We start from the raw sequence: 67,887 nt of genomic DNA on the forward strand, positions 1-67,887 counted from the left end.
AAGATTTATAGGGCAGGCTAGCAGCCTGGCAACTCTTGTACAGGAGCTGATACTGCAGTTTTGAGGCAGAATTTCTTCTTCCTCACTGAAGCGTATTTTCCTCTTAAGGCCCTTCAACTGATTGGATGTGGCCCACCCACACTATGAGGATAAATTTTTATTTAAAGGCAAATGATCGGAGACATCAGCCACACATCCACAAAATAACTTCAGAGCAACACTTAGATTAGTGTTCAACATTAGAGTCCAGCCATGTTAACATGTGAAACTAACCATCATCTCTGTCAAGTACGGTCATCTGATACACACAGATAGGGCTGAGAGTTCCTACTGAAGTTTTCAAGAAAAGCAGGATTGTCTAAAAGAAAAACAACTACCTGGCCCCTTTCTAGGGAACTCTCAATTTCATAAGTGGTTCTGTTGTTTGCACTACTTCCCCAGATGAACTCTGTGACACAAAACTACAAACATTTTGACCTACTAAGATCTAGTAAAGAGATCTGATATTTAAAAAGAAAAAAAGGGCAAAAACAAAGATGCAGACCGCAGCCTCTCAAAAATAAAAAATAAACTCATTTATTGATAAAAGAAAAGTTTAACACATGATCCACGTGCAGAACCCAAAACAAATTTTTCTGTGAGCTCCTGCATTTTCTACATTTCTACACACATACCATGCGAGAAACAGACACTCATGAAGGCATATACACAGGATAATATATGTGGTACTGTCTGGTTACCAAGACCTGGGGATGGTATCCCTCTTATTACCACATTCACTGTCATGGTTTACAAGAGATTTACATAGTTTTATTGTTCACTAAAACAAAACAGCTTCCCCACCATCACTTTGATTTAAACAAAAGAACATGGCTTAAAACAGGCACCCTCCGCCCACGTCTCCCACTCCCCACTCTGATAACCACGTATCAGCACCACTTACATCCCCTGGCCTGAGAATGGCCCAGTGGTACAAAGAACAGGGAAGAAATATCACAAGCTGATGCTGTCAGAGAAAACAGCCTTGCAAACAGCAGGATTAAGTAAATGGTCTAAAAGTATTGACCATGATTTCAAAGACAAACCACACCCTCTCCTTTTCCCCTAATGGTCTTGGAGATTTGTAATGTACTCTGGAAAATTGAATTCTAAGGCAGACTTGGAGCCGACTCCCTAATCACATTGTGCCACTGGCACTTTGTGTCTCTGCTGTCAGGAAGTAGCTTCGTGTTCTGATCAGGGCCGATGCTGGGGCCTGCCTTAATATCTGATCAGCTACGCAATAAAACCCACGAATAAGAACCCCTTGGCTGTGAGAAATGAGTGAATAGAGAGAGCTGTAAACAGACATAAAGTGAGATTTTGCACTTCCAAAAATCATGAGGTGACTATGTAGTGTCAAACAGAGATGATATTCTACAATTTAGGAAGGGAGACATTTGAGAAGGAAAACAAAGCCAGGAGAACAGGTAAGGGGGACAGATTTCCTAATGTTCCTTTCTGGATCATCACTTTAAGACAACTGAAAAAATGGCAAATTGTACCTTTCATGGGGGTAGAGTACGTAGTGAGCACCAGCCAATGAACTTGGCTGGAGAGGGGAGTGGCAGAACAGGAGGGCGGGAGCTGCAGGTACTGAGCTAAGACCCACCACACATTCACATATGTCTGGCCAGCGTCTGTGCAGCTGAAGGGCTCCTAGCGGTTGGACAGCAGCACAATATAAATAATGACATTTGTAAATGGTGACAACTTCTAGGAAAAGTAAACAGAAGATGCCAGATCATGCTCTTCCCAGCAAATGCCTACATGGAAGGGGAGATATGTTGCCATCAGAGAGTTGGAAACCTCCTTACAGCAGCATTTATAGGAAGGAACAGGGGGCCTGGAGAAGCTACCTCAGGGCTAATGGAAATCTGAGGCTGCACTGGGGAGCCTGGGGGAGGGACACGGGCCTAACAGTATAGGGCCAAAAAAATCCCACGTTTTGCCTTAGGTCCCACAGATGCAGCCTCACACTCCAGAGAACCTTGCTCTGTTGTTCCTTGATGAGACTTCTGTTTATGCTGGGACCTTTTCACAAGGCATCAGAGCAGGGCACAAGCAGAAGCTGGACAGGTGGTTCCTAATGAGCAGTGGGAAGAAACCAGGGCAGGCTCCCTGACTGAAGAAGCCTCATGGGCAGAAGAGTAAGATTCCCTGAGCTGGCCCAGAGGTCTGAGAAGAAAAAGGGCTTCCTCTCACTTTCTCCTTCTGGTAGACCCTTTACTTGACACCTAAGTGCACAATCGGAAAGGCCCACTGACAGGATCCACCTTGCCTCAGTCTTCTGAAGCAGCAGGAGCTCAGGAAAAAGAACAAATTGGAAGAAGGCCATGCCAAATTAGCTTCCAGAAGCCCCAAAGCTAGTGCCATCTCTCCTACACATCCCATTTCCCAGGCCAGGGACTCTGAAGCAATAATTTGCATTTTGCAAAGACCTGGGGCCAGGGGACCACAGTTTTGTACCACCCAGTCCTCAGGTTTAGTCTTACTACCCTGTGGAAAGGATGGCCTCTAGCAGCTCCCCGAGTCACAGAAGCCTCCACCATAGATGTTGTGGGCAGGATACACATCGGATCCTTCTCCTGGCACATGCCTTCTCACTGCAAACAACTCTCAGGACTGCTGTGGAAAGATGGTGGGAGCCAGGGCCTTGCACACAGAAGGGGACAATCCTTGAACCCACTTCGGTAACTTCTAGGCCTGAGGCTTCATAGGACAGGTTAGCTGCCACCTCCAGGTAGAGCCTTGGTCGTATAAGCACTTGCTGGTGACCACAGAAAGGGTAGGTGAAAAGTATCATTCTCCTAAGGGAGATCAAGTCACAACTGATCACGTTTCCCTAAGTTAATAAATTATTAGTAGGTTGGGAATCACTGCAATGACATTGTGGCTTTGGAAAAGAAGAGAAAGAAAAAGCTAGGGCTAGGCTTGGGGGGGGTCACAAGCTTTGGCGAAAACACAGGAAAAAAAGACCCTGATGAAGTTGTGCTGCTCTCTAACTTGCAGGATGAATGCATCTCTAAGGAGGCAAGAGCTTGGGGATGGGGTGGAGGGGAGTGCATCTCTATTCCGTGTATGAACACACACACACACACACACACACACAGAGCTCAGGGGTTAGAGAGCTAATGAACACCCTCCTGAAATAGTTCTCATACCAAGAGGGGAGAAGAGGCAGCCAAAAGCAAGGCAATGCACCTTTCTCTGTTTGCTCTACAGTTTGTTCCCAAATCTGAAGGCTGACCTTGAGGTGAGCCAACCCTGAGGCATGCAGGGGAGGGACGGGGTCACAATTAGTGTTTAAAACACAGGGGACCGAAGTCCCTACCAAGTGGTTCCCTTTAGAAGTCTAGGTCATGGAGGCAGCTCGGGACGGGGCACTGCTTCTGCCCTGCCCCCGTTGATTGTAAACAACCAAGCACCACACATAGTGTCAGACCAGCTGCTTCTTAATTCTCTGAACTTAATTTCATGCTCTCTGTGCACACTGGCCTCATCTCCTCAAACACGGCAAAGTGTGAGTGTCTTCCTGACATGCTGGCAACTAAATGCTACCATGCCCTGTGCCTGTCAGGAACTGAGGCTGAAAAACAGGCCTGAATGCACAAAGTGACGATTTTAGAAGCCTCCTGTGGACAGAAGCACATCCCACTCGGCCATCCTTTCCTTGGCCTTGTGCGTTGGCAAACATATCCCGAGTCCTTCATATCTTCTCAATATGAAATCAGGCTGGTCAGTGGGAGGCAGAGTGCATGTCTCCCCACAGAGGTACACATTTAGATGATCCTGATTAAAACCTTTGGGGTACTCAGCCAAGAGTACTGAGGACCTAAGCACACATTTCCTGGAGCAAGTTTCTTTTCAGGAGGAGAAGCCTAGCAAAAGTTTACTGAGGAAGGAACAAGTCACAATAACCCCAGATCTAGAGACAGAGTCTACAAACAAAAGCTGATTTTAAATAAAATATAAATATTTTCAATTTAGGCAGCACTTGATATCTTTCAGAAGCTAAAGCAACTAAGAATATAACACTGTGACCCAAGTGAGGAAATCGCACATGGTGTTGCCGATGGTCACAAGCCAGAGAGAGTAAAGATTAAAAGCTCCAGCTTTGGGGCCTGGTTTTAAACTACTAGGTAGTTCCAGACACCTCCTGGAGACTTGAATAGGTAGGAGGATACTGAGGTAAAATATTTGGGAGAGGTCTGAGAAAGAGATAGGCCCAGCCTTATAAGGAGTAGGGGTTCCCACTCATTTAATCCAGGCCTGGGCCTGGGAAGGAGAAAACATGAGGTGGGAGGTGCTAAGATTTTTAAATAAAGTGAGCTGTGCAACAGGAATAATTTGGGTGAGGTGGGTCAGAAGTGGGGGGCAGGAAAGGGAGGAGACATCAAGAGGGAAAAAAGTTGAAAAGTTCTGGGTTAAATTAAGTACAAATGAACAGGGATGGCCTGGCCACTAAGAGTGACCTCTGCATATCCACTACCCACTCTCTCTCCTGCCCTCGGCCCCACCTGGCCCAGATACTGAGGTGTCAGGTGGAGGGGCTCCCTGACAGCAACCGTGCCTTTCCCCAGAGCCTGGCCCCTACCCGAGGCTCTAGGGCCAGGTGCTGGGGAACACACAGGGTGAGTGAGGTGGGCAGCTGCAGGGAATGCACCCAAATTGCTATACAAAGGCACCGGTAGAGTTGATGACGATGGGAGCATTGCTGGGCTGGATCAGCTCGTAGAGGGCCTCATATGTCCCCACCACAAAGCCCACGAAGCCCAGGATGCTGATCAGGGCGTCCTTGGCGATGGTGAAGGGGCTCATGCCCTCCGAGTAGTAGGTGGTGATCTCCAGGAGGGGCGGAATGATGAGGGCCAGCGCACTGCTGCTCACGGACCCCACCAGAGAGATGACCAGGTCCAGGCGGGGGATGAGGATAGCCAAGATGCCTGTAGGAGAGAGGACATGCCTGTTCAAGACTGCCCAGAGCTGGAGACCTCCTCACTGTTGAACAAATTTAGCAAGTGTCCTTCTTCTCTAATGGAAAACTAATGGAAAAAATGTGCAGAAACTCACACATTATCCAGTCCAATCTCTCTTTCTACAGATGAGAAAACAAATGCCTACAGGTATGGAACAACCTGGTTCTCCCTGCAAGGTGGCAGAACGGGGACTGGAACCCAGATCTCCTGGCTTTCAGCTTTTCCTGCTACAGGACATGACTTCCATCTTTCTGAAGCAAAGGAACAAAATTGCATTCCAGGGCTGTGTGGTCCCTACCAGAGGAAAGAGGCTGGAGCAGAAAGGGAGGTGGCCTATTTCGGAGTGATTGGCCATTTTCCTAACACTGACAGTACCTCCAACACAAACATCTCCACTTAACTGATATGGAACAGAATGGGGGGAGGGAAGCCATCCTTCTGGAATGATATCACGATAAATCCCATTTCACAGAGCATTCTCCTGCAGGGCAAATAGAAGCACTTCAGTGTGCAGGCTGACCTGAGGAGCCAGGCCCCCCACAATGACTCCAAGCCTGTTCCAGGAGAAGTTCGTGGCTCCCACGCCTGAAACCTAGGCAGGCGGGTCTGTGAGGGAGGTGGAAGTGATGAAGAACGGTGGCTGCACTGGGAAATCCCATCAGTTTCCACACCCCAGCACGACTGCCCGCCATCCCACGATGGGGAGGAGGCTTCCCTGACTGCACTTATTCCAGTGCCCACTGATCCCACCGTTCCCATCTGACTCAGCTTCCAACTGGAGGGGGTGGGGAAAAGAACTGAAGGCCAATGTTTCACAGGTTTATGGAGGATTATGGGCTCTGGAATTAGGTTCTGTGTTTGAATTCTGGCTCTGCCTGAGTGACAATGGGGGGGTGGTTACAGCCCCTATTTATTCCCTGGTTTTCTTGTTGGCAAAATGAGGATACAAATGGTACCTGTGTCACAGAGATATCATGATGATGAAATGACTTGACACAGGCACTTCATACAGGCCTGGCATACAACAGACTCCTAATATAGTTCATATAATCATGGCTAGTATACATATTGTTGTATATACAAATATATATATGTATATACAACATATTGTTGTATATACAAATCAAATATATTTTGATGAACTGTCTTCCCTGCAGGCTTCAACTGGAGGTCCTTAGCATTGAGACTGGGATCCGGAGGATACCCCCGACCTCACTGATTCCCATCAGGTACATCTTATGTGGGGGCTTCTGTTTCAACTCCATTTCATAAAGCAAATGTAGCCAAGTCATTCTGAGGAAGGCACCACAGTGGTGAGACTTCCAGAACACCTCAGTCAAAGGCAGCCAGTCTTACCCTCAGGTCAATTTTATTCCTGCACTGATCACTGTTTCTTTGGCTGAGCTACAGACAAAAGGACAGGGTTGCATTTAGAAGCCAGGTTTTATGAGAAGCGTTTGCTTTTACACTGGAACTGCACTCCCCACAGTAAGAGGAGAGGCATGTGGATCCAAGATTTACCAAGGGAGGGATAGATTCATATCCTGTCTCACGTTTACTCTGAAGCTATGCCAACTTAAATGAATTCAGTTCCTCACTCACACTGGCCACCTTGCAAGGACTTAACAGTCACCTATGCTAATGGCTACAGTCCTGGGCAGCAAAGACCCAGGACACTTCCATCACGGCAGAACATCTAGTGTCTGGTAGACAGCTCTGTGAAGCAGCCACTCGGCTGAATCTGCCTCGGATCCATGGGTACATAACTTGACAACATTATGATTGTCCCCAGAGAGGTTAAATGACAGAAAGAGACAGACCTGAGACTAGAATCCACGACGTCAAGTCCCTGGTACAGTCACGTCACAGAGCTGATGATTAAGAAAATGCAAAATGATACCCGCAGGAGGGAAGAGAGGGAAGCTGGCTGATGAGCAGAAGAATGGGAGGAGTCAAACGCTGCGTTAATACTCACAGAGTATTAACTGTTGACACAGAATATTAACCGTTAACACTCATAGAGTATTAATGGTAATCATTCAGCAGGGAACTGGTATACAATCAGCCCTGACCTCTTTCTGCTTTGTAAAAGTAAGACAAGGGTTTTGAAGCCTGACGACAAAAGGGAATACAAGGATGCTGAGTCTCAGATCTGCCTCTGCCACAGTTTTATAGCCTGGGGGCAATGCTTATTCTAGCTTCCGACCATAATGGCAAGTATCCATTAACACCTTCACTGTTCTGAAGGCTTCAGAAAGTCCACAAAAAGTAGAGGCTTTTAACTTGCCCTCCAAGTTAAACATAGTCTGCTTCAGCCCTTAGCCCTTTCTAAATAGAGTTGGTGATATCCCTTAGATCTTCAGGGTTGAATTTGGAGGAAAGTCAAGAATACAGAAAAGCTGATGACAAAATGGCTTTCTCATCATGGACAACCAAATGCTCAAGAATTGGTCTGCTGTATGACCTGGAAAAGGACACCTGCCCTTTCTGGGATCTGGGTCTGCGTCTGCCTAATGTCAGCTTCACAGTGATGGCTCCCATGGTACCAATTCATGTGAGCAGTGGGATGGCAATAGCACCAAGGCAGCAATCAGCACCGAGCCCTAGGAGAGGCTGGTACAGGAAGGTAAAGAGCGTAGGCTTTGGACTCAGAACCTGGGCTCCAGTCTCAGCTCTACCACTAACCTGCCAGCTACTTAACCCACTGCGGAATAGGGGTGGTCACATGAGATCACTCACATAAAGAACTTAGAGTACTAAGTGCACAATGAATGCTTCATATATGTGAGCTAATGCAACCACCAGTCCTAGCATGAGTGAGCTCACGATTCAGAGTCTCAGCTCGGTCACCCATGAGGTCAGGTGACTGTACTGACACTGGATGGTCACTGAAGTCTCACCCAGCTCTGAAATGTTAAGGAACTGCACAATGCTGGTTTAGTCACCTAGGAATGTATTCTGGGATATGTCCCTTAACTCACTGTCAACTGGGAAGCACCATGTACCGCTCAATGGTGGCAGAGCAGAACAAAGGAATTCCTCTCCTAGGACACACGGTTGTGCCAAAAACACAACTTCCAGCCTGTCTGGTTTTGTGCCACTGAAGTGAGTTATTCTTCCAGTGCTAGCCCCTCGTCTTCATGAATGCTCTAGCCCACTCAAATTTATCAGAAACAATGAGCTGAAGGAGGAGAAAAGTTGGATGACCCGCCCAGGCCCCCCTGGCTCTGAGTCTGCCATCCCCCTCCCTCCCTCATATTAACCTGAAGGACAGATGGTACTTCATGATATGACTTAAGTGAGGCCAGATGTGCTCAACTCTATGATAAGAATTAAGTGGAAACAGCAACAGAGGCTTATGTGATCAGAATCTTCTCTCAGATTAGAGATGTTCCACTTCATCATGACATTTTAAAAGCAATCTAAAAACTTGTCCTTGTTTTTGCTACAAAGGACATACAAGATAAGCTTGCTTAACAAAAATATCTTTTAAAAGCGGCTAAACTTTCCTCTTCTCTTAAAGCCAGGATCTCAGGATACAAAGGGAAAGCCGACTTCCCGTCCTAGCTGGACCAGACAACACAACTGAACCCCAAATAAAGTCTGACCCTGGAGAAAGATAATGGGGGAGGGCTGGGGAGAAGCAAGAATTGGGAGGCTCCCACTAACATGCTGGGGGAAGAGGGAGACAAGAAGAGCCAACCAAATTAGCACAAGTAGCCCCAAGGGTTCAAATAGCAGGGGTATCTGTTTTGCCCCCATTCAAATTGTGGCAAATGAGTTTTAGCTAATTCCAGAGACAGGAATCAGGTACTTAGGAAAGATGTGGGAGCAACCAAAACCTCCTCTAGCATTAAATGTCTTTACTCTGAGTTAAAGCTCTCTAGAAAGAGAAAGAAGGTAGGAGACCTGAGGAAGCAGCCAACCAGGAATATCTGCCCCTGTTTTCTCCCTGTTCCCTCACAGGAACACCCCACACAAAGAGGAAGATAGCACACTCCCACGTGGCAAGTTACCGCTCTCTTCAGCAGCCTGGCTGTGGCATGTACAGCAACGGGGGACTGAGGACAACTCAGACAGCCCATGTGATTAGTCAAGAGGGCCCCAGTGGTGTTACAAAACATCTTCCCTTTGGGTTAAGAGACACTAAAAATACGATCTTTTAACTGCTGAGGTAACACGAGGCAAATGACGACGTTCAGAGAAGGAACTCATTGGGATTCTGGAGCCTGTGGTTTTATTTTTTTTATTTTTTTTTAATTTTTTTTTAAAGATTTTATTTGTATATTTGACAGACAGAGATCACAAGTAGAGAGGCAGGCAGAGAGAGAGAGAGGGAAGCAGGCTCCCCGCTGAGCGGAGACCCCGATGCGGGACTCGATCCCAGGACCCCGAGATCATGACCTGAGCCGAAGGCAGCGGCCTAACCCACTGAGCCACCCAGGTGCCCTATTTTTTTTTTTTAAAGATTTTATTTATTTATTTGACAGAGAGAGAGATCACAAGTAGGCAGAGAGGCAGGCAGAGAGAGAGAGGAGGAAACAGGCTCCCTACTGAGCAGAGAGCCCGATGCGGGACTCGATCCCAGGACCCTGAGATCACGACCTGAGCCGAAGGCACCAGCTTAACCCACTGAGCCACCCAGGTGCCCCAGGAGCCTGTGGTTTTAGACCAGCAATGGAAAAGCTGACTTATGCACTAGAGAAGACAAAGCACTTAAGAGAACAAACATACACTTACAGAAATACGCTGGACACCTACAGCCCTGTGCCTGGAAGCTCTTTCTGCTGTTTCATTGTGACTGATGCTGTTGAAGCCTACACGTTATTCTAAAATGTCTAGAAATCTACTTTAAAAATTAACACCAGTATTGAACACAATATATAATCTCACTTAGTGGGAATATAAATTAAAAAGTACAAAAGCAAGAAAAACCACCTCCATGTCCAACACTAAAGGAGTAGCTTAGTGAATACAATGCACCAATAGAATAGAATATCATGTGGTCATGAAAATGCTCATGAAGGATACACATATTCATGATATAATATAAAATAAAAAGCAAAAGACAAAGTTCTGTGTATACTATGATTGCAACATGCACCCATGAGGAGTAACACAGAAGATAAAATGCAAAAAAAAAAATCATTTTGTTAAGTCAGAGGGATATTCAGAATTTCTTTCTCAATAACCCCAGATCTAGATGTTCTTGAAATGTTTTTATATTAATTTTCTTTTTTGAGCAATATTTTGGTAGAAATTAAAAATCAGGCTTGAAGCAGTTGTGCAGAATCACGGTTTAGACTTGGGAGAAGACTTAGCAATCAAATAGCCTGCATGTCTTACAGCTGAGGAACCTGAGGCCTTGCTCGGGAGGGTTCATGGGGTGCCCACAGTGCACACTTCATTAACGCTGCTGCCCTTTGTCTCTGCAGCTGCAGGATGGAGAAGTGTGAGAAGCCAAAAGTGCTGAGAAGCTATTCTGTGTGGACCTGGAAGCTTCATACTTGATAGGGTCTGGCTGTTTGGAATGTTCTACAGCTATGCATTCCAGTCCAAACAAGCTTTTTAATTGATACGGTTTTATGTTACTATATCTTCAACAATAGGTTTTTGAAATGTTTGTACTTCACTGAAGTAAGATGTTTCACGTGGCAAATGCCACAGAGAATTAGCACAAAGCCCTGAAGGACAGGTTAATGCCTCATGGAACCAGAAGAAACTACTCTTCCTATACCTCTGAACTCCCCCTGGAGCCAGCCTCTTCCAGCCTCTCCTCCTACACAAACTCTGCACACAGGTGACCTGCTAAGTGCAATGCAAACATATGGGCTGGAAATAAATACCGTTCATATGCAGTCACAACAAAATGAGCACGTTTCCTGACACACATATTCCCCCTTGCCCTCCTCTCCAACAGTCTCAAATTAAGCACCAGAAAGTGCACCCCAGCAGTCCTTGGGGAATGGTGGAGAGTAGTGAGAAAGGTGAGTTACAGATAAAAAAATAAAGGGTCTGGACCAAATTCCCCAGCTCCCCATGGCAGATGGAGGGTGAGGAAGAGGAGGAAAAGTTGGGGAAAAGGACAAGAAAACACCATAAATAGCAATAAAACAACCTGCTATTAAAATTTACAGGTAAAACTGAAAACAATCAGTTCTAGCAAAGTCCTAAAATCATATACCAATTAACCTTATGCAGGAAAGATATGAAAGCACAGAAAAAAAAAAACAAAAACAAAATAAACTCACATAAATACATTTAAATTGGAGTCATAGTGAAATGCCTCTCCTCAATCCCACAATCACTTCAAAGTCTCCAGGGAAGGTAAAAGAAGCCCAAGTGCTCGCAGATGAAGAGGCTGCATCATTTAATAGGCTGACCGTGCAATGCTAAGTCACAACAGATCACAGAAGGAGAAAATAACTGGGTGAATTTGAAGATCAAAACCAGCTTGTATCCTTTGAGCATCACACTCTCTAGGGGAGATGAAACCCCCAGACAGAGTCAGGAAAAGTGAAGCAAAAACCAAGAGACATCTAAGGAAAGCATGAGATCTGTGAATCAGAGACTGCTGGCTCCTATGGGGCACAGTGGAAAGAAACCTGGCAGGAAGCAAGACATATGTTACTGGAGGCCAAGCCAGGCTTGAGAAGAAAATGGGGCCAGGAGAGGAATCAGGCCCAGTGTCACTGCCCCATTCGGGCAGGGAGAAGTTGGCATCTAGGCAGTTAGAGCACATTTTACCTAAACAGACCTACCTTCTCTAGAGGAACCACTTTGAAAAAAGCCAATTATCTGAACTACCCCCATCCTTTCTTCCAGCACTCTTTGAAGTCCAGAACAGGAGAACCAAAGATTGTCATCACGAACACTGTGTACATAGGAAAGCTGTTTCTTCAACATTTAGAGGTGACTCATTCACAGAGAAATATATATACCTGAGTCAAAGCATCATGAGCTGCAGGCAGAAGATAGGAGCAAAGTTCAGAGTACTGTAGCACACACTGAGGCAAATTACTGGAAAAGCAAGGTATATCACATTCTTTCCTTTTCAGTTGCTCGGGGGCAACAGTGCTCTATTGCCCAGGGTAATTCTGGGCATTGGATTAGCTGCTGAGTAAGCTTTTCCTATAGGCTAGACTAGATAGGGCCAGAAGGTCTGCCAAACAGAGGCTACATACAAGGATAAGTGAGATTCTTGGCTGCCATCAGCTTGCTGGAGTTGGCAAATCCAAGCAGTCCACCCTCTGCCTGGCTCCTACACAGCCCCATCCTGTAACAAATCCTTAGATAGAATGCTGCCCAACATTAAATCAGAAGGTCCTGGGAAGGCATTCGGTTTCTTAGCTCTAGAAAGTTGCGTACAAAGATCCAGGACACCAGCTTCACTCACATCCCTGAAGTACAATGAGAAAGAGAATTGCAGTGGCTTGAAGAAATCTGTTCCAGGACAGGCATTAGTTTGTTCCCTTGAGGAAGTTCATTTGGGGATGGGCTATTCCTTGAGGAGATGCATTCTGGGATAGGCACTATTCCTTGAGGAGATGCATTCTGGGATAGGCACTATTCAGTTCCTACAGCCACTATTCAGTTCCTACAGCCACTATTCAGTTCCTATAACTGGTATAGCCACCAGTCTGTCCCCTTGAAGAGGTTTATTCTGAGAAAGGCACTAGGCTGTTCCCTGACGAGGTCCATCCTGGAATAGGCGCACTAGGCTATTTTCTGGAGAAAGACCATTCTATGTTAGGTACTAGTCTGTTCTCTTGAAGTCCATTCTGGGATAAGCAATATTAGTTCTACTGAGAAGTCATTCTGGGATGGGCACTATTGCTTCCCCTGAGCAGGCTCTTCTCTGATGGGCATTAGCTTGTCCCCTTAAGGAGGTTCATTCTGGGACGGGCACTAAGCTGTTCCCTTGAGGAAGTCCATTCCGGAATAGGCACTAAAGCAGGTCTTTTTAAGATAAGCACTAGTCTATTCCCTGAGGAGGTTGTTTCTGAGATAGGCACTAGGCTGTCCCTTGAAGAAATCCATTCTAGGATAGGCACTAGGCTAGCCCCTTAAGGAGGTCCACCTGGGACAGGCACTAGTGTGTCTCCCTAAGGAAGCCCATCTAGGACAGGTATTAGTCCTTTTCCTGGAAGAAGTCCATTCTTGGATAGGCACTTGTCTGTTTCCTTGAAGAGGTCCATTCTGGAATAGGCACTAGTCTATTCCCCATGTCCAACCTCTACCGCCCTCCTCTTTCTAGCAGCCAACCCATAAAGTCACTTCTGATTTTCCAGACTATGATCAAATGCTAGACAACTTTCACATCATTTATCCCTAAAACACTCCATTCTGGTTAAATTTAAAATCATAGAGACCTATGTTTATTCTAAATATAGAGGCTTGGACTGGATAATTTAAGAAGTTCCCAGGGAAGTCTCAATATAATAAACCAATATATTTCTTCTTACAAAATGATACAGTTTTTAAAAATAAAATAGAAAGCCAAACATAGTCAGAAACTGAAATCTAGATTCCAGCACTTCGATCTGGAAAGAAGTTGAAAATCTCCTAGAAATTTAAATTAGATATTACAGACCAATTTATTCAGGGGTTCTCTATTCTATCTAGCCACAGAAGCTACCAAAAAAATTATTTTTATTTTAAAATTTATACTGGTTTCAACCAACGCAAATAGAGTAACATCTTGCTTCTTAACTCTCACTCCTGGGTGTGTAGTCAGGGAGGAGGAATAAAACACAATGTAAAAAAATCAAATACCTAGGTTAATCCATACAGATTTTCTAAGAAACACACTAAGTAAATGTCTAGAGAAGTATCATGGAGGCTCAAAATGAAATCTAAGGGAACAGACTGTCACACTGGGAAATGATCATTTGAAAACACAAATAAACATGCACCTGCTATCAAATAACCCACACTCATATGCATATGAGTGAAATGGCTCTCTTTAGACTTTTACCTTACTTTTTCACAAGGACATGGGATAGTAATTTTATAACTTTGCTATGAATTATGACCATCGCCGTAGTATTTTATGCTGTATCTACAAATAAACTACTCTTCTCACTCCCACATCCTTTAGAGCCCATATATATAATCAATTCACTTCACCACCTTGCTGGGCCTCAACTCTGCACCTGAGACAGCAGGCCAACTTTCCTGCTCACACACTACAACTGTGTCATTCCAACAGGCTCTCGTTCAAGAAAGCCCCAGGCACTGGGTGCCCTTTGGGAAAGCAAACAAACAAAGTGTCTTGTCTTCTACTCACACGTCATGCAGACCAGCATGGTGCGCACGAACAGGTCTACGACCAGCTCCCAATGCTCCGGCACGCGGGACACGAAGAAGGGGATGATGATCTCAGCTGGGACGTAGAACTGGAGGGCGTAGGTAAAGAAGATGCCGACGGAGTACAGCAGCTTGACCGACTGGTACAGCCTGGGAAGAGAGCCAAAACATTGAAAAGCCTGCTCGGCTTCCACGTGCACTAGCCGCGAGAGGGCACAACGGTCTCATGGTGAAGTGGCCATATCTCTCCCAGTCAAAATGCACGGGGTCCTTAGGACCTACCAATTTCATGTCTAGGGGTTTATCCTGCAGATATATTTGCACATGTGCACAAAAAAATGACATTCAGAATATGTCACTGCAGCATTATTTAAGTATGAAAGACTGAAGACAGTTAAAATGTTAACCAGTGGGGAACTAGTTCAATAAATCCTAGTGTCCCACCTAGACGTTAGAAAGTAGGAGGCACAACTATAGGCGCTGATATGGAACTAGCTCGTGATATACTATTAAGTGAAAAACGTGTGAGGAAACAGTGTCTACAATGTGCTATAAATTGTCCCCCCAAAAAAAGAAAAAAGAAGGGAATCCCCCCCCACACACAGACATATGACATTCTTACATACTCCAAACATCTCCAAAAGGTAATACAAAACTGGTAATATGGTTCCCTCAGAAATGGGGAACTGTAACACCAGGGACTCCGTGGAGGCAAATGGAAAAAACATATTCTGTATACACTTTGCACATGTGGAATCTTTACCAGGGACAAATACATTTCCAAAAATTAAAACAATTAAAATATAGCAGGGCTTTTTATATCCTTCCCCTCCAATTCAGTGCTCCCTAGAATCAGACGGTGACCACACAGCCAAGAAGCAGGAATATATCCCATCTTTCCACTCCACTGTGGCCGTCTCCCTACCGCGGCTTCACATGCGGCTTCTCGGGGAGACCATTATGTCATCATCCGATACCTTTATCTTATCTCAAGCCTAGGACTGTGCAGAGTAGGAAAACAAGTCTGGGGGCACCTGGGTGGCTCAGTCGTTAAGTAACTGCCTTCCGCTTAGGTTGTGATCCTGGGGTCCTGGGATCGAGCCTTGTGTCAGGCTCCCTGCTTAGCAGGAAGACTGCTTCTCCCTCTCCCACTCCCCCTGCTTGTGTTCCCTCTCTTGCTGTGTCTCTGCCAAATAAATAAATAAAATATTTTTAAAAAATCTGATCCATAAGTACTAATGGATCTGACACGGTGGCTTTAAAAGGGAAAGCCACTCTGCTCCTTACCAAAGCTCCACTTCAAACAGGACCCTCATGCACTAGGCAGCAAAGAACATGGGCCTCCCCCACCTCATCAGAAATCTATTTAAAAGTGGTAATTATATTGTGTATAGTCTGTGGTTGAACTTAATACCTAGAAGATGTGCTTATGCTATAAACAGGAGAACACCCTGGGAGAGGCTGAGTTTGACAAAAGGTCTTACTTGCTCCCAGAATAGATAATAAAAAGGCTTTGGAAAAATCAGCTGGTGGCTCTATAATTAAACTCAGTACAACACCAAAGCCTTCTGGAGTGCCAGGAAGTCTGGAAGCAGGATAGTCACCTGCAGGGATGGCTAAATAAATTGCACGCAAGTGGAGGCGGAAAGATTAGAGTAGCTGGGTTCGGGGTATCAGAGGAAAGAAGACAGGTGCTTATCTATGGCTTCGGATTATGTGGGCTGCTTCTGTTCCTGCTGATCCATTTATCTTCAGTTATGCCAAGCCACCACCTGGCTCTTGAAAGGACAGGAACATTTGGAAATTTAAAAGCAGGCATCAGAGTGAAAGAGAAAGGCTTTCTGAAAACAAGAGCCCCAGACCCCTGCTGGTGAGGGTGTCCTGTGCTAAACACAAGCGGCACTGCTGAATAAATGTTTTTCTCAATTTTCTCCACCTGTCCTTGCACAATGTCTGACTGGTGCTCTAAAAACATGCCCAGGCAGGTCAATCAGGACAACCTGAAAGGTCCTTCTGATCCCCAGGGCATTCAACAAGCTTCTCAGTGTCTGCTCGGCGGCCCTCCACAACGAAATTCTAATCTTCAAGAGAACTGTTGCTTCAGACACACCTTGTGACAGCTACCTTTTTATTTTTCTTAAAGGATTTATTTATTTGAGAGAGAGAACGCATGAGTGGTGGGGAGGGGCAGAAGGAGAGGGAGAAGCAGACTCCCCGCTGAGCAGGGCACCTGTCACAGGGCTCAGTCCCAGGACGCTGAGATCATGACCTGAGCTAAAGGCAGGTGTTCACCCAGCTGAGCTACCCACATGCTCTGACAGCTACCTTTTTAGATAGCATTTCAGTATGTCTCTGCGTTGCCCTGCAACACAGTAACCAAAAGCCAAGAAAAGGGAGATACAGAAGGGCTCCCCACAAGACCTCATCCAGGGTGACAGGCCTCCACTTGCAAATGAAGCCAGTGACGGCCACGGGAGAGGCACAGCAGAAGCTGGGAACCTAGCCAATGTGCTCTCCTCTCACCGTATTTGGAATGTTTAAGGTGAACTGATGGGATACTTGGCCCTTCCAGGCTCAGATTTTCAGGGAGGAAGGGCATACCAGTCACCTATAACCAATCCATTTGATGTACACCTCCACAGGAATTCCTCCTCTAAACAAAGAAGAAAGCTTAGGGCAGCGTCCTCCATCTGAGAGCACTGGAAGAGTATTACAAAGTGCTTTCTCATGCATAGCATTTGGTCTTTGTGACAATCTCGGCAGGAAGAAATGACTATTCCCAGTTCCCAGAAGTGGGAGCTGAGGCAGTAAGCAGCCGTGACGTGCCCAAGGCCACAGAGCTGGACATGGCAGACTGCCTCTGTCCTCTCAACGCCAGTTGCCTCCTGAGAGCATCTCTTTGTTCATAAGATGCTCAGATATTTAGTCCTCCTTTTCATTCAGAAGACATCCCCTGGGTGATAGTCATGTGCCAGGCCCTGTGCCACATGCTGGGGTGCATCGGAACCCTGCCCTCCCAGAGCTTACTGTGTAGGGTGATGACAGGGTAAACAGACCATTACAGTACTACGGAATAAGATTTAGGCTAGGGTCTGAATGGGATCCCACAAGAAGAGAAGGGGTAGCTGACCTAGATGGGAATTTGTGGGTAAAACAGCAGAAAAAGTTTCTAAAAAAAAAAGACTCCTAGACTAAGTCTTCCTGGCCAAGTAGGAGTGAGGTGCAGGTAGGGCTAGGGGCGGAATGGGACTGATAGGTACCTTAAAGGTTTTGCCTCTGTAGGAGCAAAGGAAAGTCCCTCAGGGCTCTCAACAAGGGGATGCACAGCTGACTTGAGTCTGAGATGGCTCATACAGGTAATTCGAGAACAGGTCTGGAGGAGCGAGACTGAGAGAATGGATGGTCAAAAGGCTCAGTGCGCAGCCAAGGAGGGATGGTGCTGGCCTGGGGGAGGGGTGACAGCAGTGGGCTCAAGTGCAGTGAGCTAATTTAAGGTATAAGTAGAGGAAAATCCACATCTGACCCATTAATTAAAAAACAAAATCAAAAACACCCAGTGCTCCCAGGCTTCCATCCTCTCCCACATACCAGCAATTGGGTAGGTTGAGGGTTATGCTCCCTTGGATATTAGCTCCAAATTGCAGATACCCCAGACAGCCCAGACTGATGTAGAGGGCAGTGATGATGGCCATTCCCACGTACAGGATGAGTGGAAATTTCTGGGGATCCTTCATTTTGTTTTCAAGGGGAAGAACCTATGAGAGAAGTGAGAGAAGAGAAAACACAGGAAAAAGTAACATTAATGGCCAAAATAAATTATAATCTCCTCAGAAAAAGAATGCTTTATCCTCAGGATTCCCCAAAAGCACATCTATCTTTACAAGACATAAATAAAGGCAAGTTATTTCCTCAGAGCTGGAGGAGATTCGCTGCTTCCCGTATGAAAGAGGGAAGTCCTGAGGGCGAGGGCAGGCAGGACTGGGCCCCAGGACTCCTGCCCAGGCTGGTGCTCTAAACTCCTCCTCCAGGGTCCCCATGGACTGGGGGTGCTCTCTGCCTCTTGGCACAGCCACACAGCAGCTGCGTCTTGCCCACCCAGCACAATGGAGAACAGACCTTGTCTGAGATCACAGCTCTGCCAACCAGTCCAAAGAATGCAAAACGGAGGTCAGGGGAAACTGCCACTCTAATGCCCAGAGACTGTTTCCATACCTCCAAAAGGACAGATGCCAGCAGTGACATGTTAAACCTCTGAGTTAGAGAAATGGGGGCGCTGAGGGTGTCACAAGCTAGAGGATGTAGAGACTTGCGCTCGCAAAATGTACAAGAAAATCCACTTTCCAGATTTCTGTTCCAAACCACTGACCTTGTTGCCCTCTCCCTCACAGCAGAGGACATTCCAAAGCACAGCAAAGGACCCTTTGAAGACTCATTCCTTTAGGAACAGGGAACACAGAAGGCGTGACTGACAAGCTTCACAACCTGCTATCAACGGCATCTGGCATGGCTGACAAGGAAAAGCCACGCAGGGCAATGTCTAGCTGCCTCACAAAACATTTTTGATCTTGTCGGGACACTCCTTTTCCTCGAACACCTGCGGCCATGAGGCAGAGTGGGTCTGTGCCAGACGCACCCCGGCAAATGCCGCGGGCCGGCCATAGGGCCGGTGCTGGAGCTCCAGGCCACGGCTCTGCCCTTCCAACCGGGCCTCAGCACCGCACCCCCTCCCCAACTCAGGAGTCTCAAGCTGCAGTTGATCCACATCCAATTAAAAACCGTTCACTTTCCTTCCGTTACCTTTTATGGAGAGTCTAGAGAGCCAGAGGAAAGGCAGCCCATCTCCATGTCTGCCAGGCCTGGGCCAGTGGCACAAACACAGAGAGAGCACAATGAACAAACAGCGAGAAGGAGCCCTTCACTGGAAACACATAACAGCCCTCAAGTCCAAACTAAGAGTCAAAACAGCAGTGTTTTCTCCCTTATAAAAATAGAAAACAGAGAGAAATCTTGAAGTAGCAGGTAATGATGATTATAGAATGACTCCATTTCTAAGCCTTGGCTGATGAAATGATGCAAAGAACAACTTCTGTGCTGCACGGTTAGGGGAAAACGATCTCTTCAGTACAACGCTCCTTAAGAACCCAGGGTCTCCGGGCAGCTTCCCAAACTTGACTCAATCTCTTCTTTCTAGTCCCACATACGTGGGGCCTCTTTTTGACTGCTGCAATATGGGCCATTTCAGGCCTCAACACCCGCAGGAGGGAAAAATTTGTGTTTGTGAATCAAGGGGAGACATTCTTCCTGGGCACTAAAAACCCCCAAGAAAGGGCAAAGGGAAATGTGTTAAAACTCAGGACAACTTACACACTCATCACTCAGAAAGCTTCCCCTATGATGTTAGAGACTTAACCCATTCCATCAATACCACCAGGGCAATTTCTTAGTATTTTGACAAAAAAAAAAAAAAATGTGTTCAACTTCTAGGTTTTCTAAAAAGTATACAAAGTGATAGAGAAATTGAAAGAGGATAAAAAGATTCTATGAAAGGAAAATTATCTTCCCTTTTCCTAAGCTCTTGGCCAGCAGAACCAATAATTTTCTTCAAAGAAGACTTCTGGACCATTACTATGAAAAATATAAATGAAAATCAAATTAGGTACAACTGAGTGGCAGATTCCTCTCCTTAAGGAGAAGAATTGGGTGAAATCACAGCAATGATGGGGGAAGCTAAGCCAGGAGTAAAGGCTAAGGTTATTCAGTACATCAGTGTTCCAGGACAGAGAGATAATTTGTGTGTTTACTGATTTAATAAAAAAAATAGTGTTTTTTTAAAGATTTTATTTATTTATTAGATAGGCAGAGATCACAAGTAGGCAGAGAGGCAGGCAAAGAGAAAGAGTTGGAAGCAGGCTCCCTGTTGAGCAGAGAGCCCAATGCAGGGCTCGATCCCAGGACCCTGGGATTATGACCTGAGCCAAAGGCAGAGGCTTTAACCCACTGAGTCACCCAGGTGCCCCCAAATCAACAGTATTACTAATAGAAATAAAAATCACTGAATGCTCACTACATGTCAGGGACTATATGAAGCACTTCATGCGTATCTTATTTAATCCTAACAACTACTAATCATTAAGTTCACTTTTCAGAAGCAAACAATGAAGACTCAGAGAAGTTACATCCTTATAAAGGTCACATAGCTACTCCTTGGCAGGACTCAACCCAACTCAGTCTGACTCTAGACCCTGCATTCCCAATTGCCATGTATTACTGCTTACTACACACACAGGGATGGCTATGCAACACAGGGGGGTTGAATGTGAAAGTTCTTAAATCACATACAATTTATTTTCTCAAAAGTTACAGCTAGGAAATTCCTGTGGAATCCCTGAACTGCTGGTCATTAACTGGCCAGTAAGTTTCAGAAGATAATTTCTAATAACATTTCCTCAGCCTTCTGTCAAGCAGACCTCAAGGACACCAAGAGCAACAGGTCATCACAGTGCAACTCTTACCATCCCAATGCCCTCAAATGCAAAAATGGCTGTGCCGAAGAACAGAGGGTAGGTCTTCCAGGGTGCCACCAAGGGAAGGCGGCTGGGGTCTGGGATATTCTGAAAGAGAAAACAAAGTGAAGGTTATACACAGATTCGAGATTTGAACTCCAACATCAGAGAGGTCACACCTTTTCCTAAATCCAAGATCCTGTGAAAGGAGAAAGTCTGACATCTGAGAGATGATTTGGGGGACATTTAGTTTTTGTACTTTTTTCCCTTTAGGTTGAGAAAATCCTACCCACTTTGGGAAAAGACTATAGCCCAGTGTACTATTAAAAAACTCAAATGCTTCAGCTCGCACAAAATAAGTTACATTCTTTCATTAGGTAATTCAATTCCCAGAAATTTAATCTGAGTAGGAAAAAAAAATTAAAGTAGAAAAAAATTAGAGCCAAGTTATTTAATAGTATATAAAAACAACCTAAATATTCCCAAACAAGTGAAATAAGTTAGCTTACTGCACAGCAACCATATCACAGAATATTATGCACTATTTTAAAAGTAAAAATTGAGATAACTAAGAATCAAATGAAAGACTGCTTATGAAATACTAGAACATTAGCTTTTTAAATGTACATATGTACTATAATACAACTACATAAACACTCTGCACAGATAAAGTTGGAATGAAAGGTGGAAGATTTTTAAAAGGGCTCTTTTCCTTTTTTTTCTCTGCTTTCTTTCCTTCTTTCCTTCCTTCCTTCCTTCCTTCTCTTAATTCTTGTGAATGAGTTTGGACACTTGAAAAAATTTATTAATAAACACATAACAGAGTACTGGAACATTTAAGGACAAAATAGCAAAAAATAAAAAAGCATTTAAAAATAGAGGCAAATAAAAACAGACAATTGTTAACTGCAGGTACAATGTAAAGACTCACAAGCAAAAAGGTGCACAACACGGAATCTTCCCTGGTTCGCACTGAACAACAGCCCTCAGTAATGAGTAGCATCAAAGGAACAGGACTCAGCATGGGACAGAAGCTTCTGTCTTTTCAGAAAGTGGTTTTTTCAACCATGTGCATACACTGCTCATGCTAAAATAAGAATTGATTTGAAAACTGCCTTTACAACATTTTAAAATTGACTTAACTATAGAGGCATTTAGATAAACATGGGGCACGCTCTAACAGTATAACAGAATGATATCAGTGAACAAAAGATCTAATAATAGGGCGCCTGGGTGGCTCAGTGGGTTAAGCTGCTGCCTTCGGCTCAGGTCATGATCTCAGGGTCCTGGAATCGAGTCCCGCATCGGGCTCTCTGCTCAGCAGGGAGCCTGCTTCCTCCTCTCTCTCTCTGCCTGCCTCTCTGCCTACTTGTGATCTCTCTCTGTCAAATAAATAAATAAAATCTTAAAAAAAAAAAGATCTAATAATAATCTCTGTAATAGGCTTCTCCTTGAAAGTTTTCAAAGCAAGTATACTATAGTCTCCCTAAAATATAAATAATTTTAAAAATCCTCCCCCCCCCGAGCCCCTGCTAATAAAGATCTCTTTATAAGAAGTATTTCAATATCTGGAATGAAGACAGACTAAGAAACAGTTTTGCTCTACAATGAGACAAAGAGTGCAATTGCCCTGTAATTATTCCTGAATCACAGGACAACTTAAGTTCTTGGAAACACGAGCAATCTGTTGGTTAGTGGATATTCATACATCAGATCTAGCTGAGGTATCAGAGAGGGAATTTCAGAATCCATGTCTAGGGGTACTGGTGTGACTGAGGCCAGCAGAAGGAATTTACAATTCTACGTACTTAATGAATGCTACTGACTTAAAGCCCAACCCATTAAGTGAAAAAAGTTTAATGTGCGAAGAAACACATTAAAATCAGCTTGCTATCAACATATTGTCCTCTCAGTTCTATGATACTATCAATTTCAGTGATAATAGCTTTTTGAGAAAATGCTGTTAATGTGCATAAGGGTTGCAAGATACACTTCTATTTTGGAAACATTATAACTGTGAAAAAACTGCATCTCAGAATTAAGGAGATGCAGTGATAAATACATTTATTGGGAGCCCCCTCTGGGTGCCACCTGCCAGTCCCGGTGATGAGGATATGGGGAAGCCTGCACAGGTGGGAGGCCTCAGTCAGCTTCCTGGGCTGGCATGAGCAAGAGCAAGAGCACTGGCCACACACATGCTCAGGACTGGGAAAAAATTCAGAAACACCGGACAGTGAGAAAAGATGCCAAGACAAGACAGCAGTAACAACAGCATCAGCACCAAAAGTGACCCAAAGGGAGCATCTTACATAACTACACACCTGCACACCTACACAGCACATCAAAAAGAAGCTGCTCAGTGCACAGCCAAACTACCATCTTCCCCAGGTGCCCCCCGAGTAGAGAGCACCGTGTGATCTCACACACAGCTCCTGGCTGAGCCCAGAGGCCGGCTCATGATGGATCTCAAGAAATCAGCTGGGCTGCCTCATCTGCTCGTGCTGGCTGCACGACACCCAGACAAGGCTCTGAACAGACACTGCCTTCCCCTGGGACTGAGACACTGTTGGAACCCACATTCCCATCCCAGTGCTCTGCTCACAGCAACCACCGTGGTCCAGCGACCCGCAGTGCTTTCAAACTAAACACAGCACGTGTGTGCGTCTGTGTGAGCCGGGCTCGCTCACTTTAATGTACACTGCGGTGTGTCCCAGGCACTGACTGAGATCTCTAATTACAAAGTTAAATCATACATTTATCTACCCTTTCTTGTTTACTTAATTTGCCAGAGGTAGAGAAGAAAACCCTCTGGAAATGGTCAATCATGCGTTCATGGGCCCTCCTTCTATTCCCATTAAAAAAAAAAACAGGTCATAGACAGCAGTTTATTTTGTTTTTAAAAACCAGTTCCGCAGAAGAGTCCGTTATCTGCCACCCATCTGACTTCCTAATACAGGGAAAACCAGTAAATGCACACTGAGTACAGTGTTAATCTAAATTCATTATGTCATATCCTCAGTGCAGGAAGTGCTATTTTACAATGCACTGTTTTCCTAGAAACCATATCAGTGAGTGATCGGGTCACTGTTAAGCAGACCATGTGAAAATGAGTCAATATTCACCTGTCAGACTGACCGAAATTAAAAAGATTGATACATCTAGGGTTGGCTACTTATGCACTATTGAAGGAAGTCTATATGAAATTGGTAAGTAGCTTTTGGAAAAAGCAACACAGCAATATAAAAATTCAAAAGGGCACATTCTGTAGCAGTTAAACCTCTGAACAAATACCTTGGAGAAGTATTTATACATATCTACAAAAAGGAAGGCCTAAGAATGCTCACTGTCATAATCCTAAAATAACACTAAAAATTATAAATGACCGGACAGTCCAGTGACTGGGGACCGGTTCAATAAACTATGGCACATCTATTCTCTGAGATACCATGTAGCAATGAAAAAGAATGAGGTAAAACTATGTGTATTAGCATGGAAAGCTCCCTGAGATACTGTCAAGGAAAAAAAAAAGGCAAGGTAGATGAACACTACATCTAATAATTTTTAAAACTAGGTTAAAAACAAAACAAGACATACTTTTGTTTTATACATTTCTTTACATACTAATATAGTGTGTAGATACATCCATAAGACCTAGACAGAAACAGACCAATCACACAGAGTGAGTGAGTCCCTGAGAGAAAAAGACTCCGGGGTAGATATGTGGTTTTCAACACTTGTATCGCCTGCATTTTAATGAATATGTACTGATGAGTTCTTTTTTTTTTTTTTTTTTTTTTAATTTTACTTATTTAGGGGCACCTGAGTAGCTCAGTGGGTTAAGCCTCTGCCTTCGGCTCAGGTCATGATCTCAGGGTCCTGGGATCGAGTCCCACATCAGGCTCTCTGTTCAGCAGGGAGCCTGCTTCCTCCTCTCTCTCTCTCTGCCTCTCTCTCTGCCTACTTGTGATCTCTCTCTGTCAAATAAATAAATAAAATCTTTATTAAAAAAGTCGATTTTTGCTTTCACCTTAGTATTTTTCTATTTTCCCATTATACAATGATTCATGTATTAACTACCCACTTGGAAAAAAGTCTAAGCCAGTGATCTCAGTGGGGATGATTTTGCGCATACACACACACATACCACTGTCCCCACCCCCCAGCACATTTTTCAGTGTCTGGGGACATTTTTGTTTGTCATAAGTTGGGGCACAGCGGCTACTGGCACCCAGTAGGTAGAAACCAGGAATGCTGTTAAACATCTTGTGTTGCACAGCAGAGCCCCCTCTGTGACAAAAAATTATCTCACCCAAAATGTCGCTAGTGCCAAAGTTGAGAATCCCTAATGTAATTATACCATACATAAGTAACATATCCTTATTTATGTTCCATTTACTTGTTTTGTTTGCTTCTTTGATAATATAATAGGCAGAGGGAGAGCCTTGGGTCTCTTACCTGGACAATGAACTGGTAGAGCATAACCAGGCTAACCAGCATGGTGATGTTGGCCAACAGAGAGAAGATAGACAGGGCTCGGAGGTTCCTGACAAAAACCAGCAGCACCAAGAAGGGCAAGAAGGTGAGCATGTAGAGTCGCGAGTCCATGGTGGGCGTCAGAATTACTGTCTCATTGTTATGGCAGTTGTTGGTGGTCCCATTGGCTGCTTCTATCACCTAAATTGAGGGAGAGAAATGCATCAGAAAAGGCCTCTCAAATGGCAAAGGCCAGTGGACCTCCCATACAAAGGGGCTCCTAATTGAAGGCTCCGTATGTGAACAAGGCCCTACAGAACAATCTTCCAAGATCTTCACAGTTGTCATCAGCAACCCAACTGTCTCAGCTGGTTTGATCATATCTTACCTAAAGACAGGAGGACAGACAAGGTATCCTGAAGTTTCTCAGTGCCCTAGGTCTTTAAGTGAAATTAAACAAAAGATGCTATTCCATGTAAAATGTTAAAATCTTAATTCTTTTGTTGACCAAAACTGGCTTACAATGAATCCTAAACTAAAACGCCACTCATCGCTTATCACTTTTTTTTTTTTTTTTAAATCAGAGCCCTACCTGTTTAAAGTTGTCAGCCAGAAAGACAAAGTAGACACAGCAGAATCCCAGCTGCGTGACGATCAGGAAGAAGTCCACAATGTGCCTGCAGATGGGGAAGGGAAGAATACAAAGATCAGGAGGATTAAAAGAAAGATCCCCAGAGAGATAGGTGTTTGAACACTGCTTTTTCCCAGGTCATCACAGACACTTCCCACCAGGTGAGAAGGATGAGTGTGCCCTGATAAAAGGAGAAATTGTGTTAGCTGCCACCAGTCTGGAGCTCTGGAGGAAGGTGAAGAAGGTCCTATCTGTGTGGTGACTGAGGTCCCTTTCCTGTGTGTTGTATAGAATGCTGCATGGGGTCAGGCAATCCCGAGATCAGAATGGCCAGAGTGGAGCACATACACCAGGACCACAGACCAGTCACTTGACTTCTCTCTCCCCACGGCAGGCCTATGTCACTTCACACTATTTGTTCTAAAGCTACAGGAGCCCTCAGCATAAAGCCTAGTAAGTAGACCCCTTCATGATCTCTTTTTATAACTTAGATCCAAGAACCAACCTACTATCACATAAGTACCCAGGAAGAGATGTACCAGAACAGACCGCTGGTGGAAGCACTGTTACAACAACAGGGGGTGACAACCTGAAGGGTCATCAAAAGGAAAAGGATTAAATGACAGACCCTTCTTAAATGGAGTAGTACACAGCAGGGAAAAAGAATATATTAAACCTATATGTGCTGATACAGATATGTCTAGGGCCTTTAATAGAAAAAAAATTTCCAAATAGTTGCAAAAATTTGTGTAAAAAGACGTTAAGAACATGTGTATGTTTGTATACATACAGAAAATTCCAGAGGAATACCCATTTATCTATGACCAGCCTATACTTTCATTTTTCACTTTATGAATGCCTGCCTATCTTGATCAAAAAAAGTTTTTTTTACCACGAACACAAATTAACTTCATTAAAGAAAGGAAGTAAGGGAATAAGGAAGGAAGGAAGAATGAGGGGGAAAGAGAGGTGAGAGTTGGGGAGAAAGAGAGAAAAACAGAGGGGAAGATAAGAGAAAAGAGAAAAATGATAGAAAGGAGGGAGGGAGGGAAGAAACAGTCAACAACCAACCAGCCAACCAACGGTGGCCACTTGGCACTATGGCTTCTCCCAGTCCCAGGGAATGATCCTGCTAAAAGAATCGCAAAGTAAACCTGCATCACAGGTTTATAGTGTGAACTATAAAAGCCTCCCAATGACCACAAGAAGGAGTTTTTCTAGAGGACAGAGCTTTCATGTAGTTCAATTTAAAAAGAATAGAGGGGTACCTGGCGGCTCAGTCGGTTAGCATCTGACTCTTGATTTCGGCTCAGGTCATGAGGGTCGTTAAGATGGAGCCCTGCAATGGGCTCTGTGCTCAGCAGGGAGTCTCCTTGAGATCCTTTCTCTCCCTCTGCCCACCCTCATGCACCCAAGTGCACTCTCTTTCTACCTCTCTCTCAAATAAATAAATATATTTTAAAAGAAAAGGATTGGGCCCCTGATGATATCCAATTCTCTATCTATACACTTATCATTTCTTCAAACAGGAAACAAAAATTAGAATATTTCCCTCTAGGCATATGAAAAGTTGCCATAAGGAGAAATTTCCAACCCACCCCCACCTCTTGAAATATGTCTTTCTTCAATAAATCATTGGTTCTAGCTCAGCTCATCTCTTCCCTGAAGCCTGCCTTCTCCTGCCCAGTGTCCTGCCCTTAAAGCACCCATCCTGTGTACTTCTCATCTGGGACAGGCAACAGTCCTTAAATCTCCTCCCTATCTGAGCTCCTAGGATACACTTCTAGCTCATGATACTCCCTCCACTGCTCTAGACTATTCCTGATCTCTTGTCCTCAAGCTTCCCACATATCCTTCTCCTTACAGAGACTACAAGACCCTAGAGGGCCAGGACCACATAATTTGCCCAATATCTAGAATTGTTCTGCAAAACTTAAAAGACAGTGCTTAAATATCTTTACTGAACAAATGAGTAAATTATAAAATAATCACTGGACATGGACTGCCAAGCTGGAATGGCCAGTTTACCAATGAGGAAACTGAGATCAGAGAAGATAGGGGTCACAGAGCCAAGGTCACCAGATGACTGCTGGCAGATCTGAGCTAGAAGCTAAATCCATAGGCCCAATACTCTTCCCACTGCTCACACTATCTGCCACATCTCACTTCCCTGTCTGAAGGCCTCCGCTCTAGGAGTTCACAGCAGCAACAAAAGAGAAAACTGGTTACCTTCCCCAGTGTGCATGGTTCCGGAGCCAGGAGCTGGGGCTGGATTCTAGTCCGTACATCACTGTATCCCCATAGTCCACAAAAGGCTTGTTCAGTCTGGGGTTTGGGAGAGAAAGGGCAGAATGTGTAGGTTTGACAATAAGTGACAAAAAGATAGATCATCGAGACCTGGGCCAGTACCCCATGTGTCACCCTGGAGAACCAATGAGTTCTATATCTAATGCTTTCAAGGACCAGAAAATGTGAAGTCAACAGGCCAGTTAGTATCTTATCATTAACGACCATCTGGTAGAATCATTTCAGTGAAGTAAATATTACACAGGGCATGGAAGGAGAATGGGGTCTCTGTCCACTAGACATAAGTAAATACGACAGATGACAACAAACTGAAAAAGAACACAGAAATAACCAGGGAAAGGGAATGCTGCCATAACTAGCAGCCAGCTTCGGCTAGCACAAAATAATTTAGAGTGGTCTGGATTAGTCCTCTCTTTCAGTGATGGTAACAGAACCCAAAAGGGCAACTGGGCAGCTCAGGGGGGTCTCACCTGCGGCAGAAATGGTGAGCACATTTCACCAGGATACCCATGCAGTGCACAGCTACGAGGCCTATCACCAGCAGGCTGAGGGGACCCATCTGGAGACCAGTGTTGCGGACAAGAAAGAGAGAGACAAGCAGGTAGGATTAGGAGTGAGCCCAGTGGAGGCTGGATTTGGAATGATCAAAACACTCCTAAGGTACCCTCCAGTGACAGAACTTCTGGCACCACATTAGAGAGAGAAATGTGATCATGGCGATTAGCTTGGTGAGAAGGGCACCATCGGAACCTTAGCCTGCCTGTGAAAGAGCTAACCTCATGGAGAAGAATGGCACAAGATAAGGCTGTTCCAAGACAGCTATAAATCACCCAAACAGAAGGCTCCTGTGGTCTGGGGAGAAGAGGCGAGGGATGGAGGGAAGAGGCAATTTCTCATTAGAGAAATGCTTCCACATCTCTGAGCTATCTCTAGCTCTAAGAGAAACCAAATGGCTTTAGATTACAGTCTATAGGGGATGAATCATAAAAGAAAAAGTAAAATTCTCAGAGTTAGCCTCCTGGGGTGGGGTGTGGAAGGAATATGTAGAAAACTAACGAACTTCTATTACTAACTCATTAGTTAATATTATTGATAGAAACTCTCTGAGACATTTTAAGTACATCCTCCTCACCACAGAGTAAGCTCCATGAGGGTGAGAATCTTTCTCTTTTTTATTCACCAATAATATTCAGAGCCTAGAACAACATCTAACACACAGAAGCATATTCAATAAATATGTTTAAATGATTGAACACCGGAATTTTGCTCTCTTCAGCTGAATTAAAAAGGTTTCCATTTTTAAATGTTTTAAATGAAAGATTTAAAAAAACACACACCATCTCCTAAAATTTGTCACGATACTTCCCCCCGCCAATGCAGACCCTTACCAAGATGCCAGCATTTTTTACGGCGAGAGGCAGTCCCAGGAGTCCTGTGCCAATGTTGCCTTTTAACAGGTGGATCAAAGTCTGGAACCATCTGAAGTGGGAAGAAAGTAGATGAGGGCATGTTAATATTAATGATAGCTAACACTTATTAATCATGTAGCACGTGCTAAATGCTTTCATGCATTTTCTCATTCAATTTCCACAACAACCCTATGAGATCTGTATTAACTTTATTTTATGGATGAGGAAGATACTTGCTCAAGGCCACACACCTAGTGAAGAGTTTAGCCAGGATTCAAACCCAGGCAGTCTGACCCCCGAGTCCTCTCCTGGCCTCTGTGCTGTAAGCTCTGTTCCCTGTGGCATCTCCAAGAACCCCAGCTCTCTAGGAGATTAGACCAGAGGGACACCAGGGCTCTCTGTAGGCACTGTATCCTTTCCTAGCAGCCCTGGCCTACATTTCACCAGAGCTGTCCATTGTAAAGACTCAGATTCACATTGCAACAGAGGATGACAAGCATAAGTGTGAAGGACAGACACTGATGTGAGAGAAGGATGAGGGAAATAAAAAATAGGAGCCCAGAACCCATCACAGAAAATGTTATGCAAAGTAAACAGATGAAAAGGAATATACCATAATTGGCCAGTCCCTGGTGTACTTTGTATTTAAAAAAAGCCAAAGGCCACAGTCCTAGGACTGGAGAAGCCCTCTTCAAATGCCACCTCACTTATCCTTCTGCCTTGAGGACAGATTTTCCCCTCACCTGTTATACAGACTGTCTACCTCAAGCTGTAATTATAAAGCCTCTCATTTATCCTCATTAATTTTTTCACTCAGCAAATACTACTTGTTATATGTAAAACACCGTGTTAATATAGTGGTAGAAGTAAGTAAGAATCAGATATGGACCTTGGTCTCTAGAAATCAATAATGTCCCAATGAAAATAGGGCAGATACATTAATAACCACCCAGACGGAAAGCTATCTTCTTAAGAAGTGTCCAGGAACAGTGCTCACGGAGTGGGAGGCAGTTGAGGGTTCACAGAGGGGAGACCTGAGCCGAGCCCAGCAGGACAGGCAGAGCTTGCCAGTATGCCCATGAGAAAGAAAGGTCTGGGAATACAAGCCCAGAGAGAGACTCAGGGCACCAATGCAAAGGAGTATGTTGTTTTGTGGCCACCTGGGTGAGGTGATGTGAGCAATCTGTAGAGAATGGGAACTCCTCAAAGGACTGACTCCAGAGAAGTGCCCTCCTGTGCTGGACTTTCTATCCTGTTGCCTCCAGGATAAAAAACAGGTCAGGTACACCATCACTTTGCCCTCAATCACAGATTCACTCAAGATTTGGTCGCTGGCACTGTCTGGACATTTTTTTTGCACAAACACCCTAAATCCCTCCTAAATGATGTTTCCATGTATTTCTTCACATCTGCAATTCAGTAGAAACTGAAAGCAAATAACATGTGTTAACTCATAAAGACCATAATAAATATGACCTATCTATATTCTCTGAAATGGAATTTTACTTTTAGTAACCTTTCTCCTACCTCCAGGAAGAAAACTTCTTGACCTTCCTACTGTCCCAAAGTTTTTCAGGAAAGATCAAGAAAATGCCTTTGAATCTAAATGAGAACAGGCTGAGAGCTCTCCTGGACTCTCCTGAGGAAACAGCTTAAGGACAGCAAGGGTAGAAGGGTGAGGTGACTCCTTCATTATCAGCAGCCAGTGACCAAGAGATTACAGGCAGAACGATGAGCCACACAAATGTCTATCTTAGCAAATGTTTAATCCACTCCAGGCAAAGGTAAGCATTGTAGCAAAATTCACCTGCTTACCAGAGGCCACCCTAAAATGTCTCTGAGCCGGGTTTTGTAGGGGATCAGGTCCCCTTTTAGTCCTGGCTCTGACAGTTAACTCCATATGACAATTCCCTTCCCTCGGCTGGAACTTTGTCTAAGCTGTAGAGTGAGGGGGACTGGATAGGACAGCATACTTGCCAACGTCTCTTCAGCTCAAAAACACCTGGTCCATATACACTATGGAGTATTATGCCTCCATCAGAAAGGATGAATACCCAATTTTTGTAGCAATATGGACGGGACTGGAAGAGATTATGCTGAGTGAAATAAGTCAAGCAGAGAGAGTCAATTATCATATGGTTTCACTTATTTGTGGAGCATAACAAATAGCATGGAGGACAAGGGGTGTTAGAGAGGAGTAGGGAATTTGGGTAAATTGGAAGGGGAGGTGAACCATGAGAGACTATGGACTCTGAAAAACAATCTGAGGGGTTTGAAGTGGGGGGGGGGGGTGGGAGGTTGGGGTACCAGGTGGTGGGTATTATAGAGGGCACGGCTTGCGTGGAGCACTGGGTGTGGTGAAAAAATAATGAATACTGTTTTTCTGAAAATAAATAAATAAATAATAATTAAAAAAAAAAAAAAACAACAACACCAGGATTCTAGGCAACTGGCCAACATTATTCTTTTCCATCAGTGGGCCCAAGCTTGGATCACCCCAAACCACAGAGTATCACAAAATTAACTCCATGGACTGCAAAGTCTTAACTACGGGGGATATAGGGAGTGAACCATGAAAATCTCTGTAGTTCTCTTTAAGTTCTAAATCAGTAGTTTTTACACATTTTTTTCCTCACTAGCCCCTTATACACTTATAAATTATTGAGGATATCAAACAGCTCTTCCTTTTATGAATTATGTCTGGTGATATAAACTACAAGTAAAAGTTGAGAAATCAAAAAAATTATTAATTAATTAAAATTTTAAAAACCACATAAATATAAATAACAGATTTTTCTAAACTGTTATCATTTTTTTTGAAGATTTTTATCCATTTATTTGTAAGAGTGAGAGAGAGCAAGCAAAAGAGCACAAGGTAGGTAGGGGCAGAGGCAGAGGGAGAGGAAGAAGCAGGCTCAAGGCTGAGCAGGCAGTCCGATGCAAGGCTTGATTCCAGGACCCTGCGATCACAAACCAAGCCAACGGCAGTCACTTAACTGACTGAGCCACCCAGGCACCCCTTAAACCGTTAATATTTTTTAGAATAACAAATTTTTAATGAAAAGTAATTCTATTTTCCAAAATAAAAAATGGCACTAATTTACTTGTTCTGCAAACCTCTTTAATGTCTTGCTTGACGCTGGATTATCTACTTCTCCATTCAATCTGTTGTGATATGTTGTTTTGGTTGAAGTACATAAAGAAAATCTGTCCTCATACAGACATGCAGTTGAAATGTGCTTTAATAGTCTCTTTAGACAATTATGGTAATTTTCCTTTGATACTACCCCGAAATTCAACACATGGATATTTCTTAGGAAGTTAGTTATAATGAGGAGTCTGAACTTTTTGATATCCTATCACATTAAAACCTACTGGTGAGTGAAATAAGTCAAGCAGAGAAAATCAATTATCATACGGTTTCACTTACTTGTGGAGCATAAGGAATAACACAGAGGACACTGGGAGAAGGAGAGAAGGGAGTTGGGGGAAATCAGAGTGGGAGATGAACCACGAGAAACTGTGGACTCTGAGAAACAAACTGAGGGTTTTGGGGGGGAGGGGGTTGGGGGGTTGGGTGAGCCTGGTGGTGGGTATTAAGGAGGGTACGTATTGCATGGAGCACTGGGTGTGATGCATAAACAATGGATCTTGGAACACTAAAAAAATAAAATAAAGTTAAAAAAAAAAAACCACTACTGGTGATCTTGCCCTTCAAATGGATCTTAAACTCATGCACAATTTTCTAGTATCACTGGCCATTTGGAAGATATCAATCTTTCAAATGCTGGCACATTTCATTATACAATATCTGAAAAAAATCAAAAAATCACATTTATTAATATCACCGATCTTATCAGAAGTCTCTAAGTAGAGGGAAGCTGTCAAGTTCAGTGTTGGATATTTGTTGTTCTTTTTTTCTAGTTTTGCTTGAAAGCTCAAATTTTACTGTGGGCAACAAATACCACTGGTTATTTTTTTTTGAGGTGATGGTCTCATTCCTTTCATTTTTAAGAAATGAAGTATTCAGTACTGTCAAATACTCAGGTCTGAATAACCAATAGTTCATTAGCTCTTCCTAGCAAAAACAGTGTTCTATGAAAGAAAAGAAACAAAACAAAAAGCAGCTAGTTTAGTTTACAATTCCAATAATCACTCAAGGTCTTGTCGTGGAGACTAGTATCATATTTGGTACACAGTAGAAGTATTTCATGTCTACTTCCTATTTGGCCAGGCTGATTATTTAAAACCCTGTACTGAAGGGTTAAATAATAAAATGAGTAATTTGACCACTTCATCAAGGACCTGCGTAAGTGACAATGGCTTATTCTTTGTATGTGTGTGGCAGCAAGAAAATACGATGACTAGCATAAGTTGGTGGCACGGCCCTGGTTTATGCTAATGTATGAGCAATTTTACCCACCACTGCTGCTGAACCATCCACGTAAATGTCAACACAGTGAAAAGATAAATAACATCTTAGTGTTATTGTGAAAACAGTTTCAATTTCACAGACTTCTTGAAATGGTCCCCCAAAGGGTCTGTAGACCGCACTTTGCAAATGGCTGCGTAGATAATCTAGAGGAAGCAGTTTTGGTCAATTGGTTTCTCAGCCTGCCAGCCTGGGGAAAAAGAACCAAAGCTCAACCAACAGCTGCTATAATGTGACCGATATGGCAACAAGAAGAACTTCCCAATAGAATAAAATGAGGCTGTTGTCAAAACAGTCGATAGCTTGACAACATCAAGTGTTAGGAAATAACCTCACAAACACACAGGTATGGAAGTGTCTGGGCTTCCTATCTGCACCCCCGGTTAGGGATTTCCACTGAACCCCTAACCTTTAGAAGAGCCAGTTAGATGCATGCATGTACTTTATTCCTTGTATTTTGTTCCTTGTACTTTGTTCTGCGTTCTCTGCTCCTTGGCAAACTAGATAACAGGGTGGGGCAAGGCATAGGAGACAAGGAATCCAGCTCAAAAACTTGTCTCTAACACTCTGCCATATCAGAGATTTGCAAGAGCTAACACGTCACCTGAATCAGCTTACACCTTAAGCATACCTGGCACATTTCCTACACATAAATGCTTACGTGGATCTGGGCCCCAGGCAAGCACTCTGCCAACTCTCCATGTCCAAGGGAGTACTTTCCCTAGGTCACTTGTGATACCTAACATCATTTACAGATGGGCTTTCCTTTCCATATATCACAGTATCAGGGCAGGATGGGCCCTCACAACAAATCATATCCTGGAAAACATGCCAATACAAGCCCAAGGAAGGTATCTCCTGATTTTCTCAATTTCTAACAAGCAAGGAGAAATAATTTTAGGTTGACCACTAGTCATAACCCAATGTGAAAAAAAGGTAATCAGGATAGTTAACAGGCACACATTACTTTCAATACACACAAAACTACCATCCTGTGAACTACCATCCTGAAGTTGCTAGTGGTTGGTTCTGAACTTTAGAGAGGTCACTTTAAAAATGAAAATCTAGACACCATATGGCAAGCATTGCACAGACAAGCTGATGGGTGAGAACAAGAAGGAGCAAAAACTGGAAGGAAAACTATAGAGAGAGAAGCTTGGAAGAAGCATTTCACAATGAGTGTGACTTCTGAAGGGAAGCTCTCACATGCCACTGGCTGCATCTGGAGCTCCTCCTGGCTGGAGGAAGCCAACTGAGTGGACAGGTTAGGAAAACAGGGGAAAGATGGTCCTCACTGCTTCCAGTTGTCTTCTATGCAACCTTTCCCATCAGCCAACACTGCAAGCAAATGGGGGAATCCACAAATGCATGACATGAGAAATAGGCTATAGAGACTGTATCTTTAGGAGCAGAAATCAGCTAGTGCTAATGTGGACAGACCACATCCTGTCATTCTATCCCTGTTTACAAGAGAAAATGCCCTTCTCCAAGAGACACTGTAGCCAGAGGGAGCTTCCCCAGAAATGACCTCCAAGAGAATCTTTGATAGTTGGCTTGGGCAGTCACACCAGACAGCGTTTTAAGTCTAGTACATAAAGGATTCCCTTGATAAGTCACATCCATCCCACAAAGGAACACAGAAAGGATAATAGCTAAGCTTGAGGAATAAACAGAAGAGCCAAAAAAAGTAGAATGTTGGGATCTAGAGAAAATATCAGGGGTCTGTTGATTCAGGATTGAGTTAGAGAACTCAGTGGGGTAGAAAACCCTCCTCTGAATCTTCTAATTCAAGTGGGTGAATAGCAGTCAGCACAGCTTCACAGTGGGGTCCTCAATTTTCTCTTACATTTGGGGAAACTAAGGCCCAGAGAGGGCCAAACTCCACCCAGATGAGTCATGGATGGAATTCAGTTTCTAGAGATAAGAAAGATTCATGAGAGCTAACATGCCTAAACAATGCTAGGCAGACCTCCTCTTTTTCTCAACCCCTTGATTTTTTTTTTTTTAAGAGATAGGGAGGAAAGAGAGAGAGTGGGGAGGGGAGGGGGAGAGGAAAAGAGAGAATCATAAGCAGGCTCCACGACCAGTGTGGAGCCCAATGTGAGACTCGATCTCACAACCCTGAGATCCTGACCTGGAACCAAAATCAAGAGCTCGAGGCTTAACTGACTGAGCCACCCAGGCACTCCTCAACCTCAAAGTTTTTAAGGGCAGGAGAAATTATTCCTTCCTCCCTCCTACCATTTCTTCAGGCAAATGAACTGACTGTTTGGTGATGGGGCAGAAGTTTGGGCGAGACTCTGCAAATGAAGCTTCCAATTGAGCCTAGAAGTATTTGAGGTTCTAGCACAGATGACCCATGGTTCTGATTTAAGAGAATGGTCTCTCTAGAAGTTTCTCAAGTTCAGCACCAGCCTTCTGGGACCAACACAGCTGAAAGGAGCAAAGAATGTAAAACAGATGCAGATGGAAAGAGTGGTCAGCAAGGAACTCAAATCTTAGAGCTGTTACTCACCCAATCTCTTTATATCTTCCTTCCTGTAAAATGGGGAATTGATAAAATGGGGGAGCAAGAATACCTCTAAGGGAGACTATGTTACCAACACAGAATGTAAAAACATGAATCACACCCAGGACAGAAGAAGAAACAGCTACTTACGTTGTGCTGTTGCTTTCCCCAAATCGCTGGTAGGAGCCCTGGGAAGAGAAATTGTTTAGGCCTTCGGATGGGCTCTCCTCTGGGCTCACGTCCGTGGAGCTGTAGTCATGGTAGTCCTCATTCCGAAGTCTCTGCGTGGACATGGTAGCTGGAGGGACAGGGTCACTGCTAAGACCTCCAGCAGCTGGGGCCTTTAGCTCCAAGCCTGCGGTGGGCTCTGGGGCAGAAGCAGCCATTGTCACAGCAGCTCAGTGACAGCTGCACTATGAATTAAGTTCAGTGACAGTGCCTGATACCAAGGGAAATGGGAAAAGTGCAAAGTACACATGGGCGGGCTGAGCTCACACTTGGCTTCTGTCTCCCAACCTTCTCAGTGCCCCACTCATAAATTTCTAAATTTGCTACCACACACCTGGACAGAGCAAAGGTGAGGCATTGCATGGGATGGGTGGGGGAAGATGCAGACAGGTGCTTCCAGGAAGCCTTCCCTGTTTCCTTTGGTTGGGAGTTACTATCCCCTCCTTCCAGCTGATTTCTTTGAACACTGAACAACAGATATATTGTATCCATGTTCACCTTCTCCAGGAGTCAAGCTCTCAGAGGATGAGAACCTGAATAGTCCTGACTGCATCTTATTTTTCTCCTGCATGCATTAGAAAAAGAACCTTGTTGCATTAAAAAAAAATCCCCTCCAAATCATCCAGTTCTGCTCAGATTCCCCCACCAGGTTCTGGAGCCACAGATGACTTCCTCTCTCACTCCACCATGATCTCTGGCCCATCCTGTATTCTTTGGAGGTCACCAGTAACCCTCCTCCCCTGACCCCAGGATTCTTACCTTGCAATAAGCCATAACTGCAAGCAGCTCAGAGTGACTTTGCTAAATATCTAAGAGGGCATCATTTACTTGCATTCTGGAAAGATTCGAAGAAGTCATCTAGCTCTGGGGCAGTTAAACTCATAAGAGGGCTGGGTGGTGGGGGGGAATATCTATAACGTATCTTAATAGGAGGAGTTGAAAGCTGTTATCCAAGCAAAGCTAATATGTCAGTATCTATGTATGTATGTCAGAAGGCCTGGGTTCTGAGGCTGACTGCATCACCAGTTCTCTTAGTAGCATGGAACAATTCTCTTTATTTACCCCAAATGTGCAGCAAGGGGTACAGGGCAATGAACTGAAAGACCCCTCAGCATCTCTCTAGTGCTAATATTCCAGGAATCAACCAATGTAATCATCTATGCAAACAACAGCCGATTTCTAGTCTTTTCTAACACACCAAAGTGTCTGAGGAGTACAGCCTTCCAGGTGAATCCTGCATATTACTGAGGGAGAAGGGACAGGACACAGGGACTGACAAATTTCCCCCCAACTCCCCAACAACCAAGAAACAACTCCATCGCTTACTTGGCCCAGATGCTCAGTTTATTCCAAATACTGTAAATAAGCTTCTTTATATTGTATATAAAAACTGAAGTTGCCCCCAGCAGAATATTGCTAAGAAACTGATCAAATAGAAGCTAAAATCTGTAGATCCAAAGTATGAGAAACAATTGCAGGATGTGGCAGATGTGGCTTGGCAACTGTATGGATGTTAAAAAGAAGAAAATAACAGTACTTATGAGTTTTAGCTGATGATAAGCTCGACAGAAGTCAATAATTTAATAACAGATGCCAAATCAGCTAATTCTAGGTTGCACAAGGATGAGAAGGGCAGGTAAATGACAGCACCATTTGTTTTGCTGTGCATTATATTCTGTTCCAGGCAGCATACTATTAAGGGAATAATAAACTGTGGCATAGCCAGGGCTCAGCACCAGCCTGAGGAGGGATGACGAGAAGCACTGAGAAGGTCCAACCTGGAGAGCTGGCAACAACTTGGCAGGTATAAAAAATGCTTTTAAAAGCTTTCCTATGGGCCCCCTGGATGGCTCAGTGGGTTAAGCCTCTGCCTTGAGCTCACGTCATGATCTCAGGGTCCTGGGATCAAGCCCTGCATCGGACTCTCTGCTTAGTGGGGAGCCTACTTCCCTCTCTCTCTCTGCCTGCCTCTCTGCCTACTTGTGATCTCTCTCTGTCAAATAATAAATAAAATCTTTAAAAAACAAAATAAAATAAAAGCTGTCCTATGCAATGTTGGTGGGAATGCAAGTTAGTGCAGCCACTTTGGAAAACAGTGTGGAGATTCCTTAAGAAATTAAAAATAGAGCTTCCCTATGACAGTGCAATTGCACTATTGGGTATTTACCCCAAAGATACAGATATAGTGAAAAGAAAGGCCACCTGTACCTCAATGTTCATAGCAGCAATGGCCACAGTCGCCAAACTGTGGAAAGAATCAAGATGCCCCTCAACGGACAAATGGATAAACAAGACAAGGTACATATATACTATGGAGTATTATGCCTCCATCAGAAAGCATGAATACCCAACTTTTGTAGCAACATGGATGGGACTGGAAGAGATTATGCTGAGTGAAATAAGTCAAGCAGAGAAAGTCAATTATCATATGGTTTCACTTACTTGTGGAGCATAAGGAATAACACGGAGGACATGGGGAGATGGAGAGGATAGTTGGGGGAAATAGGAGGGGGAGAAGAACCATGAGAGACTGTGGACTCTGAGAAACAAACTGAGGGTTTTGGAGGGGAGGGGGTGGGGGGGTTGGATGAGCCTGGTGGTGGGTATTAAGGAGGGCACGTATTGCATGGAGCACTGGGTGTGGTGCATAAACAATGAATTCTGAAACACTGAAAATAAAATAAAAAAAAAAGCTGTCCTATGGATAAGGCTTGTCCTGTGAGATGGCAAAGATGAGTCAGAAATAGGATCAGTAGGTGGAAAGCAGAGGGAGGCAGGTCTTTGGCTAGACATAAGGAAAAATCTTTATCAAAAGGAGTTATCTAATGGAACAGACGGCTCTGGGAGACAACGTGTTCCCCATCCCTAGGAAAGTGCAAGCAGAAGGCCTTTCTCAGAGCTGTGAAGTAGGGATCTAAGCATGATATAGGGTGGGTGTAGTCCCTCCTGGAGTTCCTTCTGGGGCTCTTTCTGCAACCAAGGGTGCCTTCCCTTGCTCTCTAGCTGTCCCCACTGAGTGTTGGCCTCCAAGGCCGCCACCTTGCCCTGGGCTCCCTTTGATGAAACCTGGTTTCCAAATCTCTTGTGCAATTGTGATTCCTGCCCTGTGGGAGATTTTAATAGCACCTGCTAACTGTTAACATGAGGGGCATGATATGTGAAAATTCAGGACAAGCTTGTCCTTCAGGTTCTGAAGGACAAAGAAAAAAAGTTTATATATTATGTGTGGCCCATCAACACAAAGTTAAAATTTTCCTAATGTATTTAGACCCAAAAGGGTGAACGGCTACAAAGTAAGAAACTTTTTGTTCAGTGGAAAAATATTTTTTCTTCAAGTATACATTCAACCATAATTGTACTGAAATATCAGCTATTTGTATAAACTTAACGTTTTTAAACAATTTCTTACATAACCCATTTTTGTTATCAATATTCTCATTATTTTAAGGGTTTTCCCACTTATTTCATATCTACTCTTCCTTGAATCTGTGCAGTACACACACTAATAATGTTTAGTTGCAACATAATGGTCCATCATTATGTTGATATAATAATTTGCTTCACTAGCTCCTAATCGTTGGATTTGAGGTTTATGCTTTCTTTTTTAAAATCTATTATAGCACAGCTAATAAGAATTCATACAAATAGTTTTTAATTTTTGAGACATATCTTTGGCATAGAACTAGGTGAATAAGTTCATTTTTATGGTTCCTAACATACAAATGGTTGAACTAACCTACAGTGTCACTAACAATATATGGACATGACTGTCTCTTCATAACTCTGCCAATGTTGGTTTTTCTCATTTTAATTTTTGTTCTTTTAAATAGACGGTGGCTCCTTGTACTTGTTTAATTTTACATTTCTTTAATTTTCAGCAAAATAAAAACTGAGCATCTTCATCCACCTATCAGCCTCATATTTACTCACTTTTGAAAATACATAAAACATTCTCAACAAATTACCATCTAAGAGCTTACTGATTGGTTTCCATTCCAACAAAGGAAAGATAATCCATATCTATCTATCTTTCTATCTATCTATCTATCTTTTGGGGCATATGGGAAGGTCAGGGGAAGAAAAAGGAATAGAGGGAGGGAGAGGCAGTACTAAAGTATTACTTAGCTTCATCACCAAAAACTAAACAATACTTTTAAGGGTGACTTGTAAACACATAAAAAGTTATCTACTAAAGCTAGGAGAATTAGTAAATTCAGCAGAGTTGTAAGATACAAAGTCAAAATACAAGAACCAGTTGTGTTTCTATGCATTTCCAATGAACAATCTGAAAATTAAATTGAGAAACTGTCTCTTTACAATACCATCAAAAAAGAATAAAATTCTTAGGAATAAATTTAAGCCAAGAATGTGTAAGACTTGTACATGAAAACTACAATATATTGTTGAAAGAAATTAAGAGCCTAAAAAGTTGAAAAAACACCCCAGTGTTCATGGATTAGAAGACTGCATGTTAAGATGGCAATATTCTCCAAACTGACCTATAGTTTCAGCTGAATGCCTATCAAAATCCCAGTTGCCTTTTCAGAAACTGGCAAGAAACTGTCAGATTCTAAAATTCGTGTGGAAATTCAAGAGGCTCAGATTAGCCAAAATAATTTTAAAAAAGAACAAAGTTGGAGGACTTCCCAATTTCAAAACTTAGCACAAAGCTACAGTAATCAAGACAATAAGGTACTGGCATAAAGATAGATATATAGATAAATGGAATAGAATTGAGAGTCCAAAAATAAACACTCACATCTATGGTCAACTGATTTTTGACAAGGGTGCCAAGATAATTCAATGGGAAAAGAAACATCTTTTCAACAAATCATGCTGGGACTACTGGATATTCACATTCAAAGAATGAAGTTAGAACTCTACCTCACACCATAGGCAAAAATTAACTCATAACAGATCAAAGACCTAAACACAGGAGTTAAACTATAGAAGTCTTAGAAGAAAACATAAGCATAAATCTTCATGACCTCAGATTAGATAATTAGATATGACAACAAAAGCACAAGCCAAAAAAAAAAAAAGCGGGGGGGGGAACCCAGGTAAATTAGACATTATTGAAATTAAAAATGTTTGTGTCTCAAACAACACCATCAAGGAAGTGAAAAGCAACCCACATAATGGGAGAAAATTTCTGCAAATCATATTTCTGATAAGAGACTTATATCCAGAAAATACAAAGAACTATTATAACTCAATAATAAAAAGTCAATCCAATAAAAAAATAGGCAAAGCACCTGGAGAGTCATATTGCCAAAGATGTGAAAATGGCCAATAACCACATGAAAAGATATTCAATATCACTGGCCATAAGGAAAATGTGAACCAAAGACCATTTCATACCCACCAAGATGGCTAAAATCAAAGACAATAATAGAAAATTTTGGTGAAGCTGTGGAGAATGAGAACCCTCTAAGACAGTTGGTGGGAATGTAAAATGGTACAGCCACTTTGGACAACAGTCTTGCAATTACTCAAAACATAGTTACCATATGACCCAGCAATTCTACTCCTAGGTATGTCCTAAAATGAAAATGTATGTCCTCACAAAAACCTGGTACACAAATGTTCACAGCAGCATTATCCCTAAGCACCAAAATGTGGAAAAAACCTGATGAATGGATAAATGAAACGTGGTATATTGATACAATATTATTTAGCAATAAAAAATGGGCAGAAGATATGAACAGACACTTCTCCAATGAAGACATAAAAATGGCTATCAGACACATGAAAAAATGCTCATCATCACTAGCCCTCAGGGAGATTCAAATTAAAACCACATTGAGATATACCTTACACCAGTTAGAATGGCCAAAATTAGCAAGACAGGAAACAAAATGTGTTGGAGGGGATGTGGAGAAAGGGGAACCCTCTTCCACTGTTGGTGGGAATGCAAATTGGTACAGCCTCTTTGGAGAACAGTGTGGAGATTCCTCAAGAAATTAAAAACAGAACTTCCCTATGAACCTGCCATTGTACTACTGGATATTTACCCCAAAGGTACAGATGTAGTGAAAAGAAGGGCCATCTGTACCCCAGTGTTTATAGCAGCAATGGCCACGGCCGCCAAACTGGAAAGAACCAAGATGCCCTTCAACGGACGAATAGATAAGGAAAATGTGGTCCATATACACTATGGAGTATTATGCCTCCATCAGAAAGGACGAATACCCAACTTTTGTAGCAACATGGACGGGACTGGAAGAGATTATGCTGAGTGAAATAAGTCAAGCAGAGAGAGTCAATTATCATATGGTTTCACTTATTTGTGGAGCATAACAAATAGCATGGAGGACATGGGGAGTTAGAGAGGAAAAGGGAGTTGGGGGAAATTGGAAGGGGAGATGAACCATGAGAGACTATGGACTCTGAAAAACAATCTGAGGGGTTTGGAGGGGCAGGGGGTGGGAGGTCGGGGTACCAGGTGGTGGGTATTATAGAGGGCACAGATTGCATGGAGCACTGGGTGTGGTGCAAAAATAATGAATACTGTTATGCTGAAAATAAATAAAAAATAAATTTAAAAAAATTAAATACTGATACATGTGACTACATGGGTGAACCTTGAAAACATTATTTTAATTGAAAAAAGTCAGTCACAGAGCACCATATACTATATGCTCTTGTTCATATGAAAGTCTAGAGCAGAAAACAGAGTAGTAGTTGCCTAAGGCTTGGGGTATGGAGTTAAGAGGAATTAGCAGGGGACACCTAAGTGGTGACAGTTGCACAATTCTGTAAATATACTAAAAGCCTCTGAATTGTACACTTTAAATGGTTGAACTATATGCCATGCCATGTGAATTATATCTCAATAAAACAGCTTTAAAAAAACCAAACAGATTTCTTGGCCCAATCTGATTCAACCTGAGCATTTTTATTTTTAACCATCTTCCTAAATGATCTTGATTACAGGTGGATTTATACTAGGCACTAGAAAAATATATATGATCTTATGATAGGCACACCCCAGGCCTCATTTCCTAACAGAGTTCACGGATTGGTGATATTTGCAGACTACAAGTGCTACCCATTTTTCTGAAACAATTACACTGGGTTAGACTTTGGAACCCTAAGAATCAGCAAATTCTTTAGATGCATTTTTCTCTTCTATACTGCTGGAATTCCAAAATCATAAACAAGGAAACAGACTGTGTTGCTATGTGGGGTCTACACAGAGGAAAATGAAAATTTCTAACTTCCATGTGATTTGTTTTTAAAGGGAATCAGATGAAACTCCATTTCACCTACCACAGAAGTACATTTCATAATTTGATTCTTGCCTAAAAGATTCTGGTGAGAGGGCAGCCGCAAAGCAGCTGCTGACCTCAGCAGGCTCTGCACAGGAGGGGCTGATGAGACAAACACGCTCACTTTTTACACACAAACATAAAAAACACTAAATGTTAGGACCAGGCATGACTTACAGAAGACCTAACGCCCCAGCTTCTCATTCAAAGGTGAGAAAACCAAGGCCCCAGCCAGTTAAAGACATGGGATTAGAATACAACATACCACATTCAGTCCATTTTTCGATCACACCATAAATTATCTATCCTCCTTGCAATCTCCTTTGGAACAAAACAGCGGCAAGATTAGGCATGCAGGGGGAATTCTGCGTAATAAAAAGTACACGAGTTCAGAGCTAGATGCAATTATCACTACACAGAATTTTAAGAGCAGGAAGTCAGAAAGTTCACTGTGCAAGCTTGCAGTTCTGCAGTTCTCCTTTTCATCATTCTGGAGAGCTGAGCCAACTCGTCTTGGAAATGGTGATCTATGTGCCATGAGCATCGCAGTAACCCAGACAGATTCCTGACTTCACGGAATAGGGAAGCACAAAGGAATATTTCCTACTAGGGAATATTTCCTACTATTGAGAGCTGGTCCTGGGTGTCGAGGCTTCTAAGAGAAATGTTTGGGAGATCAAAGAAAAGATGGGACCAAATGCAACATCATGTGGTTCCTATTCTGGCACATTAAGAATGTCTCATCCATGAGACCCCACACCTATAAAACAGAGCTAGCTTTGTTTGCTTAGATCCAGTAAGGCCTTGCTTAAGGAGAGAGGCTCAGGATTTCTGCAAGGCTTGGGTTGAGGTAAAAGGACTCAGCGTGAGTTTCCTCTGTGGGCAAAGAGAAAAGCTAGCCTAGGTGTTAGTGGTCAGTCAGTCACACACTTCTGGAAGAGGTTATCAGAGCTAGGCCAGCCAAAGCAGAAACCAAAGTCCATTCACTCAGCCTAGTTCTAGAACCCTGCTTTCAGGTTAGGGTGGAAAGAAGAAACGTATCATTCATAGCACAAGGACTCTTCAGCATCTGACCTTGGAAGAGATAGCAAACATTTAAAGAATTCAGACATTCCCTGGGGAGGGGAAGAGAAATTAAAAAAATAAAATTAAATTAAAAAAACAAGAGTACTTAACGCAAGAGAAAGTAATTGTCTGAGGCAAGGGGAAAAGTAAGGCAGTCATAGAAGTGGACACCCACTCTACTTCACATTCTTCATGCTAAGAAGTCCCTCCCAGGAGGCACCTGGGTGGCTCAGTGGGTTGAAGCCTCTGCCTTCAGCTCAGGTCATGTTCCCAGGGTCCTGGGATGGAGCCCCACATCGGACTCTCTGCTCGGCAGGGAGCCTGCTTCCCTTCCTCTCTTTCTGCCTGCCTCTCTGCCTACTTGTGATCTCTGTCTGTTAAATAAATAAATTAAAAAAAGAAACCCTCCCAGAGTTTCACAGTACCCCTGAGTTAGAAGAAAACCTCAAATTTTACCTAGTCCAAAGCTCTACCCAACACAATAACATAATCTATAGCATTCCCAAAAGTAATTGCCCAGTGACAATTATCTTCAGTGACAGGGACCTCCATGCTCTGTGCTGCAACACGAAAGAGCTCTTATTCTTTGAAAGTTCTTAAGTTCACCCAAAACCACTTCCCTTTTGGCACTTGCATCCACTGGTCTTCATTGTAGTCTCTGGAATATTGCAGAAGAAATGGAATCTGCCTTTAAAATAGACAAAGCCAGCTCTGAGCACTCCAGCTGCAGAGAGATGAGGCTGAATGAAAAGCTACATGGTTTAAAGGGAAAATAAGGACTCAATAGCAGGCCATTATAAATGACACACTCAGAAAACAAAGGAAGAGAGGCTTAATAGCGGCATCACAGCAGCCTCTTCTTCACACAGCCTCCACCCCACAGTCTCAAACTCCGAGGAAAAGACCGTCCTTTGTGTCCTCTTTACTTCCTCCACATCTTTAAAGAAAACATACTCTCAACGTACAAGTTAATTACTGTGGACACGGCTCTCGACAAGAGTCAAAGAAGGCCTTGATCATGTTTAAAGTGATTAAAGACAGTCGAAATCATTCTCAGCTGTCAACATTTAGATTGGACTTAATACAGAGATAAGAAGAAAGAGGGGGATTTCATGGTAACCTAGAAATGAGTGGAGTAAGGAGACTGCTTCCTGGACAACTGGATTAACCCTTGTCACAAGGCGACAGTAATGTACACAGGGGAAAACCCGCTAGGGTTAGAAGGCAAACAGAGCTAAAGGTACAGAATGTCAGAGCAGAAGAGGTCCTTAGAGATTCAACTCCATCACTGTATTCCAGGATGGGAGTCACCCAAGGTTGCAAAGCGAGTGTCAGAGTTAGAACAGTATCTCCCAATTCCCCAGTCTTGGTTCTTTCCGTCATGCCACGACGCTATCTCATTTCAGCAAACCTCCAATGGTTGCATCCAAATAGCCAACATTCTCCAAATGAGACAAGCAAGCTACAGAAAAACTAAAGCCGGGGCTTTACATTCTTCAGGTTAACCCCAGGGCTCTCCACAACCCCTGCTGGGAGCCACCTACCCACCCAGGAGCTTACTCCAATTCCTATTTCGTATTTCGGCACCATTTACACAAAATAGCAGGGCGTTGGAAGCAAAACCTACAGAGTGATGAGGCTGCAGAAAAAATCGTGAACACTGAAACAGGGAACCACACCCAGAATCAAGCCAATCCGGGGATGGAGAATGCAGAGCTAAAAAAAGGGAGCGCCAGAAGAGGAGAGGACGGGAGAGGGTGCCGTTCACACGTCAAGTTGTCTGCAGGAGGCGGTGTGCTGAAAAGCAAGCCGCTGCTGGAGCCTGGGGAGACTTGGATTCTAGTCGCAGGGCTGCCACTAACTCACTGCGTGACCTTAGGCAAGCCCCGAGCCTCGATTTCCCCAACTGTCCTAGAAGGGGGCTGCACCGGCGGGGGGGAGGGGGTCCCAGTTCTGGAGCTCTATGACCCGAAGACCCACCATCGCAAGTCCCCCAAGCAGGGCTCTCACAGAGGGCGCGTGACCTGCCCGAGGCGACGGGGCCCCTTTGGGAAGCGTGGAAGAAGCCCTGGCTCGTCGTCTGGCTGACCCTTCCCAGCTCGATACCTCAGTTTCCCCACCTGTCAAACGGCAAGGGGAGGTCAAGGGAGACAGTGCCGCCAGACAGTGCTCGCCTCATCCCGGGAGGGGTGCCCGAATCTTATCACCGCTGAGGATGGGAAGCCGGGGAGACTCGGACCCGCACCCCAAGTCGGTCAGTGCCTGACCCCGAGCATCCGCTGCGCCCCCGAGGAAGACGACGTGGGTCCCGCCTGAGACAGTGACTCGCCGGCAGCCCCGGCCGGTCAGCGAGAAGACTCACCGCTCGAGCTCCGGCTCCGGCTCCCGCTTCGGTGCAGCCCACCTGTCCTCGCCTCAGCTCGGAGCCCCTGCCATCCCCCTTAGCTGCCGGGGCTCGCGGCTTCCGGGCCGCGTCACGTGACGCCAGAGCCCCAGCCGGAGACCCGGGTCACGTGTCCCCGCTCGCGGTAGCTCCTCTGTGTCACGAAGCTCCGGAACCCGGCGCCGCAGCACCACCTGGCGACCAGTTGTTGTCACTGCAGGCAGGGCGGTGCTCGGGGGGCCTGGGGCCTGGGACAACGGGGCGGGGCGCTGAGCTCGGAGCGCGGCCGGCGAGTCCCTTGAGCTCTGACCCCTGAGCCCTGAGCTCCTGTCTACACACGCGGCGTTTTCCTTACCACGTCGCGGGGAGCATATGTTGCTTTTATAATACAAAAAAAGACATCTTTTTTAAAAAAATCACCTAGTCAGGTTTTTCGAAGCTTACACAAACCCATTTGTGGTTGCTCCTGGAAATGGGACTATGTGAGGTAAGGAAACATTATCTTTTCAATATATTTAAACACTTAAGTAACATTTTTAAATGGATGGCAACATTTCAGGATGTTTGAGGCGTATGTGTTATCTAGCTTTCTCTTGCCTCCTTCGCCCTGAATTCTCCCTTTAAAAATTATGTAACTAAAAAATAAATAAATAAAATAAAAATTATGTAATTATTCACACACAAAAAAGAATAAACTACTGATACGGCTACAAAATGGATAAGTCTTAAAACAATTGTACTGAGTAAAAGAAATCAGAAAACATATTCCATTTATTCCATTTCCATATTCCATTATTTCCTATTTTAGAAATAGGAGATGTTAAATAATCGTCAGTGACAGAAAACACATCAGTGGTTGCCTGGGAGTAGGTGGGGAGGTCAGGAGAGGAGAGATTATGAAAGGTCATAAGGAAACTTGCCAGGTGACAAATATTTTCACTACCTTGATAGTGGTGATGGTTTCACAAGTGAATATAAATTTAAATTATCAAATTATACACATTCAGTACGTGCAGTTTAAAAAGAAATAAAAAATTTAAAATATGTGCAATTTATTGTATGTCAGTTATACCTCCATGAAGCTGTTAAGATAGTAAGTAAAAATTATATAATACATGAGTATATTCTTAGAAATGTTAGACAATATATAAATATATAAACAGTGAAAAATTCCCTTCTTCCAAATTCACTCTCTTCTCCAAAGAATTACACAGTTACCAGCATGTATTATTCTCCATATCCTGTATTATGTATTTATAGAATTATTTGTAGAGAGAGACATACAGAGATTTGTGGTATTAAAATATAGAGTCGTGAATAGCAGTACTTACTGTTTTGCTTAAGACTTCTGCTCTTCACTGTCTATACTGTCTAAATTACTTCATACGCACACATTACTTTATATATATCCATTTAAAATCTTTATATGTCCTATAACCGATGCATATGTTTTTAAAAATATACCCGTTGGTTCATTTCACCAGGGAAAGAGAAAAGAATGCAGATTCATGCTCAGTTTAAAATAGGAAGGACAGTGAGTTCATTCCATCCCTGTCATAACCCACCAGTTCATTGCTCAGTGCCAGGAACTGTGCTTGGAATGCTTCTGAGTCCATGTCACCGCCAGGCCTTAAATTTCATTGATTCTATGGTTCTTTCTTAGTCAAGAAAGGCAGATCTCATGAGAACCACAGAACTCCCTGTTGGAATTACTGATGGAAGTGGGAATTTGCCTTCCCCAGTTTACTCCTGGGGTGCATTGACATAATAAGGATTCTTTCCTGTACCTGGCCACCACACTCTCACTAGAGAGGCCCTTGAAAAATAGGTTATGTCATTTTCAGATACTGTTATGATTCTATCAACCTTATCATTATGCAGTCCTAATTAGAAATTAACAAAATTGTATCTCCTTCCAAGTATATAAATCCACCTCTGCTTCCACAGTTTACTCAGAAATACAAATAAGGATTTCCTGCTCAATATGGATACATTTATAAGTTACTTTGACTCTTTTAGAAAACAATGCAAAAGCAAAAAAGGAAAAACTTGGAAAACTCTATTTTCAACAAAGGTAGAAGATAGAATCCACAGGTACCAAAATACACGGTAAAGGCTAACAAAAGCAGCTGAGATCAGATGGGAGATATGAAGCACAATGGGAAAGAAACTTAAAGAGAAGTAAATGGACCCAGTGGGGGCAGATCTCAGAAATGCATCAGTGAAAACACTCTGCCTGCAGATGAAGAGAGCTCACTTAGAGCTGTATAGCTCTTATTTCTTTTGTTTGCAACCATGACACGGAAAGAGTTCAGCAAAAGCTCTTCTGAATCTGGGTTGGATTAGAGAAGCCAAGAAGATGAGTATGACAACAAGAGTCACAGGATGAGCCACATTTACAAGAAGCAATTGGTCTGTGGCAACAGAACAGAAGACTGCAAATACACTTGTTGGTGAGGCTGTAGAGCAACTCAAGTCTCATCAGTTGTTGATGGGAGGATAAAATGATGCAACCACTTTGGAAAACTGTTTGACAGTTACCTTTTTAATGAAGTTAAACAGACAACTCTCCTGTGATCCAGCAATTCCACTCCTAGTTATCTACCCAAGAAAAATCAAAATGTTTATCCACAGCAAGTTCTGGACTAGGGTGAGGCAAGCAAAGTGCCTCAAGTGGGAAATTTAAGAAGACATTCACTTTCAAGGTTGTACAGGTACAGGGTTGGCAACTTACCTGAACCCAAGCATGAGTGCCTCCTAAATTTTGTGACCTAGGCTTCTTGGCTTGCCTCACCTTTGTTCAAGCTGTTGTCCACACAGAATTGTAATTTCATAGCAGACATTCAATAAAGCTAAACTAGTAACAACCCACATACTTATCAATAGGTGAATTGATAGACAAACCATGTCATATAGAGTAGAAAGGAACCATTGATATATGCAAAAATGTGGATGAATCTCATTATGGCAAATGGAAGAAACCAGACACAAAAAACTGCATAATATATGATTTGATTTATAAAAATTTATAGAATGAGCAAAATTGAGCCCATTGACAGCAAGCTGAACAATGATTGCTTGAGATATGTGGACTGGGGATTGCAAGGGGACAGAGAAAACTTTCTGGAATGATGCTAATATTCTATACATTGATTGGGAAGCTGGTTCTGTGGGTTTTTACATTTGTCAAAAGCCATTACCTGGCTAATTAGATATGTTAACTTGATTGTAGATAAACTGAACTCCTTAAAGTTTATTTTTAAATGAACCATGAGAGACTATGGACTCTGAAAAACAATCTGAAGGTTTTGAAGGGGCAGGGGTTGGGAGGTCGGGCTACCAGGTGATGGGTATTATAGAGGGCACGGACTGCATGGAGCACTGGGTGTGGTGCAAAAATAATGAATACTGTTATGCTGAAAATAAATTAAAAAATAAATTTAAAAAATGTTAATGAGGGGGCGCCTGGGTGGCTCAGTGGGTTAAAGCCTTTGCCTTCAGCTCAGGTCATGATCCCAGGATCCTGGGATCGAGCCCCGCATCATGCTCTCTGCTCAGCAGGGAACCTGCTTCTCCCCAACCCCTGCCTGCCTCTCTGCCTACTTGTGATCTCTGTCTGTCAAATAAATAAATAAAATCTTTAAAAGAATGTTGATGAGATTATCAGACATCCAAGATCCAAGACTCTAAGATGAAAGAGTAATCCAATGTGCAAACCCATGATGCATTTTGGAAGGGACTGTGCAAAAAGCAAGTGCACAAACAAATACCCTCAGAGAGATAAGATGTTGCAATCATAACATAAGAACAGCATCAAAAATATTGCTTTTAAAAAATACTCTGAGGGGGAAAAGCAGCTCTTGGAAGTTAAAAATGTAATAAAAAATGAAGAATCAAATGGAAGAGTAAGAAGATAGGAATAAGGAAATTTGGTTTTTTCATTAATAAATACTTACTATCTATGTGCTGGGCACTGGAAGTAGAACAGTGGACAAAACAGACAAAAATTCTGCCCCTGTGAAGCTTACATTTTAGTGAGGGGGGATAGACAACACAAACAAATAATATACATATTGTGTCAGCAGGTGTACCTGCTATGGAGAAATATCGGGAACGTAGGAGAGTGAATCTGGAGGCAGAGAAAAGGGATTGCAGTCTCTTTAAATAGTCAGAGAAGATACCACTGAGAGGCGGTATCTAAACAAAGTCCTAAAGTAGGTGAGGAAACCAGCCCTGTGCATTTGAGAAAAGCACTCTAGGCAGAGGCAATAACATGGGCTAAAGCCCCAGGAGAAACTGCGCCTAGCCTATTTGAAAAATTAAAAGGAGGTCAGTGTGCATGATAGTATATATAGAAAACCCTAAAGACTCCACCAAAAAACTACTAGAACTGATAAATGAATTCAGTAAGGTCACAGGACACAAAATCAATATACAGAGATCTGTTGCATTTCTATACATTAATAATGAAGTAGCAAAAAGAGAAAATAAGAAAATAATCCCATTTACGATTACATGAAAAAGAATAAAATACCTAGAAATAAACGTAACTAAGGAGGTTACGTTTATTACAGGTACCAAGACCTGTACTCTGAAAACTATAAAACATTGGTGAAAGAAAGTAAAGATGACACAAAGAAACAGAAAACCATTCCATGCTCATGGATTGGAAGAACAAATGCTGTTATTTGTTCCTATCAAAATACCGGCAATATTTTTCACAGAACTAGAACAAAAAATATTAAAATCTTAAAATTTGTATGGAATCACGAAGACCTCAAATAGCCAGAATGATTTAAAACGGAAGAACAAGACTGGAGGTAATACAATCCCAGTCTTCAAGTAATCAACAAGACAGTTGGCACTGGCACAAAATTAGATGCATAGACTGATGGGACAGAATAAAGAGCCCAGAAATAAACCCAAGATTATATGGTCAACTAATCTATGACAAAGGAGGCAAGAATATCCAATGGGGAAAAGAGAGTCTTCAACAAATGGTGTTGGGAAAACTGGACAGCTACAAGCAAAAGAATGAAACTAGACCACTTTCTTATACCATACACAAAAATAAACGCAAACTGGATTAAAGACCTAAATGTGAGACCTGAAACCATAAAAATCCTAGAAGAGAACACAGGCAGTAATTTCTGACATTCTCTATAGCAATATTTTTCTAGTTATGTCTGCTGAAGTGAGAGGAAAAAAAGCCAAAATACACTGTTGGGACTACATCAAAAGGAAAAATTTCTGCACAACAAAGCAAACAATCAAAACTAAAAGACAACCGGGGCACCTGGGTGGCTCAGTGGGTTAAAGCCTCTGCCTTCAGCTTGGGTCATGATCTCAGGGTCCTGGGATCGAGCCCCACATCGGGCTCTCTTCTCAGCGGGGAGCCTGTTCCTCCTCTCTCTCTGCCTGCCTCTCTGACTACTTGTGATCTCTGTCTATCAAATAAATAAATAAAATCTTTAAAAAAAAAGAATTAACTGTATGATCCAGTCATTCCACTACTGGGTATTTACACAAAGAATACAAAAACACTAATTTGAAAAGACATGCGCAGCCCTATGTTTGTTACAACATAATTTCCAATAGCCGAACTGTGGTAGCAGCCCAAGTATCCATTGATAGATAAATGGATAAAGAAGGTGTGAGATATATATATATATGGGAATATCACTCAACCACGAAAAGGAATGAAATCTTGCCATTTGTGGCAACATGCATAATAGATCTAGAGGATATAATGCTAAGTGAAATAAGCCAGAGAAAGATACCATATGATGATTTCACTCATATGTGCAATTTAAGAAACAAAACAAATGAACAAAGAAAAAAAGAGAGACAAACCAGGAAAAAGATTCCTAACTATAGAGAACAAACTGATAGTTACCAGAGGGATGGTAGGTGCGGTGATGTGTGAAATAGGTGAAGGGAATTAAGAATACACTTACCATGATGAGCACTGACTCATGTATGAAAGTGTTGAACTGCTATGCTATACCCCCAAGATTAGTACTCTACTCAGTGTACATTAACTATACTGGGATTAAGTAAATACAAGGAGGTCAGTGTGGCCATAGCAGAGTCTGCTATGGGAAAAGAAGTAAATTAGGTCAGAGCAAGAACAACTGGGTGCAAACTCTGTAGACCTCTGTGAGTCATTTTAAAGACTTTGGCTTTTCCTGTGAATGAGATGGTAAGATATTAGAGGAGTATGAGCAGAGGAATGCTGTGATCTGACTTGGGTTTAGAAGGATGTTCTGTCTATTGGGTTGATGTGGGCAAGGGCAAAAAGGGTAGACCAGTCAGGAGGCAGTTGCTGTAATCCAGAATAAGTGTGCGATGATTTGACAAGAATAACCACAGTGAAGGTGGTGAGAAGTGGTCAGTTTCTGAATATATTTTTATGGCAGATTAGAAATGTCTAGTGATGATGGCTTAGAAATGAAGTATGAGAGAGGGGAGACAAATACTTTGGCCTGAGCCACAGGAAGAATGGAGCTGCCTTCTCCTAGACGAGGAAGACAGTGGCAAGGGCAGGCCGCTAGGGTTCCTTTGGTGGAGAAACTGAGCCCCAGAGAGGAGGAAAGGTGCACCCAGAGTCACACACACATCATGGGTCTCTTCACTCCAGCCTCCAAGCCCTTGGCCTCCACCTCACACAAGAGTAACAACATAACAGAAAATGATCACATTTTGTTAAGAAAAATAAACAGGGTGCATATACACAACACAGTCTGTATACATATCTGAATGACATGAATTTAAAATGGCTGGATATAAAAATAATAGTAAAGTTCCACTTTGTACCCAGAATTTACAACAGTAGAATCCCACTCAAATCTAACATTTCACAAAGTATCTCATAATAGCCAGACTGATACTCCGAAGGAAGCTGTGAATTGTGTTACACTATTACTGCCACTTTGTGGCCGCTTTGGTTGGGACACAGAAGACCGCACCCACTTCTGTGAGAATCGAGAGAAATGTCACTGGTCACAAGGAACCTCTGTGGGTGATGTGGGTAATTACTAGCTGTGGTATAACCATTCATCATCAGTATAATTTAAAATATTCTGAAGCCAGTACAATTCAAGGATGTGTTAAATGGCACAAATGCTGAAAATTAATTTTTAAATCCTTAATTTGGTATGGATGTTTGAAGAGACAAAATTCCTATAACAAAGGCCAAACACCATCATGACATGACATGCTGAGGACTATGGAGAGTGCATACTGTACAGTAAATGAGGAAGAGAGTGGAAATAAAAAGCAGCAATTAAAACAAGGACCCTGCTAAGAAAACAAGTATCAGCTCAAGTACATATGAAAAGTGCTGGTGTCTGATTGACACACTGTAATGTGCCTCTTGGCCAAGCTGGTGTGTGTGAGTGTGTGTGTGTGTGTGTGTGTGTGTGTGTGTGTGTGTTTTCAATTATCTGAAAGGCAGTAATGATGATAAGATGTTTACCCCTAATATGTTTATGGTAACAAAGTATGTTTAAAGAAGAAAAATATGTCACAAAGCTAAGAGTCTTACACACTCTGGAGTCTCAGAGAAGATTTGTGTGAGCTCTTCAAAAGCCTCTCCTGTGACCCCAGGAAGACTGCTTTGTCACCAATGCCAACACTCTGATGCCTGGGAGAGCATCTGAGGAACAGCAGATTCTGCAGGCACAGAACTGGGAGGCATATGTGAAAAGATGGCAAGGGGTACATCAATCTGACAACCTGAATTAATCAGCGGGGAGCATCAATCATGTGCATGAGACCCAGCTATACTCATTGGAACCAAATGCTGCTCAACAGGAGGGCATCACAAGAACAAACTTTAAACATACTGTTTAGTGTAAGGAAGACTTTCCCAATGGTGCGCACTGGCCAATGGGTACCATAAATTGGTTATAGGGGTGCTGAGATATGGATCCTCTTGCCCCTTGAAGCAGCCAGGCAGGTCTTAAGGCTGCTGGAGCTCCTGAGAGTTACCTCTAGCCATAAGCAGGCTTGTTATTTTATCCTGAGGATCTATAAAATGCTATCATTTTCTACGTGTGTTATAATATAAAAAAGGTTGAGAAACCCTCGTTAAGTAGGGTGTTCATATCATTTGAAATAGAGACACTTTTGAGAATGAAAGAGGCTTTTATTATTATTAATATTTCATCAGGACAGTAGGCATTTAGTGGGACTGTTCCAGGGAATCTTGGATGTATAGTGGAGGAGGCAGAATAATGGTCCCCAGACACGTTCACATCCTAATCTCCACAACCTGAGGTTATATTGCCTTGTAGAGCAAAAAGGACTTTGCAGATGGGATTAAATTAAAGATCTGGAGGTGAGGAGATTATCCTGGATTGTCTGGGAGGATCTAATGTAATTATAAGCATTCTTAAAGGAGGGAGGCAGGGAGATCAGAGAATAGAGAAGATGCTATTCTACTGCCTTTGGAGACAGAGGAAGGAATTCCATGCAAGGAACATGGGAGGCTTCTAGAAGCTGGGAAAACAAGGAAGCTGATTCTTCTTCCTATAGCCTCCAGAAAGAATACCTTGCCAACATCTTGATTTTAGGACCTCTAACCTCCAGAACCGTATGAGAATAAGTTTGTGTTGTTTTAATCCATGGTGTTTGTGGTAATTTGTTGCAACAGCAAAAGGAAACAGATACAAATATTTATAATTTACAATAAATTTATATTTATGGTTATATGATTTTAAGTTACAAAGATAAGTAATAACTAAAACAGGTATAAATTTTCATCTAACATCATACTGATAAGTTGAAAAATATCATTAAAGTCTATTGTATGAAAAGATGGAAGAACTAAAGAACTGGAATAGAAAAACTGATTTAAAGAAGTTTAACCCCAGAAAGAGGGACTCTGCATGGAGAATGTTAGATAAGGAGACTCTACTTTTTTATTATAAATCCTTTGGTTAAAAAAATAATAGTTTAACCCTGGGCATTATTTTAAGTATTAATTTTTTTAAAAAGATTGTGTTGGGGGGCACCTGGGTGGCTCAGTGGGTTAAAACCTCTGCCTTCAGCTCAGGTCATGATCCCAGGGTCCTGGGATAGAGCCCCATATCAGGCTCTCTGCTCAGCAGGGAGCCTGCTTCCCTCCCCGCCCCGCCTGCCTCTCTACCTACTAGTGATCTCTGTCTGTCAAATAAATAAATAAAATCTTTTAAAAAAATAAATAAAAAGAGTGTGTTGGGATAAACCTCCAAGAGCTTAACTGGGCTCAGGTTCTCCAAAGCTGTAGCCCCCCACCACTTACCTGCTTACAGATTCCACCTCACCCACAGACACTCCCCTAACCTTTTATTCAGCCAATAGCTTCCTTGGCACAAGACAGGGCCAACAGGTAATCCTCCTGGAATAAGGCAGGAGAAAGCACTGTTGGATGAGGAATATTCCCAGGATTGGGCCCAGGCACTTTAAGAGATCTGGAGCAAACCCTCAAGCCCATCTGCAGGGCGGGCAGACCTTGAGTTTACCTCACAATGCTAACAAAGGGCCTAGGAGGCCCTTAGAAGAGAGAAGGGCCTCCTGTTGCCACTGAACAAGCCCCGACATAGCAGCCCAAAGGAAAAGGCCAAGGCCAGCTCTGGCATTGACTAGCAATTCCTTTTCAGTCTGGGCTTCAGCTTCTCATTGGATAGGGGAAGGAATTTCATCTCCTAAATCTTCCAGCTCTGTGAGTCCTTTATCCTGCTTCAGCTGTCTTCCTCCTTCCAATGATGACTGAGCGGGTCCTAGGTCAGCCACAGAATCATCATATATCACACCTCAGAGTTTCAGAGTTTCTTTGAGATGGTCTGCTGCAACCCATTCATTCAACACATGGGAAATCAGCCCCAGAGAGACAAATTTATTTGTTCAAGGTTACACTTGGTAGCAAGTGTGAGAACCTCTAGGTTCTCCTATGACTCCTCACTTAGACCCTAGGGTTCTGTGGTTATCATTTGCCATATGAAGGCACAGAATGGTAACTGTTTAACATGCAAACAAATTGTATCTGAGACTTTTAAAAAATCCAGTATAAGATGCCATTATGGAAAAAAATACTGCAACAACTGTATATAAAAGACGAGTGGTTGCATTAGTTTTCTATCGATGTGTAGCAAATTACCATAAGCTTAAAATGGCTTAAAGTAACAAATTTATTGTCTCCTGGTTTCTGTGGGTCAAGAGTTCATGCATGACTTAGCTGGGTCCTCTGCTATAGGGATCACAAGGCTATAGGCAGGTGTTAGCTGGGCTGCATTCTCATCTGGAGACACAACTGGCTAAGAGTCTTTCTCCAAGTTCACTCAAGTTGTTGGCACATTTAATTAACTTGCTATTATAGGACTGAAGGCCCCAACCTCTCATTGGCCATCAGCTTCTTGTTGGCCCTCAACACCTAGCCATGTGGGCCTTCTCACGTTGCCACTTCCCCAAAGCCAGCTAGGCTATGAGGCTTCTAGAGAGAATCTGCTAGTAAGGTAAAAATCATATATGATGTAATGTAATCATGAAAGTGACACCCCATCACCTTTGCCACATTCTATTGGTCAGAAGCAAGCACAGGTCAGACCCACACTCAAGAAGGGATATACAAGAGCACAAATACCATATCAAGAGAGGTGGCACCTTGGAGTTTATCCACCAGTTGGATAAGTGTAAAGAGGACTGAAATTTCTACTTCTACTTAAATCAAGTATAAAGAGGACTGAAATTTCTACCCCTGTTAAGACAAAAAGAGAACCAAGGTTGAACCACTGGATTTGGGAACAGGAGGTATTGTTACCCTTGACAAGAATAACTTCAGTGAAATAAGGATCAAAGTCTGCCACAGGGTATTCAGAAGAATGGAAAATGAAAAATTGGAGAGAGTGCATAGAGATGATTTTTTCAAGGAGTTTTGTTATGAAAGAGAACAGAGAGATGAGAGAAAATTACTCTATTATGTTTATATGTTCATTGGAACAATGCAATAGGAAGGGGGATTTTAATGGTCCAAAAGAGAGGGAAGGATCATGGCAAGAGCAATGCTCTTGAGTAAGGAAAGGAAAGGGGATGGGGTCAGTGTTCAAGGTAAAGAGACTTAAGATAGATGAGGATGGGTCTCCTATTTTCATGGGAGAAAAGCCTGATGTATGGATTCAGACACAGGTCAGTGGATAGATTGAATGGCCAGAGGATAAGGCAGTTCTCTTCTGATTGTTTCTATTTCCTCAGTGAAGTATGAGCCGTGTGAACAGCTGAGAGTGACAGAGGTTTGAATCAAGAGAAGAACTAGGAAATAGTCCTCCTGAAGCATGGGAGGGCAACACAAATAAGACAAGTTACAGATTTTGCCAGCGGTGCTAGGACCCACCTGAGGGGTGTGTTCATAAATTTATGATGCGACCAGTTGGGAAATGTGTGTATTTTTCTCTCGCCCCATCCAAATGCTCAGGTATGGTCTCCACATGGGGCAGGGGCACGTCTAGACAATGTTAGATGTGTTGTGGCTTTGAAAGTTAGACACAACACAGGGAGAGGGACAAGACGGATATGAGTGTATAGCGGAAGTGACAGCAATGACTTCCCAATCACTGGGTAAAAATGGGAGTGAGGATACGAGGGGACGAGCAGCAGATAGGAAGCAGAACAGCACTGGTAGACTAGAGGCCCTCAGGATGAAGATCTGGTACAGTCTTCAAACTAGTGGACAAAAGATGGACCAATAGGAGTTCCTAAGCCACCCAGAGAAGAGGATGCTCGCAGTAGAGATTTTGAAGGTGGTGCAATCTTTGGTGATGACAAAATCTAGGGTATGATGAGGGCAGTAGGTGTCTAAGGCAGGGGGGAGGGCAAACTATTTAGAAGCAGTGACCTGCAGAGAAAGTGGTGACCTCAGGAGAGCCACATTTTAATTAGACCAATGAGGTGAAAAGAACGTTGCCATGCAGGGGACTTCTCTCTTTCTCAGGAAAACCCTTGCTGACCCCTTTGTAAGAGTATCTGCTTTATTACACGTAAGTCTTTAGAGCACTGACTACAGTTGAAATTTTTTACTTATTTAGGAGAAGCCCTGATAAATATTCATGATGTTCAGTTAAGGTCTTGGAAAGCAGGCACCACACTGCCTGGAACCAGTGGGTTCTCTGCATCCAGCAAATTGCCAGCACATGGGTACTCAACCAGTATTGGTGGCAGGAAGGAAGAAGGAAAAGAGCGGGTTCTTAGAGCAGCTGTGAGGATTCTCTGTACAAGCGGAGGAGCAGCCTATTCCTCCGCCCGTTCATGTCTGTGGTCTTTCGTTCTCCTAAGGAGCAGAGAGCCTGCTCCACTCCAGGCCAGGGGGCAGAGCTGTATTTTGTTCCTGAGGCTGCTAAGGCTCAAACAGCCAAGAGCTGGGCCTTTCAGCTCCTATACGCCAAAGCTGGTCTTGCTCAAGCTTCTGTCAAAATCATGGAGACTCTTAACCCCACACCCACACAGCGTTTGGAGCTGACAAGTGAGTTGTTCACCTGCTGGAGCTGTGGGCACTTCCACCAGCAGCCAGTCCATGAATGGTGCAGCCCAAGAAATGCCCCTAGGGGTCCCAGGCATGGCTCAGCAACTCTCCCACTAGGGCTCCTATTGTCTGGAACAGGTCAGTGGGATCTTGTAAGCGTCCTTTCCTCCCCTAACAGAAGCTCCTGGGTCTAGGAGCTTGTACTTTTAGAATTTTGTAGGAATTCTTTCCTTCTTTTCCATAGCTCAAAAAGCTAAATCTGAGTTCTCCATTTCTTTTTTTTCCACTTGTTTCTTATTTTATTTTTGATATTTATTTATTTGAGAGAGAGAGCATGCAAGTGGGGAGAGAGGAAATCTCAAACAGACTCCCCACTGAGCGGGGAACCTAACCCAAGTTTCAATTGCACAATCCCCCATGAGTTCTCCATTTCTGACAGGCAAAGAGAGAAGTAGGAAAGTTGTGTTAGGGGCAACAGATAATGTACCTTGAAGATAATGCTTCTAATTATAAGCATAACTTTTTAGGGATCCTTTCATTCAAAATTATTGAGGACCGAGACATCATGAGGTTACAACAATGAACACAAGACACCAGTATGTCCCTGCCTCTAAGGCTCTCAGAGTTCACGGAGGAAGATCTAGTGGAAATCCCAGAGAGAATAGCATGAGTGAAGTCTGTGTTCCACAGGGGTTCAGAAAAGAAAGGCATTCTTTCTAGATGGTGAAAGCGGGCAAATCTTGTGTTAGAAGTAGCCTCTAAGATACTCTGGAGAATTAGTATTGCCAGTGAGGTCACTGAAGAAGACAGACCAACCCTTCGCCAACAGAATCTCAGGTTGGACTTTGATCTGTGTCAGTAAAACGTTGTGGAAATGAACACTGGTTCTGCAGTCAGATGAAAGACTCCAGATCTCAGCTCTGCCACTTACTAGCTATGTAACCTGGGACTAAACCTGTCTCAGCCTCAATTTTCTGATCCATCAAATGGGAATAACAATAGTGTCTACTTCAGATGATTGTTGTTAAGGACCAAGTAGGTTGAGCCATGCAAAGCCCTTAACACAGTGCCCAGCACATGGTAATTGCTGAAAAGGTTGGCTAATTCTAGCATGGGTCTGACTGGCTGTCCAGACAGTGCACAGCTTGAGGACCATGACCAAGCCTCAATTACCTCTGAATCCTCCTAAGCCCATTACGGGGCACAAGGAGCCAGTAAAGACTTGCAAAATGAATGACTGGACAGAGGAGACATGCTCTTTATCAATCTCTTAAATTGCAGGTGAGAGAGGATTTTTAGAGGAATGAGTGTGGGTGAATCTTAGAAGGAGTTATACGGAGTTTGTTTTAGTGCCAAAGGATTTTTTTAGGAAGATAAACGATCATCTGTCCTTTAAGGCACTGGTCAGCCTGAGGTTTGTCTGCAGAAGTGTTTGAGCATTGGCTGAAGTAGAAACAATTCCAGCATTTTATGTGAGCGAAGAGAATGTTGAGATAGTTGAATTCTAAGATTGCCAGACAATCTGTGGTAAGACCACAGGAAAATGTGCTCACTCCCTTCCCAACTCTGCTATCCCCACAGTAGCTGTGTGACCTTGGGCAAGCTCTTCGGAAAATAAATCCTATTGCTTTTGGAGGTATTGAACAGGTGCATGATGCACTGGATATTAACCATCATGTGGGTAGCACTGACACCTGGGATTTCTCCCTCAGATCCGGTGCAGGGCAGGTCTGAATCTGGTGCTGGCTTTCCGTGGGTTTTCTGTCACAACTTGACCCATTTTTTTTTTTTTTTGAGATAACAAAAAAGGCAGAGGAAATGTTCTTTATCACTTGTCCCCAGAACACCCCAAGTTAAGATCAGGCCTCCTGTCCTGGAACCATAAGTACAATTAGATCCAGAGTTAGTATCTGTGCCAAGGGAACAAGAATGAACAACGGGTCCAGGAGTCACTGCACATCAGACTCACTTCTGTTTGGGCCATCCGGGGCCTGGGACACAGCCTGGAGAGTAAAGTAGGGTCTAGGCCACCTCCTGCTCACACCAGCAGCACCTCACCTGACTCAGGAAACCAGAGGCAGTGCCAGGAAGGAGACCAGGCACTGAGTTCCCAACACAGCATCTGTTCCATTGGCCCAGAAGTTGCACAGGGTGGAGCAGTTTACAAATCCTAGCCTCACACCCCCTACTTTTTTTTTTTTTTTACTATGGTTAGCATAATTTTATTTGCACTTACTAGAAGCACATGAGACTGACTATATACTCATATCAATAATAATATCAGACTGCAGAGTTCAGAATCCCTCTGGATCCATTTCTTATTTAGGTTTTTTTGTTTTGTTTTATTTTGTTTTATATTTTAGGGCAGTTTTAAGTTCATAGCAGTATTGAGCAGAAAGTCCAGCGTTCCCATATACCCCACTGCCATAACACATTCTCTCCACTATCAGCATCCACATATCAGAGTAACCATATGTTACAATGGTTGAATCCACATGAACCCATCATTGTCACCCCAAATCCATAGTTTACATTAGGATTCGCTCTTGGTGTTCTATGTTCTATGGGTTTGAACAAATACATGACAGGTATCCATCACTGTGTTACCACACAGAATAATATCACTGTGATAGAAATCCTCCGTGCCCTACCTAACCCTTCCTTCCCTCACCCCTAGCAAACAAAGATCTTTTTATTGTCCCCTAAGTTTTGCCTTTCCCGAATGTCATGTAATTGGAATCATAACAGCTTTCTCATGTTGGCTTATTTCACTTAGTAATACACATTTAAGTTTCTCCCATGTTTTTTATGGTTTGATAGCTCATTTCTTTTAAATATTTACTTATTTATTTTTTAGAGAGAGTGTGGGGGTAGGGGCAGGGAGAGAGAATCCCAAGAAGACTCCCTGCTAAGTGGGAAGCCTGACATGGGCTTAATCCCAGGACCCTGAGATCATGACTGAGCCAAAATTCCTAGCCAGATGATCAATCAACTGAAACACCTGGGTGCCCTGATAGCTCATTTCTTAATAGTGCTGAAAATTTTTCCATTATCTGGATATACCACAGTTTATCTATTCACCTACTGGAGGACATCATGGTTGCTTCCAAGTTTTGGCAATTATGAATAAAGCTGCTATAAGTATCCTTGTATAGATCTTTGTGTTGACTTAAGTTGCAACTCTTTTGAGTAAATACCAAAAGCTGTTTCTATATTAAGAATATGTTTAGTTTTATGAGAAGCTGCCAAACTGTATTCCAAACTGTCTGTACTGCTTTGCATCCCCACCAGCAATGAGTAAGAGTTCCTGTTGTTCCACATCCTTGCTAACATTTGATGTTGTCAGTGTTCTGGATTTTGGCCATTCTAATAGGTGTGTAGTGGTATCTCCATGTTGTTTAAATTTGGAATTCCCTGATGATATAGGATGTGGAGTATCTTTCCTATGCTTATTTGTCTGCTGTATATATTTCTTGGTGAGGTGTCCATTCAGGTCTTTGGTCCATTTTTAAATTGGGTTTTTCTTTTTTGTTGTTGAGTTTTAATGGAGGTAACAGTCCTTTATCCATTATGTCTTCTGAAAATATTTTCTCCCAATCTGTGGCTTATCTTCTCATTCTTTTGATAAATCCATTTTGGGGGCACCTCGTTGTCAGTCAGGCATTCAACTCTTGATTTCAAGTCAGGTCTTGATCTCACTCTCATGAGATCAAGCCCTTCCCCCTCCCCCCCAATATATGGCTCCATGCTGGGCGTGGAGCCCACTTAAGATTGTCTCACTCCTTCTCCCTCTGCCCCTCCCCACCCACACATGCTCACTCTCTCGCGTGCGCTCTCTCAAAAAGAAATCCATTTTTGTCCTGTGTTTTTAATCCTAACACACCTACTCAGCTCTCTTCCTTCTGTTCACATTCCCATCTCCAGCTAGGTCCTATCCGTGTGCTACTGATAGGCCTCCTGGCTCTGCTCTGCATGGGTGTCCTGGTAACTGTGCCTACCACTTCTGTCACAAGTGAGAGCCTTCAAATCTCCTCGTGAAGAAGACTTCCAGACTTCCTTTGCTTTATTTCCACTGCCATGTTTTGCCTACCACCTTTCTTTATGTGCATCTCAGAACAAGTCCACTCAGTCATGCCCCACCAGCCAAGAACTTACTTAGTTTTCCTCTTTGCAGTTTCTTCACAAAAATAGTGTCCTTTTTTCACTTCCCAACACAAGTTAAAAAATAATATTAAGTATGCTTTTTAAAGCTTTGTTTTTAAAAACCTATTTATACATATAATGTTTGTAAATTATTGTCTATCATGTTTACAAATACATAGAAAAGGTCTTGATTTGAGCCCACCAAGTTGTTAAAAGTAGCTACTTTTGAGGAAAAAAGGAGAATTAAATTGGGATGAGGCAGGAGAGGATATGAATAGGGATATTCCTTTTTTCTTTATATACTTCTGTACCATTTCACCTTTTTATAATAGGCATTCATCACTGCTGTGTTTTTTAATTAAAGGGAATGGAAGTTATATTCCATGTCATATTTCCCTGAAATTCTGATAAGCCCATAGGAGTATGAGCCCCTGTACGCCTGGTAAAAATCATTGTACCAAGGGGTAGCATGCCTGATATTCTTCATCATTAGCATGAAGACCAGCACTTTGTACGCTCTCAGCTCTCAGCAGGGTATAAAAGGAAAATCACTGTGGTGGGAGCCAGGACACCTGAGGTCAAGTCTTGATGCTGCCCCAGCTCGCTGTGTGTGACTTTGGACATGCGCCCTGCCCCCTCTGGGACTGAGTGTCCCCATGCGTTCAGTGAGTACATGCAACTCATTAATCCACTTGGTCAACAGCTCCAGGAGGATGGCACCCGTGTCTCTTATTCAATAACCTGTACCCTCATGCCTTGCGCAGCTACAAACACTCAGGCCACTCACTGAATGATTATGAGTTGCAAATGATTTTTGGAACCCTTCAAGGAAAACAAGGAGGCAGAGTGGGTACCAGTGGGTGTTAGCACCTATCATTTCTGCCATAAATCTATCATTCATCTTTCCATTCAGCCTTGTGTTAAAGAAAGACCTACCTTGTTTTCTTCCCACAATAATCTTCTGAACCCAACAAAGACCCATTTTCCTGTGCCCCTTTCCTTAGACTTAACGAGCCATTTATCAACCAAGGGGATAGGATGATGCAGCACTGGCGGCCTGCCCTAGTCCATGACTCTGGGACCATGGCTCCTGGGGGAGGGACCTTGTCCTTTCCTTGCCTGGAATGGGGTAGGATGGTGAGTCCCAGAGAACTTATGGCCCAATGTTGATATCTGTCCATCTGGAAACATATAGCTAGTTAACATCAAGACTTTGGATGTCCTGAAGCAGTTCTCAAAGTTGGGCCCCGATCCAGCTGCTGCATCAGTGTCACCTGGGAACTTGTTAGAAATGCACATTTTTTGGCCCCATCCCAGACCTACTGAATCAGAAACTCTGGGGATGGGGCTCAGCAATCTATAGTTTAACAGTACCTCCAGGTTAGTTCTGATGCATATGAAAGTTTGAGAAACATGGCCCTAAAGAAATGACTGTGCCATGTTGACTGTAGAAAGCTTCTAGGAGCAAATTAACACATAAAAAATTGACATTTCCTGTGACTAACTGGAGAATTTTCTTTAATCCTAAGAGGAAACAGCAGTGGGACAATAACCAAGACTCAAGGCTTGCACATGGGTCCAAATGGAGTCTTTCAGGTCAGAACCAGGATCTTCCAGAACCCAGCCTCCTGAAAGTGCAGATGGAGAAACTGAATCTTCAAGACAGGTAACAATTTGCCAGAGGTACATAGTGGATCATAATGGGCTGAAAACCACAACTCAGGGCAAACATATTATATAAATGCTGTCAGCTCCTAGTTCTCCCAGGAAAAAAACTAACTGCTAGTTATTCTGTGTGTGGATGAACTGACTCTTGGTGGCTAGAGTTTGGAGTCACCTCTCTGGGCAGTCAAGGGACATTTTGATAGCAGAGCGATGTTGTTTCTGCCAGCTCTTCTTCCTCACTTCCCCACTGCCCACTATTCTATAGTCATTGGAATTCAAAAGATTAAATGATAAAGCTATTGGATACTGCTTTCACAGTGTGAAATAAATAACTCTCAATTCAGTGAATGTTATGCTGGGGTAAAACCTTTACTGGCAATCATCTGTAAGAAATACATTTTGATATCCCATTTTGATATCATTGTGATTTGGGGTACTCTTTAAACATCTTTATTCAAAGCTATTAGTTCTGTTAATTGTGGACCTGGATAAACAGAAAGAGAAAGGTGCAGGGCAAGCTGGGACCAGGGTGTAGGACATGGGTGGTGGAGACTCCCCAGCTCCAGTGGCTGCAGTAGCTCAGAAACTAGAAGGTGCATGTAAGCAGAAGGGGGTCAGGCTGAGGAGGCGTTGGGCCAGTCTGAGATGGTTAATGACCCTGAACATCAGGGGATGCCAGCCAGCATGCTGTAACTCAAAGTCAGATGGACTCTTTCTACTTTCGAGAAGGTAAGTCTATTCACTGAGAAATCAGTGTCCCATTCACTCATTAATTTATTCACTTACTCACTGAACAAGTATCAGCTGAGTACCCAATCTTGACCCAGGCACCATGCTAGGTGCTAAGGAGACAGGGGTGAATAACACAGGCATGATCCCTACCTTGATGGAGTTTTATGATCTAGCAGAAAAGTATAATTATGAATTAGGATAAGAGCTATTGGGGGGTGTGGAAAACCCTGTCTAAAGAGGTGAGGTTTAAGCCAAGATCTAAAGCACAAGTAAAAGCTACCACTTGAAGAGGCATAGGAAGAGCGTCCTTAGGGAATGGTATTGCAAATGGCCATGAAGTGGGAAGAACTCAGAGTCCAGATGCTGGAGAAGCATGCAGAGGAAGAAGAGGTATGGAAGGAAAGAATGGAAAGGCAGGCAGGAGCCAATCATGTGTTAGGAATTTGTTTCAAGAGCAGAGAAAAGCCCCTTCTTTAAGCAGAGGAAGGGCATGGTAGAACCAGTAACTTTTTAAAAAGACAACTTGAGCTGCCATGTGGAATGCAGATTGGCGGGATAAGAGTGGAAGCACATTCATTCCATGGGGGAAGGGATGGTCCATACTGAGTAAGCATTCAGTGTCCAAGTCAAGTCAGCTGAAATTTGCAGGGGGACAGAATCTTCCTTCTCCAAGCGCATGAAATTAGACAGCAGGTATTGGAATAGAGAGGCCAAGGCAAGTCCTCTTGACTCCATAACTATGTGGACGCAAAGGTTCTGGCTGAAAACATACCTGGACACATGTGTAATGAGCCTGCCAGGGTCATTCCTGTCTCTTCTGGAGCTGGAGGAGCTTTGAGGCTGCCACAAGACTTCCTCGCTGTGGCAGTAGGATAGCAAGGGTGCCCACATAGGAGAGGTGAGGCAGGGGCCGATAACACAGCACATTAGGTGTCCCCATATTCTCTCTGCCTTCCTTCTTTTTATAACAAATAATCTCCTCCCAACACCCGGGTACATCGTGTTCTTCTTCCTGGTTGTGGATGGCACGGGCTTCTATGCGTTTCTTATGTTTTCAACAGATAACCGTAAGCAGTCAGAGCCCTGGAGCAGAAACACAGATGGCAAGAGATAGCCCAGCTTAAGCTTTGAGCAGCTTTCTCCAAATCAACTGAGTTGGTGAAAGCTTAAACAGCTCAGCCTTTGCTTTGGGACTTCCAGTTCCCTACCTCAGAGCAGCGACAGAGAAAACTGAGCACACTTTGAAAACTATTCAAGGTCTTTCTCCTGGAGAGAATATTATTCTACACACCTTAATCTGGCTCACAAGACTT

General features: G+C 43.2%; 1 protein-coding gene across 1 annotated transcript; it reads right to left on the minus strand.

The window, feature by feature from the left end:
* Positions 1 to 553: 553 nt before the first annotated feature.
* Positions 554 to 47,628, minus strand: SLC36A1 (solute carrier family 36 member 1). The gene is made up of 11 exons (XM_044231101.1): positions 47,518 to 47,628; positions 36,742 to 36,889; positions 29,630 to 29,720; positions 28,712 to 28,800; positions 28,164 to 28,259; positions 25,896 to 25,980; positions 25,286 to 25,504; positions 20,840 to 20,938; positions 17,916 to 18,082; positions 14,308 to 14,477; positions 554 to 4,985 (listed from the first exon to the last, which is right to left on the minus strand). The coding sequence occupies exons 2-11, from the start codon at positions 36,882 to 36,884 to the stop codon at positions 4,714 to 4,716; spliced, it is 1,431 nt and encodes a 476-aa protein (XP_044087036.1). The 5' UTR covers positions 36,885 to 36,889; positions 47,518 to 47,628; the 3' UTR covers positions 554 to 4,713.
* Between the last annotated feature and the right edge of the window lie 20,259 nt (positions 47,629 to 67,887).

The sequence above is a fragment of the Neovison vison genome, chromosome 1, assembly GCF_020171115.1.
Source record: "Neovison vison isolate M4711 chromosome 1, ASM_NN_V1, whole genome shotgun sequence".
Classification (NCBI taxonomy): Eukaryota; Metazoa; Chordata; class Mammalia; order Carnivora; family Mustelidae; genus Neogale; species Neogale vison.

Coding starts and splice junctions, on each gene's coding strand:
- SLC36A1 (XM_044231101.1), bottom strand. CDS start 36,884: ATGTCCACGCAGAGACTTCGGAATGAGGACTACCATGACTACAGCTCC. Junction 25,981..28,163: donor AACCATGCACACTGGGGAAG/GTAACCAGTTTT, acceptor CCCCATCTGCAG/GCACATTGTGGACTTCTTCC. Junction 14,478..17,915: donor CTCAACCTACCCAATTGCTG/GTATGTGGGAGA, acceptor CTCTCTTCCCAG/GCTGTACCAGTCGGTCAAGC.